The following is a 72089-nucleotide window of genomic DNA, read 5'->3' on the forward strand; positions in this document are numbered from 1 at the left end:
ATGTGTGTGTGCACGCGCCTGTGTGTGTGTATGTGTGTGTGTGTGTTAATGTGTGCATGCATGCTCACGCATGTGGTTGCATGCACTGTTAACTTGAATAACCCTGCACACTGTTCCCTGTATACCTACATGAGAGCCTGTGGTTATTGCCCCATCTCCCTCTCTGTCATTTGCTCTCCAGTCAGTACTTTCTCCGTCTCCCCAGTAACTGTGTAAGGTTAGTGAACGCTCTGCCTGTCTCAGTAGCAGAGGCATCTGTCTTTACGAGTATCATCCAGCCCTGGCCTTACTACACCCTGCCAGCATCATCCGGCCTGCCTATGTGTGGCTGGAGCACCCTGTCCTTTCTCCTCTAATAAATTTCTTTGCCTCCCGGGCCGTTTGTAGCACTTTAGCTCCATTTGAGTTCTGATCTGCGCTTATTTGCTGAATAAGCTCAGAGCAAAACCCGCCTGTGAGTGTGTCAATGTGTGTGTGCATTCATGCGTTTCTGTGTGTGTGCAAGTGTGCATGTGCGTAAGCATGGCAGATACGGCGCTGGTAGCAGCAGTGGTGCCACGAGACAGTGGATGTGCGTTTGGCTGCGTTTGGCAGGAGTCGATGGGTGTGTGTTTGGTAACAGTAGTGGCAGGAGTCGATGGGTGTGTGTTTGGCAGGAGTAGTGGCAGGAGACGGTGGGTGTGTGTTTGGCTGCAGTAGTGGCAGGAGTCGATGGGTGTGTGTTTGGCAGGAGTAGTGGCAGGAGACGACAGGTGTGTGTTTGGCAGCAGTAGTGGCAGGAGACGGTGGGTGTGTGTTTGGCTGCAGTAGTGGCAGGAGTTGATGGGTGTGTGTTTGGCAGCAGTAGTGGCAGGAGACGACAGGTGTGTGTTTGGCTGCAGTAGTGGCAGGAGTCGATGGGTGTGTGTTTGGCAGGAGTAGTGGCAGGACATGGCAGGTGTGTGTTTGGCTGCAGTAGTGGCAGGAGATGGCAGGTGTGTGTTTGGCTGCAGTAGTGGCAGGAGTTGATGGGTGTGTGTTTGGCAGCAGTAGTGGCAGGAGACGACAGGTGTGTGTTTGGCAGCAGTAGTGGCAGGAGACGACAGGTGTGTGTTTGGCAGCAGTAGTGGCAGGAGACGGCAGGTGAGTGTTTGGCTGCAGTGGTGGGAGCAGTGAAAGTGGAGCATGTGATTTCAGGAACACGAGCATGAAAAATCAATCCATCAGAGTCTCTGCCTGTACTCAGCACCCAAAAATAGCCTCGTTCCAACGTCAGCGCATGCCTCCCTCCTCACACACACTCTCTCACACATACACACACTGAGCAGCTACCAGAACTGAATTATTCACAACCTGCTAAAATGCAAGACAGGGAGGAGGAGCTAGGGAGAGAGAGAGAGAGAGAGAGAGAGAGAGAGAGAGCGAGCAACAAACAAAGAGACCATAATGCCTGTTATAACAGAGCCGTCACACAGGACTTCAGCATTTAATGCAGTCTTTGAGGTCATTTCCCACTCTATAACAGATTTCGGCATTTAAACAGTCTACAAGGTCACGTCCCACTATATAACAGACTACAACATTTAGAACAGTCTACAGGCTATTTCTCATTCTATAAACATACGTAAACAGTCCTGAAGAATTTTTAATTGTGTCATAAATGTGTTTATGTGCACTTTCAGCTTACGTTAGGTTGAATTTTGATGAATGAGTGAATGTTAAATCTCAAAGTGAATATGTAACATTACATCAATCTCCATCAAGTTATGAGCTCACTATCTAACATCTCTGCCAAAACTGCTACCAATATGTTATGCATGAATTTCAGTCCTTCAACCTACATTAGACTGAATATTATCTATGTAATGGAATGCTTCCCTGAAATAGGAGGCCAGGTGAACATGTGCTGTGTTGGTTTCCATTCAATCTGCTCACACTGTAGCAGCAGAAATTCAGCAGGACACCAACACTACAATGACTACTCTCATATAGAATCAGACATTAGTATGTGTGTAACCAGCAAATACCTGACACAAACAGGTAGACTGACACAAACACATACACACACACACATGCACAAATGCACGCACACACATACATGGATGTTCACACATGCACATAACACAGAGACTGACACAGGCACACACATACACTCAGTGTTTTTGTATGTTGCAATGTGTGAAGCACTAGTTATCTCTTTTTCACCACCCAGAATTCTTGGGTCTAAAAAGCCTAAAGCCTTTCTTGGCCTAAACGGTGTTCATTATGGTCTAAAAAGTAAGACTAATACAGCTTCATGAATTTGAACTGAACCGAAAGGCTGATAGAGCCAATCACACTTTAGCAGCCCGACCCAGACCCTCCAGCCACTGTTTTTTTATGCCTGCATAACAGAAAGTTAGTGACAGAGAGGGAGAAAGAGAGAGAGAGAAAGAGAGAGAGAGAGTGAGGGAGAGAGAGCTCAGAGGAAGGTTCTGTGAATGGATCCTGGTTGAATGTGGTCTCAGCTCAGTGCTCTGTCAGCGACAGGGAAGGGAGGAGCTGAGGTGAACCGACAGCCCTTCACTTCTCATCACTTTTCCAGGAAAAGCACAGAGAAGAAGGAATGGAGTTTTGGAGGGCAAGAAGGAAAGACACTTACTGAGAGAGAGAGAGAGAGAGAGAGAGAGAGAGAGAGAGAGAGAGAGAGAGAGAGAGAAAGAGATATACTAAGCTGGGTGAGGTCTCTCAAGGTTTTTTGACTGAGATGTCATAGGGTTGCCATAGAAACTTGGGCATTTGGTACTATGTGTATCACAGTGCTGCTGCTGCTTTGTGCTGTGTATGTGTGTGTATATGTGTGCGTGTGTGTGTGTGTGTGTGTGTGTGTGTGTTTGCTCTGACATCCTAGTTCTTTGCTCAGAATCACACCACGGTGCATCTTTAATGATTTATGGAGTGACAGGCTCTCTCTCTCTCTGTCTCTCTCTCCCTCTGTCTTCTCTGTCTCTATCCTTCTCTCTCTCCCTCCCTCTCTCTCTCTCTCTCTCGCTCTCTCTCTCTCTCTCTCTCTTTCACTCCTCTAGCAGTATTGGGGTGAGAGAAACCACACCTTCCATATTTATTGTATTTTTCCTCTTTTTGCTTTTTCTTGTGGTTTACTCATTCTTTCTCCTCTCCTCTTCCCCAAACTGTGTAACCTATTCAGCTGGAATGGATATGAAAATAAAGTGTATGTGATAGTGTGTGAAGTAAAGATAACAAAAAAAGAAAGGACTGGAAAAAGGAAAGGACTAGAAAAAGACTGGGGGGATTGCAAGCCCCGCCCTTCCTGACCTAGACACGGTTTTCCCACTTCATGCCCAAAACCATACACATATATAAAATATCTATATATACGTGTAATATACTACACACACACATGCACACTCACACACACACACATATGTATGTATGTGTGTGTGCGTATATATATATATATATATATATATATATATATGTGTGTGTGTGTGTGTGTGTGTGTATGTGTGTGTGTGTGTGTGTGTGTATAGACACACACACACACACACACACACACACACACACACACATATATATAAATATATAAATACATACATACATATATATATATGTGTGTGTGTGTGTGTGTGTATATATATATATATATATATATGTATATGTATATATGTATGTATTTATAAAAAATGGCTGTTGATCGATTAAAAAAATAACTAATTAATTGCACAGTTTGCTGTAATTGAGGTGCAGTTAATCGCTTTATTTTTTCTTAAGACTGAAGCTTGTAATAAAGGATATTTAAATGTAAAATCACAGAATTAATGCAGAATCAACACAAAGGAAGTATCTTTAAATTCAGATACTATTGATTAATAGCATCTTTTTAACTTTGAACACAGATTCTCTCCTGTGAACTACAGATTTCCCACAAACGATCAAGGCCATCAAAATTGACTATCAGCTTGAAAGTCATATTTCTTATATTCACTAACAGAAATAACACTAAAACCCAGGCCAATATGCTAAAGCACCAGTTGAATTTCAAAATGATTAAGGCCATTAAAATTAGATACCAGCTTAGGAGATGTAGAACCCAATAATGTAATAATTTCCCAATAATGGAACAACTCCCAATAATGAAATAAGAATCTCCACTTAACTCCATCAAAAATGTAATAAAACCTGATAACGTAATAACTTCCCAGTAATGTAATAAAACATCTTAACCAATAATGTAATAACCTCTGTACCAATAATGTAATAAATTATTACATTAATGAGAGGTTATTACATTATTGGGTTAACCTTATTTTTGCAGAACCCAATAATGTAATAATTTCCCAATATTGTAATAACATGGCTAATGTTGTAGTAACATGCCACCAATAATGTGTTAATGTTTTGGGAATGCATTGTTCTTGTAAGTTAGTCATTATTTTCAAACAGACAATGCCATAATCATGTGTAATAATATAATGGTACCAGTCCTGTGCAACAATATAACGGTTTTTCATTTCTTATTTGTGAATATTACACAGTGCTGCACTGCCACTGGTCTATGGTAGATGAAAATAGAGCTGAAGCGCCAAATAAATCAGTCTTTTTCATCTACTCCTGTATCTCTGTATGATAGCACATGTCTTACTTTGCTTCCTTATTCCGTGTAGAGTATTGTGTATATAGTATTATGGTGGAAAACCTCAGAAATCAAGTGGACATAACAGTGTATAGATGTGTATAGGACATAACAGTGTCTAGATATGTATAGGACATAACAGTGTATAGATGTGTATAGGACATAACAGTGTATAGATGTGGGATAGTGTATAGATCTATCCAAGCCCTCTGATAAGCCCTAAGTTAAGTATACTTTGTCTGATACAGACCTACCCACTCCATACTGCAAAATCACTAAAGAACCCATTCTACATATTACATTTCTCCCAGACAGACTCTCTCTTGTTCTTTTTAGAGATAAAGTCCAAGTATTGTGTACCACATGGTAAAAGTCTAAGTTCATCCCTCCTGAATGAGGCATACTAGTTGTCTTCAACTAGAAATGCCTCTGACATTTCAAACCTTACCCCCACCCCCCTTCCAATAAGATGAAACGAGACACTGGCAAATACCTCAAATACCTGAGTAATCTGAGTATTCAGCAAAAGATTAATATTTATTTCTTTACACATTTCTTCATTTCTTAGTAAATTTCAAACCATGACATCTAAATCAAACATTCCTTTGGAAATTCAATGTTGGGCTTCTAATTGGAATGGTATAAACTTTAATTCTGTGTAGGTAGATTGTGGATCTGTACTCTGACATATATTGAACATTTACTGTTTAGTCAGACAAGAACAGATTTTATTCAACGAATACGCTGCATTGAGAGAAAAGATGATGCACTCTTTGCATTTAAACATTTATACAAGTGAATTTTCTTAAATGACCAACAGAACAATAGGTTGAAACGTCTAGATTACAGTAAATTTTTACATAAACAGCCTTTAATTCAACAAAATGTACCTCAGCACTTCAGAATATTCATTGAATAATATCTGTTCTCATCTGACTAAACAGTATATGTTCACGATATGTCAGAGTACAGTTCCACCATCCACCTACACAGAATTAAAATATATACCATTCCAGTTAGAATTAAGTAAGTTCAGGGGATACCTAAGTACTATGTAATATTACACTCCTTGCTATCTTGGATGTGAAAACATTTCTTAAAAGTCACCCTCATCTTTCTCTTTTTTCCCTGGCTTCCTGGCTTCCCAAAACAATTTAAAAACACAGGACTGTACTCTGATGATACAGAGCTTACTGCGCTCCACTGGCTTCCGGTAGCAGCCTGCATCCAGTTCAAGACACTGGTGCTGGCCTACCTGGCCACAAGAGGCTCTGCCCCATCATACCTTCAGTCTCTTATAACGCCATACACCCCAACTAGGACCCTCCGCTCCACGTCCTCCGGACAACTGACGGTCCCCTCACTCCGGGAACCCGGCAGCCGCTCCTCCCGACCACGCCTCTTCTCCGCCATTGCCCCGAGGTGGTGGAACGACCTCCCCCATGCAGTCAAGACTGCGGAATCTCTTACCATCTTCCGCAGGAAACTGAAAACCCACCTCTTTAGAACACACCTGTCCCCCAATGCCTAACCTCCCTTCCCTAGAGGAAGAAAAAAAAAAAAAAAACCTTTGTCTTGTATTTCTGTTTGTAAAAGTATTCCAGGGGCGCAATGCGAAGGGGCAATTCGACGCTCAGTCTTATTATGATCTCTGTTGAAGGTATTAGAAATCCGACTGATGCACCAATTGTAAGTCACTTTGGTAAAAAGCGTCTGCCAAATAACTAAATTGTAAATTGTAATTGATGATTTTAGGCTTACCTTAGCTATGTCTCCTATTTGTAGACAGATCACTGAAATCCTTACAACAAATGCAAGATCAATACAAAACACCATACTCAGATTTCTAGAGGTATTTGCAAGTGTATCGTGTCATCTTATTGGAAGGGGGGCGGGGTAAGGTTTGAAATGTCAGAGGCATTTCTAGTTGAAGACAACTAGTATGCCTCATTCAGGAGGGATGAGCTTAGACTTTTACCATGTGGTATACGATACTTGGACTTTATCTCTAAAAAGAACAAGAGAGAGTCTGTCTGGGAGAAATGTAGTATGTAGTAGCAGTGCAGCACTGTGTAATATTCACAAATAAGAAATGAAAAACCGTTATATTGTTGCACAGGACTGGTACCATTATATTATTACACATGATTATGGCATTGTCTGTTTGAAAATAATGACTAACTTACAAGAACAATGCATTCCCAAAACATTAACACATTATTGGTGGCATGTTACTACAACATTAGCCATGTTATTACAATATTGGGAAATTATTACATTATTGGGTTCTGCAAAAATAAGGTTAACCCAATAATGTAATAACCTCTCATTAATGTAATAATTTATTACATTATTGGTACAGATGTTATTACATTATTGGTTAAGATGTTTTATTACATTACTGGGAAGTTATTACGTTATCAGGTTTTATTACATTTTTGATGGAGTTAAGTGGAGATTCTTATTTCATTATTGGGAGTTGTTCCATTATTGGGAAATTATTACATTATTGGGTTCTACAGAAGGTAATAATCTCTTATATTCACTAATATAAATGATATGAACAACAAAAAATGTGTTCCATGTTCAAGTGCCAGCTGATTGGTTCCTCTAGAGGATGGATTATAATGTTGTGTGTTAACCGAATGCAAAGTAAGATTTTGCTTTGCTTTCCTTGTGTGGGTTTGATCGCTTGCCTGAAAAATGAACAACTGAATTTCGAGCTACATCACAGCGAGCATTTTTGATTACAGCAATCAGATTACACAGGACTGAAGAGGTTTCCGAGAAGGGGGCGTGACTTCTAGCCCTACTTGAAGGTGATTGGCTTTGGCAAGGTGAAATTTTCGCTCGAGTTGAACATTTTTTAATTCTAACAAATGCTCACTTCGCCTGTTTTGCGTCGCTCGCAGTTTCTGCCCATTCGCCTCCTGCCACTGACTTTTCATGCATTCGTGTCACCCTCGGTTAAAACATGGCTTTAGAGGTGTCTCCCCATGCAATTTAAATCATTTCTCTCAGTCCATCATCTTCTACTATATTAAATAGGTGGCAGTTTTAAGCTATCCAATTAACCAAAGTATTAGTCACCTTCTCACTTACAAGTTTCGTTATTCGCCCATGAGTACCACACTCCTGTAGTGCAGACTGGCGAAGCCCTGTAGAGATGGTTTCAATAGGGTATTTTGCTTTGAGGTGATATGTCAAAGATGAATTACTACTGGGGTAATTTAATTTGGCTTTGCAAACTGTACAGATTACTTTTGTTTTCTCCAAAGATCTGTTGGGCAACTTTTTAAAGTGAAATTTTCCGCCTAAAACTCCATACTTGTCCTTATCCATTTCTAGCCAGGATGGTTCATTTGGCAGTAAACAAAGCGCAGCTGCGTTAGTTGTGTTAATATATATATACATACATATATATATGCACACACATACACATAAAAGCACCCTGGACAGATCACCAGTCCATCGCAGTGCAGACACACAGACTCGCACACACATTCATACCTAGGGGCAATTTAGTGTTTCCAATTTGCTTAACCTGCATGTCTTTGGACTGTGGGAGCAAACCGGAGCTCCCAGAGGAAACCCACGCAGACACGGGGAGAACGTGCAAACTCCACACAGAAAGGACCCTGGCCGCCTGGCCAGGAATTGAACCCGAGAATCAAACCTTCTTGCTGTGAGGCGACAGCGCTATCCACTGCGCCACCATGCTGCCCCTTGAGATAACCATCTAAAACTAAATTAGATTATCTTAATGACAACATTGGTTCATATCTTTGCAAGATATATATGTAATGTAAGATGTATATGTGTCATTTTATTGATTCAGTCCATAAGTCTCACCCTGAGGTCTGTAACATAAGTAACGTGAGTACCCACCCTGTAAATGAACGCTCCCTTTTTCAGTTCCTAACAAAGAACACACGTGAGAGCTTATTTGGTCATGTTCTTCTCATTCTATGCTCTGTAGTCACTAATAACAACCCCAGAGCCACACACACACAGAAATTTGCAAGCTCACTTCACTGTGAAACCCTAATGTAGACACACATTCTTACATACTATGGCCTGTCTCCAGCTGCTCTCTCCCAGCATCCACACACACTGAAATATGCTTTCATGCAGCAGAAGAGTTTGGCTGTATGCCGCTCACACTGCAGTAGCACCAGAGACAGCAGCGTCAATGAGGCAGGGAGGGGAGGGCGCACCATTGAAAAGTGCTCTTTCAAGCAGCCGTTGTTATTTTTAGTCTGACTGAATAGAGGGAAAGATGCAGGGAGTGTAGCAGCACCGTGTGTGCGACAGGGAGGAGGGAGGAAGCGAGCGAGGGGTGGGGAATTGGGAGGTGGGGAAGGTGAAGATGAGAGCGGACAGGAGGGAGCACTAGCTTTCCCAAAAAAAGACACTTTAAAGCTGATGAGAATCTGTGTCGTGTCATTACATTAATTAAGCTTTTTTTTGTTTGTTTTACACATGAACACTGACACAGAGGTACAGACACTGTTCAGAAAAATCAACTATGAACATTATAAGCCATTCATCTTTGTAAAACTTTAAACTTTCAGGTAATGATAAAGAAGAACCACAGCAACAAAAAACAACTGCCAATATTTAACAGCCCATCAAACAATCAGACCTACTAACATGTCTGAGGATCATATCAGCATCATTAGTAATGTACATCTGAAACATACATGGCTGATACCTAGGAGTCACACATGACAGAGGAAACCAGAACGAGGCAAACGTCTACACCTATCAATAGACATGTACACACACGTGTACACACGAGTCATCTTCAGACAGTCTCTGACTGAGGCTGAACTATAGAAGAAAATGGGGGAAGGATAAATATTTCAGAGTCTCCTCAGCACAGTCTTCCCCTAACAGAGATCTATAAATCCAGAGAATTCTTCCTCCTATACATCTATCTGTCTCCCTCTGGTGTCCATTCTCTCTCTCTCCCTCTCTCTCTCTCACTCTCTCTCTCTCTCTCTCTGTGTGTGTGTGTGTGTGTGTGTGTGTGTGTGTCTGCATGTGTGAGTGTGAGTGTGTGTGTGTGAGTGAGTGAGTGAGTGAGTGAGTGAGTGTGCTTTTAATCTTGTTAATATCAAAACCCTCACACATAAACACGTGTTAAAAAACGATTACATATATCACCTCTGCTTGTACAACGGATTTGAAATCTGTTCAGTCCATAGACATAGTCAGGGCTTGGTTCATGGTGAAAGTACAGGCTAAGCAAAAAACAGATGCATGTCTCTCATCGTTTCAGTGTCATTCACCGCAGTGTCATTTTATCCGTGTCATTGTCATAACGCACTGAATGAACCCTGTACTGTTATAGAAGCACACCACTGAGGACACTGGGACAGTTCCATCATCAATATGCTGTTACAGATAAAAAACACAGTGTAAAAATCACACTTTACTGTCACTTACTTAATTTATTGACTTCAGTAGACAGAAGCATATTCACTAGGCAATCAAGCACCCCACAATAACGAATAAACCTCCATCTCCCTGATTACCCATGACTCCTCTGAATTCTGTTCCTGAGTTAGAGTGAGAAGCTTACACACACACACACACACACACAGTTCTTCTGATTCATGTGAAACCTGCCAGTCCCCTTTAATGTGGCGAAACATCGTCACGTGGCGTAACAACTTTGGAAGAGATCCCCTGACCATCAGTGATCACCCGGCGGTGGGACGGAGGCTGTCCCTGACTGACATGTCTGCCTGAGGGAAAAGGGCTAACTGCGCTCCCTTGGACCCCTGCCCACAGTCGGTGCGTGTGTCACAGCTGGGATGTGAGTCGTGGGATGTCCCTCAGCGTTGAGTGACAATGCCTTAACACAGTGTGCTACTACTGTGTTTACACCTCATGCCCCGTCTGACCTATTATCATTGAGATTATGTCATCTAACTCTGCTCACACATCTAACATGCCTAATGCAGCTAATGCAGCTAACGCAATCCTGGACTTTGGACCCATAGGGTGATTTCAGTCTGCCTTTCGGATTTCCAGAACACAGAAAACTTTCAATACCTGCCCAAAGCAAAGTCCTTGGAGGTTGCATGGATTCCACAAAAGAATTGTAAGGCAAAAGGTAAATCTAAAGCTAAAACCTCTCCTGCATTCTGCTCTAATCTCCACTTTGTGTTGGGCCTGTGATCACAGCTCAGTAACAGATAAAGAGACGTGACTAAACAGCCGAAGTCAGACTGACACACAACTTGAACAACATGTTTGGCAATGACATTGAATTACAGTGCAGCTAGGTCATTATTGTGTTGCCCCACTAGTGACACCTCCAGGTTACATTTCATACTTCATCTTCTCCTTTGAAATCTCATGTAAAAATCATATAGCTTTAAACGTACAGTTTAGACAGCTGGTACCACTCGTGCTCTCACAGTGAATCTGCACAGGAGGTAAATTATATCTACTAAACATGGAGTTCAGTTTTGATAAAACTACGTGAACTCGTTTATCGGTGAATTTTACAATTTTAGGTTGGCTATTGCTACATCATTAGCATGACCAACCACTAGCATTTTAAAAGAGCCTATTTGCTTTATGTTTGTTCTTTTCCTGCAGTATGACATTTAACATATGATTGAATCTCTGGCTGATCTCATTTCTCCTGTCTTCTGTGCAGTGTAGGTGTAAAAACAGAAAGTGTTGCTTTCCCCACTCACTGTCCATGCACACTGAGTTTTGTTACATGCTACAGTTCATACATGTGAATCTAAAATATATCATACACCACAAAAACACATATTCAATGAGTATTTGCCTTTAGTTATTCCATTCACTATTATTACTTCATTGCTCTTTTGAGGTATGTCGTTTTAAACATCTGTAGGCCAGTCTTGCACTAGCTAAGTTCTCTTTCAGAACAAAGGAGCTCCAATTAATCAACAGAGGTATGCATCAATGTGAACACAGAAAAACACACTCACAATCATTCTTGCATTGTGTTTCATAAAGGGGTCAATGGAGCTATTGATAGTGAACACACGTATAGAGCTACGCTCCATTTACAGTGCAGAAAAGACAGGCTATAAACAGCAGCGACACCAAACATGGCCAGTGTGTATCTAAGTACAATCAATGCCAAGAGGGTAAAGCAGGACACATGGTCTTCCAGCGATACATTTCTCCACGTCTCCGTATCTAAATGCATTGCTGTGCTTGGGGTGCTTACCCAAACATGCTCTAAGTGCAGATGCTCTGATTTGGCCTAATGCTTCAAGGTTTTTTACTTCTCAGACAGACTAGGCCTATATGGGTATTTGAACCTGAGTGGTTCAATCCTTAGTGCACTCACAAGAGAGGGATGAGTCTCTGCAATACACCTTTTTGTCAAGCACAACTATTAATGCCTGGCTTCCCATTCTGGGAGGATGGAATGGGCCCCCTAGTGGTCTTCAGTCAAGCTCCCATTACATTGCCTGAAAGTAGCATTATCAAGAGATCACATGGATTTTTTAAGATTTACTCCTATGTCAGTTAAACCCAGAGGGGGAGAAGCGCCACACCTGACTCCTACCCTTTTTTCTCTCATGAATGGTCTCTTTTGCTGAATCCTACGTAAAGTACGCCGCAGACACACTCAATAATAAATCAAATTTTGTTTTGTCTTTTAAATCAAAGAATGATTAAATTAGCAACTTACAGTCTGTCTGCTGACACTATTTTGAATGGGAAAAAACCTTTACATATCAAGTATTCATAATAAAATCTTTTAATACTAATGTAATATCCCATACAAATTAAACAGTTATTATGTGTATTAGAGGCTCTCTTCAAGCATCACATAAAAGCTTATTTCCTCTCCTCATTCTATGATGAAGTACTAATCTTCTGATGGGAAAGGCTGATAAAACAGGTGAAGAAAGGGTAACACCATCTGTTACTGTTGTCTTTGGCTAATTTACAGCCATTGGGTCTATTGTAAGTGCCTAACCGAGCACATCCAAAGCAAAGCCTTCCCTTGCCCAATCCACTGTACATCCCAGCCAAGCTTCCTGTTCTGATTGGTTGACTTAGAGATTTGGAGATCCTACTGTGATCCATTTGGTAGTGATCTGAGGGGAAGCTCACGTGGTATTGACTATGGCTTTGAGGACACTCATTCTGTCATTTTTTTAAATGGCTATGTCTCAACCCCTAGAAACACACTCCAGAGGTAAGTAGAGAATATAGCCTGTCTCATATGCACCCAGAGTGTGTAGTCTGCAGTGGAAGACAGAGGAAACTTCTTACGTTGTTTAATTCATTGAGACAGAGCTAATGTATAAAGATTCCTAAATTGTCAGCTATGTTTTACACACACACACACACACACACACACACACACACATACACGCACACACACATACACACATGTTATGTCTCTCATTTAGACAAAACCGAGTAAAGTGAAAATTGTCTATGTTGGGCTTTGGTTGCTCTTTGTTACGCCCTATCTAGCTGTAGGGATCACTGTAGAATCACTGTAAGATCATTATAAGATCACTGAAAGGACCACTGCAGAATAATGTATCTGATGCTCCAAACTCATGGCAAGTCACCAGGAAACACTGTAAGATTGTACACTGTAATATTACTGTAAGATTACTTAAGGATCACTATAAGATTATTGCAGCATAGAGTATCTAAGTTTCCAATCACATGGCTAATCACCTGCTTGATGAAATCTTCATGGTTAGTGGGACAGCACATCTCTCAGACCATTTCACTTTATGCTGTACAAGAGATCTCTGGTGTTACCGTCATGCAACGACAAAATAAACTGTCTGATTTACTGTAGATTCATGAATTGTTTTTGTTGTTAGCATGACAATAATGTTAAGTCAAGATCAGACAGTTGTATGACATTACTTGGGTCTGGATTTTGTTTGTGGTTCAGTCTTTGGTTGTGACTGTGAGGAAAAAAAAATGAAAAATAACGCATAACACGTAACAAGAACTTATTAATGTTCCAACTGAACAACAAACATCTATTCAAATTCTAGACCATTCTTCTCCTTGAATTTGTGGACTTGTCATCATTATTATCTGGCCAATGGAGAAGCTACAGTTACTATCTGTTATGGCTTTCAGCTTCAAGACATCTGTTTAGTCCAAGCATTCAAACAATATTTGCTCTCTCTCTCGCTCTCTCTCGCTCTCTCTCTCTCTCTCTCTCTCTCTCTCTCTGTATTTCACTCTGTCTTTCTGTCTGCATCTCTCTCACTCTCTCTCTCTTTCTCTCTTTTTTTTCAGGCCAAGTTAGAGTCATCCTCAAACTGCATAGATCTTGACTTGAAGGACATGGCATTAGTGTTGTATGTCTGTTTAAGTCTCTTGTCTTGGATCACTGTTGAGTGTGCCTTTGATACTGACTGAGCCTGTTCTGCCCTGAGAACACAGTGAGCCAGAGGATTCGGGATGGTGAGAAAAGATGGCTCCTGTGACTCCTCACTTAGTCATGGAGTAAAATGTTAACACTGATTTCCAGAAAATTTAAACTCAATTTCTGTTGGCCTAACACTATCACATAATGGTTGAAATGAAAGGCTTTTAAAAGTCAAGTGAGTCTCTCTCTCTCTCTCTCACACACACACACAAACGCACACACACATAAGCGCACACACATACAAACCCACTCGCAAAGCCATGGGAAATTTGTGTGGATGTCAGCAAAATCTTATATATACATGACCTATGAATTACACTTTTATCAGGCCAGACTGTGTGCCTCATTAGCACAATAGCAGCTATAATTTTACTGCTCTCTACTCTGTCACAAACACGCACAATATTCACCCATGGACACAATAAATTTACCCATGTCATAGGTGTCTACCCATGTCTCTGAGTGTTTTCACAAGAGCAGTCTCTAAGCGCATGTAATAAATGCAGTCTTGTAATTAACTGGCACATAAATAAATATGAAGAAATGATTCACCTGTGTTCCAACTGCAGTTAAAATGAACCAAATCTAAATTTAAACTTCACGAGACTGTAGATATCCTGTACTTTCACAAAATGTCTACTAGCTATGTAGTCAATTTAACATGAAAGGAGACACACACACACACATACACACACACACACACACTAAGCTCATTGCTTTTCAGGGTGTAACAATCTTTGGTAATACAGAAGGCCAAAAAAAAATACAATGTCATTTCATAAATAATCATTCAAACGTCAGTGAACAACCACAGATAGAGAATATGACGTTAAAACCACTATGGTACTAAATAATGTCTATATCATGTCTGAGAGATGAAGTGCCATAGGAGAAGCAGGGACAATGGGACAATGCATGCACAAGCGTACACGCACACACACACACACACACACACACACACACGCATATAGCCGCCCGTGTTTTATACAGCACTTGGAGGGAAATGGAGGCTATATCTCCCCCCCCTCCCGCTTCCCCCCTTTCCGTTTTGTGCGAGGTTGGGCTAAAACTGCTCTTGCTGACATCAGCAACCAACCTCACAGCGCCAACCACGACAGCTCAGCGCGTTCTGCTCGTGTGCGTAACATGTAACATGCACGCCACACAAACACTAAACATCATGAGTGACACCATTTCTTCGGGCGTCAAAACATAGAATGCCAGAATAATTACTATATTAACGTTAGACCGATTCAGAAAAATGGTGCTACTAGTGACACCAACATAAAACTGTCAGGAATACCGCTACAAAAAAATCATTCCATATTAAAGGCCTATTTAAATTCACTAATTTCCTGGCAACGTTTAACCTATAATAACTGTTGTATGCTTTGAATGCCTCAAAAAATGATGGCTACTTTATAGTTGTCTCGCACAGTAGCCTATAGCAATCATCCCATTCTTGTACATCAGGAGCTAAGGTAATTTCCTCTTAAAATGACATCATTTTATTAATGACGAAAATTTGAAGAATATAGTCTCTGACTAATAGGCGTATGTTCATTGGCTAAAAAAAATAAATTGGCTGGTGGCAGAACACACTGTTGTCACACATAACCATTAGTTTAAATTGCATGTTGCCAGTCCAATTGCATTCATGGTCAAACTGACTGTACCTTCATTTGATGGACCAGGATTGTACAGAGGGGCTTAAAGGATATGGCCATTCGGTGATCTTTTTGGCGTATTTTCTCACAAAGTTGTCCTCACTAAAAATGAATAAAGAGCGGTTGACCGTGAAGCAGTTTTGCCGCACCGGTATAGGATTGTACATGGCCATAGTGCGGGCTCGCTGAGCCATTGACTGCTTGTACATCCTCTGGGCTCCTGGCGGACCGCCTTGCCTGCTGCCACCACGGCCAGGTCCCCCTTGACCGGGTCCTCCACCATACCTGGCCGGTACTTCGTCTCCGAACCGCGCCATTCTATTAAACGCCAGTCTTTACGAAGCAGAAGTGAGGGAGGTGAGTATTCAGCGCAGCCACACCACATTACATCCCATCTGCTTCAGGACTTCATACATGTGTAACTGTTGGACTCCTTGACGTTTGGATAACCCACACCGTTCACACAAAAAAGAAAAAGAAGAAAAAGAAAAAAGGATCCCCAAGCGGAACGAAGCGTCGTGCTTATTACGAATAGCCGATGTGCATTTGAGATTAAGAAGGGGGAAATTTGCCGTGGAAAATGAACACCTGACGGGCTTGTTCCTCACATATAATTATGAAGCACAGTCCTTCCTCTTCTGTAAATAACCAAGCACAAAATCTTTACATGATATGTTCCATTTTGAAATTCGGACAACTGTTTCTTGTGTTCCGCAGCTCCATATTCTGTCAGACACCTTTCTCTCCTACCACTCCGCTTAGTCTTGATTTTGGCAGTTCAGTTTGGAATTATCATGACTACAGTTATCTTCGAACAATGCTTGGGTGATGCTCAGATTATTTAAAACAAAAGAATTACACAGGTCCACCTCGTATTTTTTTAACTGGCCATTTTGGAATGGACTGATGAGATCCGTCCTGAAAATCTTTAGATTAAAAAATGAATAAATGAAATTATTTATTTATTTTGTAACATCCGCAATATTTGGTACAGTGATATTCTACCTCCTGCCACCTCCCGTTCACTTTACCTTCACGCGCAGAAAACCAGTCTTCCAGACCGACAGATGTATGCGACATTTGTCGATTATTTCGCGTAATTTCTTCTCTTATATTGAACTGTCACTCTCAAAATCCGACGTAAGACTGTTACAATAATCGACTTTCTTTTTTCTCACACATTAGATGCCATCCTTCTCGCCATAGACACCATCCGCACTTCACTGTTAGTACAGCAATCCAAGCGTGGTAAAAACCGATGGAGAGCCCTTTGGGTAGGAAACATAGCATTATCAATCGTGAGAGGACGACGGTGACTGATCCAGCCTCTTATGGGCTCTCTCGGAGCCCGCCACTGGGCTTTGGGACACGCAGTAACCACACATCATCCCCGCCCGTGGACTCTTTCCATGCACAAGAAAACCAGCGTCCTTCGTGTCGTCCGCGGCTCCGATTCCCTGCTCTCCTTGGCCTCGTTATTCCCCGTCCAGCGCCACCGGGAGAGGGGAGAAGGTCGTAGAGGAGGAAGGAGGGTCGCGGGGAGCTTCTGTTGTGAATAACAGCCCTGTTACAAAGGGGGGAAGTGGTGTGAGGGAGGCCGATAAGGTCCGATCGTCTTGCAGCTTTGGCTATAATGAGCAACTGATCAATTTAATGCTGCTCGAGCGCCGTCCCCAAAATCTCTGACCAACCCTTGCAGCACATGACGTACACGGCCTCAAATGATTTGCTTATCCTCTTTCCCCTTCTAACTTCAAGGTGTACGTTCCTCTGAATTCTCTTGCCAACACGACCAACCTTGGAGCGAGGATGATCCCATGTTTCCAAAACATTATTCAGAATGTGTGTGCGTGTTTTTTTAATTCGTTTGTTTTCTAAATTAGGAATTCACGTCCCTACATTACAGGGGAAGTATGTACACTATTTATTCTTCTGGGTAACTGATAGGTGTCCTGGAATTTTTTTTCAAACAGTGAAAAGAGTAAATATTGACAAAGTTAATGCAAGTTTATGATTGTATTTCGCCGAACAATCATTCCTGACAACCAGGAGACAGCTGTGTACACTGGCTTGAGAAGCAGAAGTGAGTCTCCGGGGAATTCGCCACACGAGAGCATGCATGGCGTGGAGCGACAAGTTATATTTAGCTACAGGCATTTCGGAATTAATTGACAGAGTCCAATTATAACTATTGGTGCTAGGTCCCCCACCCCACCCCTCTCTTATGCAGTCCACCACGAAGCCAGAGCATGTGTGATTATCTGTCGCAGCGTCGTCGCTGTCAGTCTCATAATTTTTAAGCGGCAGCTTTGTCCGGTACACTAATCGAGTGCTGCGTTGATTGCTCTCAGAAACACAACTGTAGTTTTCACTGGAGACAGATCTAGCTGTCCAAAGATGACTCGGTGATAATCTTAACATTAGTAGAGCGTGCTTCTCGACTTTCGTGTTTTGCAAGTGGCAAAAAAATCAATAAACTCCAGCGACCTTAACAGTGCTCGCCTATCCAGTGTCACAGGAAGCGGTGATCGGTTTATATATCGACGGTCTTCCTCAGACAGAGTTCCGCCTGTGTGGCTCTACTTGACTTTGCTGCAGTTATGGTCAAATCTCATGTGTCGTACACTAGTGTATTATAAGTTGAAAATTCCGACACCTAGTCATTATCTACCCCTAATTCCTCTCTAACTTTGACCTTCGCCCAAAGCCGAGACCATATGCCATAACAACTCTGTCTATATAAACCAATAATATGTCTCCGAAAACGTTTTTGCTTTCCCGTCACTAAACCTTTAATGACTTACATTCTCATGGACCCACGCCTCAATTAATTGTACCGATCACCAACAGCGCAGTGAGCACCATGCGCAACTAAGTTTTATGCTACAGAGCAAGCCTTTGACTATCCAGCCAGAGTCTGGTAGCCAGTATCCGCTGCATTTAGCGTTTGGTGACGCTGACCGAAGGACACGTGTTTGCACATCAGCAGGGCTTGCGCAAAGTAAATTGCGTAGAGGCTTTGTTCGATGGATCTGAGAAGGCTGTGCAACCCAATTGACAACATGCGTTTCTTAAGCAACGTCAAAATGAATGAAACTGACCTTGAATTTATGCGCAGGCTCAGCCGCACAGCAATAGCATGTTGCTCAACTGACTTATTGCCCCTAAAAATGGTCGTGAACAAGTGAAACAGAGAGTACTTTGTCATATACTGTAGTATAATGTGTTTGAACATATACTGTGGGGTGTATGTGACCTGGGGGGAGTTAAAAAAGAAGGTGTTGATATATGTTGGTGTGCTGCCTTAGAGTTATTAATTAGAACAAACAAAACGCTAAGTAAAGCCTCCATAATAATTCTTTACATATTTCACAGATACTGTATCGATGACATGTAGGTTGTTACGGAGATAGACGTCCTTCAATGGACGTCTGTCCGTGTAAGTATAGAGCTTGGGTGGAGTTGGTTATAGAGCAACCGGCCTCACCATAATCCCTGAGGCTTCACACCAGTTCTGACGGTAACTTTTGTGTATTGTTTCATTCAGAGTTTAACAATGGTGAATAAAGTACACTATCTCTTACTGCGCGCTTGCAACGAAACGGCAGTCAAAGGAGCTGTCTATGGTGCTGAATGGTAAACTTAAACGCTAAACGTCAATTCGTTGTAGACCTCAAGGAATGAAGTGTTTCTTTCCCCTATGTTTTTGATTCCTTTTTGTCAGACCTTAACTGTATTGCCGAGAACGTTGCGATAGACAGAACACGTAAAACAATGGAGGTAAGGTTTGTCCTGCGAGCCGCAGTGTATGGAGATTCTCTCTCCGATTCTTTTCTCAGTCTCACAAAACTGCGCAACAAGGAATAATGAAGGGCACACGTCAGAGTTTCAGTGACACTGAACTACGAAAGGTTGGAGAGGTGAGAGTGGACCATGAACTTTAATAGGCCCTTTAAAAGAATATATATATATATATATATATATATATACATCTAAAGTAATAAAGATAGGTACACCGGTTTTGATTATGTGAAATCAGTTAACTTAAGCGTGTGTATGTGTGGTTGTGTGTGTGTGTGGTTGAGTGTGTGTGTGTGTGTGTGTGTGTGTGTGTGTGTGTGTGTACATCTGTGTGCGCATCTGTGTGCAAGATAGAAAGAGGGACAATTGTTTTTATGTTAAGAATTTCACTGGCTGCTAATCTGCTGATTGTTGTAGTTTTTGCTTTAGATTCAGGCTTGATCAGCTTGTATAATCACAGATGGACACAAGCAAGCACCATGTATCAACAGACACAGTGCAGTATATTTTAACAAATGAAGTATTTTAACTGTCAGGTACAATACTTTCATTTTGGTTTCACTAAGAATCACACAAAAGTAATACAATGGGTCAGGAAAGTGGACGTAGATGCTGATTGATTTTATGGCTCTTCCCTGGATGGGAGCTGATCTGACTGTAGACTGTCACCCTGGCATGCAAGCCTTGTCACTCAGCTGGAGTGTACAAGTCAGCTGCTCTTGGCAGCCTGATCCCCTCCCTCACAGTTACAGAGAGAACCCCTCCACCCCCACCCCCCGCTGCCCCACTGGGTCCCCACTAAAGCATGCCACAGTGATCTACCACAGGAGCACACAGCAAGCAGCAAGGAGGTGGGGAGGTGGGGGGGGGGGGGGGGGGGGGGGAGAAGCTTAATCAGCAGGGCTTACAAAATAATGTCGTCAGTTTGACTTTTAACATTGTCACAGAAGGAGAGAGCAGCAGCAGTTTTGCTGTCCATATATCCCACAGTGCAATAACTATTTTAGACTCAACCTCACAAAACCTCACAGATGAAAAAAAAAAAGCTTTTAGACTCAGCTTCTCAAAACTCACATATGAGCAATGGCACAAGTACAAATCCAAAGCATTTATGTGCCTGATTTTGTGTCGCAGTGTAACATACTGTAAGTGTGCAGTGGAGTAACAGCAATGTTCATTAAGCATGGCAACAAAACATACTCACTCAAGAATTAAAAAAAAAAAAAAAATCCTGCCGTACGGCGACACCCTAGCTGAATGATTTATAAGGCTGAATAATACATTGGAAGCATGTTCTCTGTTCTTTACTGAGTCTTCGTTTGTCATGGCTAAACCTCAATGTTCTGTGCGCAGACCCTGAAACTGTGACATGTTCAAACTGTGAGAGTTTTTCCTTGGTGAGATATACGAGATACAGACTGCGTTTATGTTTGTTAAGTTTCCATTTGTGAAAAAGAATGACCTCCTATTTAAGCTCTTAAACCGACATCCTTGGAAACCAAGAGAGATTCCAAACTGTCCAAAACTCAGAAAAAGTGTCACTAAGAAAGTGTCTTAAAAATGTCTTGAAAATGCTACTGTGGTCCTAAAAATGATCTGATTTAATCTACTGCATTGGAGGTATGTGAAAAAATGCTGTCAGTCTGAAAATCTGGAGGAGTATCTCTTTACCGGTGGTACTGGGTTAGGCAGTTCTCCAGTCAGGGCTGTGTTTAACCTACACCTTCTGATCCTCCACTGTTCCTCTGCAGGGAACAAAGAGGTTGGGCTGATGTAAACACAACCAATTTTTTTTTAAAAGCTAGAATAATTAACCACTGGAAACTAGGGTAGTTTTGTAATCCAGTCGTTCTGTTTATTACCCTCTCTAACTTCTCTTTACCTTCACCTGCCCACACACAGCCTGTCTTTCTTTCCTTCCTCATTGCCATGGGATACAAAATAGTCGTACACTCATTTCAAGGCAGACTGTAAGGCCAACTGTGATGGTCCTGATCATATTCCTGTAAATTTGCAGTTTCAGACAAATGTCCTGACATTTTTATAAAAACAGAAAAATAAAATCCTCGTGCTTCATCTCCATATTCTTTGGCAGTAAGAATGGACATGAAAAAGTCTTAAATCGCAGAAGCAGCCCCTGAGAGGAGAGGCAGACTTCTCGAACCACCCCAGGGTGTAACAAGGGCAACCACATCACAATGATGAAGTCATGCAGGCATACTTTCTCCCTGAATACTTACCCCCTCATGTCATACCTTTTAAGTTTATTTCCACCTTCCAGCTCTTACACTCTAACATTACTCCAACAAACAACCCCCCTCATTTCTCCAACAGGCCCTTTTCTTCCAACCTCACTGGGAATGGTCTATATGAATGGTAAGGTTCCCAGGTTCTGAGGCTCCAGTGGTTTCCTGTATTCCTATGATCAGCTGCTATCTGTCATGCAGCCCACTGAGAAAGAGTCCTGTACCAGATTGGCAAGCAGCCAAACAAGGCCTTTTAAGATTGAGAAGAAAGGAGCTTTTATTTTTTCTTACCACTGTCACATACAGACTGCTCATTGGAGGGCTCAGGCCTGCTAACCTGTGTGAGTGTGTGTGTGTGTGTGTGTGTGTGTGTGTTTTCCGTCTGACAGTTAGTCCCATCACCTCACATGGCAATCGGCCTGAATATTTTTTGACACTGATCATAATCCTGATGCAGCATTACAATATCCAAATGAGATAAAAGAAAATATGAAAAAATGGAATGTAAATTGAAGACTTATGCATATTGGATTTATTTACCATAATGTGAGTGATTTGAGTACATAAGTGTGTTTGGCCGCCTCTGTCCATTCTGTCAGCTGATCTATACTGTGGTGTTGCAGATATACAGCTGTTGTCCAAGTGCCAAGACTCAGCATTGAGCCACTGCCTTTAAATTTCAGAGACTTAGCGATTGCTTAATTCCCACTTTCTGCTACAAACAGCTCTTGTCTGACCAGTGCAATTACGGCTGATTATGATCATTAAAGCCAGTTAGGCTAATTGATGGGGAAAGCCAGTCAATGAAGCAGTTTGCTGCTTTGCATTTGTGTGCGTGTGCATGTGTAGGTGCATACGTGCGTGTATGTGTGTGTGTGGGTGTGACTGTGAGTGCGCGTATATGTGTGCGTGTGTGTGTACATTGCTAAAGGTTCAAGCAGAGAGAACTTACATATGAAGCTAAGCAAGGGTAATAATTACATTTGTTAAGAACAAATTTAACTGTGCTGGGCAGATTCAAAGAAAGAGACGCAGTATCCACTACTATAGCAAAACTCTGGTTCTGTCCATTTTGTCTTAATTAAAAAAATGATTAAGATTATCCTTGGTATTTTTGATATCATCTCTATTATTACAATTCCTAAACAAAGCAAAGCAAAGCAAAGCAAAACAAAACAAAATAAATGTTTCCATCTTTTCTGCCATTTTGTCAAATCCAGTAACTTCTTCTGTTGGTTTCGCTCTCCCAAAGTGACCATCTGAGTTGAGCTGTGTAAGTCTAACACAAGCATCCTTCGACACAGGTGAAAGCAGCCCCTCTGTGTTTCACAGTACGAGTCAGAACTGTGTCGCCAGCCAATGTGATGTACTCAGAGAAGAATGTTGCTCTGCTCATTGCTACATAACCATCTCTGACCCCCGTCAAGCAGCATGGTCTTGACCCTATTGGAACCCCCCCCCCCCAGGGGAGCATGACCAATCGCATCTCCTGGGCATCTGGTCACAGCTGGCAACTGCGGCACTGCAGAGGTACGATGCACCTATGGGTCTTGTTATGTCACACAGAGTGGACAGGGTTTCAGACAATGAAAGAGCTTAATCTAAAAAAAGAGGTAAGAAAAGCCAAAAGCCAAAAAGGTCAGGAAATTAAAATTAGCACAGCTCCTAACCTGACCCTGAGTGTTGTCATAAACTGTTAAGAAAATGTTAAAATGCTCAAAATGTAAAACTTCAACTTTCCATCTTCTGTTCTACATATATTTGATATTTAGAGCTGAGATAATCTGTACTGAAGCTGGTGGATAATGATGGCACAGTTTATAGTAAAATTGTTTATGTTCCGTTTTGCCTAAAATTATATATATATATATATATATATGTGTGTGTGTGTGTGTGTGTGTGTGTGTATATATATATAAGAAAAGGTAATTGTATTCATTCTTTGGACTAAAACAACTATTAACATTTTCCCTCAGAGAACAAATGTCTCCTTCCCTAAAATTTTTAAAAGAAAATTTCCATAAAAATAAATGTGCGGTGTTTGGTGTTGGGAGAAGGGCGTTCTCCTTAAAAAGCGAGGTTTTAAAGGATCGGATGCCATAAGATATCTGCAGGGAGGAGCTATTAACACTGCTGAGAACCAAGTTTAAAGCTGTATAAAATCTCACTGGAACTTACCAGCTTATTGGGTCTTTGCCTACACACTCTCATTTAGGGAAATGAGTGTTCACATTTTTAATATGGAAGGCACACAAAGTGCAGTGCATAAGAAAGCAGCAAAGATGTTTAATTATGAAACAGACAAGTGCACAGTGCGAACAGTAATTTTCATTTTAATTTTGACTTTTTTTTTTACTTTTTTTTTTTTTTGGTTTTTATGTTGTGACATTAGCATCCCTGATTATATAACTGACTTTTCTGAATTTTGTGAACACACCTGTACTGAATCTCTCAGTGTACTGTGGATCTCAACATTTGAACGGTGGAACAGTCTTGCTCAGCTCTTATTTGAAACATCGTTCATATCTGACTTGGACACTGTCATCTGACACTTGTATTGACAATTTGCTGCCTTTTCTCCACTGAACACTTTATTTCCTCAGTACAAGTCATTTTTATGTAAGACCATACTGAAGACCAGTAAAATAAGTTCTGGTTTATGGCTGTTAATTCTATGTCTTACTTTGTATTTTTGTCGGACATGATTGTGTTTTAACTCATCATTGTATTAACGATCCTGAAATCATTTTACCTCCTTTTTCTAATGTGCTTTGCACAGATTCTCCTATCATACTTGCTTTGACCTGAAAACTAGGACAATACAGGAAATGTTATTCACGATGCATGAAAGCAGTGGTCCTACACTGACACCTAGTGTACTGAGATATTACTACATTCACTTTTTTTGCGGACAAAAAAAAAAACCGGATTGAAACTACAACTCCCACAATACTTGACTGTTGAAAAGATGGCGTCGCCCACGTAAAGACATTCTACCACACCGAAATAATCAGTGTATAATACACGTTGGATATTAAGCTTTACAAACTTTCTCATGAAAATATGAGCCTGCTACTTAGAGCTTTAAATCAAGCACATAAGATACCACAAATTCACGTTTGTTGTTCCAGTTCTGCATCAGTCAGGTCACCTTTGAGAACTAGTCAAGAGAGAACAGGGCACTTAAAGTGGCTGTGTGCTTCATCACCCGACGTGTTGGAGAGTGTGAGGGGACAGGTGGAGGTATGGGAGAACTTCATCACCGAAGAAGAGGAGCAGGCGTTCCTCAAAGAATTAGAACCGGGACTTAAGAAAAAACGCTACGAATTCGACCACTGGGATAATGTAAGTAGCTTGTGTATACGTGAGAAATGTCTCACCAGCCATGTTTACCAGCGCACAAACAAACAGATAGACGTCATTGTCGCGTAAGAGATTCAAACACTACATTTACACATTCAAACACAAGACATAATGTTTCACGATGTCCTGCAAGACCAAATGCTACATCCAGTAGAACAGTACAGTCTGAATTCAACACGAAGTCTTGTTAGAATTTAGCTCGGTGAAGCAACCAATCAGAAACGAGATGACTACGTCTGAAGATTAGGCTAAGTCATTGTTGAGAGTGTAAGTATGATTTACTATAAGCCTCAATCTCTTTCTCGTAATCACTTTTGCATGTATACTCAGGCCATCCACGGTTTCAGAGAGACAGAGCGTATTCAGTGGGGAGCTGTTTGTCAGGGGGCACTGAACAGGCTGCGTGCCGTCGCGTTCCCTGAGGGTAGTCAGTTACTTGGACCCGTTCACGTCCTGGACCTGGACAAGACGGGCTACATCAAACCTCACATCGACAGCGTAAAGGTCTGTCTTGATTGGTCAGCTGTTGTCACAGATCATATCCCAATTTTAATGATTTAAGTGTGTATTTCGAAACAGTAGATCAAAAAGAATGTAATGGTTTTAAGTCGTCCTGTTATTTCTTTCACATGCTTCACCAGTTCTGCGGTAGCACAATATCCGGGCTCAGTTTGTTGTCTGACAGCGTAATGCGACTAGTCCGAGAAGATAATGTTGCTGATTGGGTGAATTTGCTTCTGACGCGCCGTTCTCTCTACATTCTCAGGTATGTTATGGAGATTTTTTTTTAATTTAGATCTTTCATTAAGTATCCACACCTCAGACGAAAAGAAAATAAAAACATATAAAAATGGTTTGTATCATTCAGCATTGCTTTCAGATTTCCTTCAAAATCTGGAACTTGAAGATCCAGGGGTATTTAAGGACACTTTTCACCAAATTTAAACACATACACACACACACACACAATAACACATACACGCAGACTGTGTTAGCCATTCCTCAATTTCTGCTTCTTAAGTCAGAACTGTACACGGGTGACACAGACCCAGTTTTGTTGAGTTTGAGTTTGACGTTGTGAGACATTTCATGTCTTTTCCCATCTCTTACAGGAATGAGGCCAGGTTTAAATATACACACGAGATTTTGAAAGATGGCGAGTCGTACTTCTCAGGGCAAAGAGTTCCTCGCCAACGTCGCATCTCCGTCATCTGCCGGAATCTTCCGGCCTGAGTCCGCAGTTTAAAATACTGAGACTGCGCCTCTTCGGCGGGGGGGGGGGGGCATTCTCAGTGATAGATGCCAACAGAAATAAGCCGTGGTATGTTATGCGTGCAGAATATAGCCTTTCATTATCTCTGTAAAACTAGTTCTGAATGGCAAATTTGTATTTTGAAGCCACGTCAAAAATACAGTGTACATTTTTCATGCTCTGTCTAAACATGGAAAACAGCACTTTACAAATGCTCCTCTGCAAAGTGGACACTTTTATTTTGAAGTTTGAGTATGAAGGTTTGAAGATGAGCTGAAAGACTCGACCCACACAATTAAATTTGACTGTGAACCAACATGACTGCTTGACTGTCATGTTAAGTTGAAGGAATGTGTTTTTTAAATGTATTTATTTAAATTTACATGCTCACAAAAGGCTCTAATGTTAGATCAGGTGTATATTATGTAGAAAGGTTATCAAGCATAGAAAAAATACACCCTAAAATGTAAAACCTGAGCTCAGGAACTGCTTCTGAAAATCTAAAAATCTCTGGTTGCTCATAACAGACATGTTGACTTGAAAAAGATAAGGGTAAACACCATTCTGAGTTTTTTTACTTAGTCCCCACTCAATCACCTGCACGATGCTGGAACAAGCATCTTGTAAAGAAGAGAAGGAAACCAGCTCTAATGGGCCTGTGCAGAGCATAAAAACCCTTGCAGGCAGAGGGCCAGGTCTCTAAACTTTGCTCTGTCTGTGGATAAAAAACCTCTCCACAGAACAGTTCAGTGTTTATATATACGGGGGGTGTTCCAGAAAGCGGGTTTAGTGAAAACTCAGGAACTTTACTACTTACTCTAACTCTAAGAGAAGAGACCTATGGCTTCACTCTCCTAGCAAAACAAAGCCATTGGGCTCTCCTATTAGGAGGTCTACTACTTGCTCTGAGTTAACTGAGTTTTCACCAAACCCACTTTCCAGAATACCACCCTGCTTTCTTTGGCTCAGGGTTGTAAATAAGACAAACCTGTTTAGAAACAAAATCTCACACACACGCAAACAAATGAGCAAGTTCCAACCAACAGATCACATAGCTGAGTGAGTGAACAATTTATTCAAAATCAAAAGCAACACAAACACAATAAAAACACAAGAAGTTTTATCAAATGTTCCCCTGGACCAATAAAACTGGTACTTTCATTATTTGTTAAAACTCTGAGTTCAGGGCTTGTGTGAGCCTTTCCTCACTCAGTGTTTATGCTCTCAATACTGAACACAGGCAATGGGAACCCAACATTAGTCTCTAACATGGCAAACGACATCAAAACATCTTATTCTTCCTTTCCACTTTTCACACACTACATTTCTTCTCTTTTCCTCTGCACCGCCTTTCTCTTCCTCCCTGGTTCTCACTCTTTCTGGCTTGGTTCACTCAGTGAGATAAAAGTGCATCTTGTCATTTATGTTCTTCCTCTCCGGGTTGAGTCGTTTGAGGATCTGGGCGAGGACATTGACCGTCTGCTCGCTGCTCAGACCCGTACGTTTGGTCTGGAACTTCTTCAGCAGGTCTTTTGTGGTCATGGGCTTTCGGATCAGATATCTGCGCACTGCTTCTTCAGTCAGCTGCACATCACTAAGGAGACATCGAGATTAACAAAGTTAGAGGAAAAACAGGAGGAACACAACAGGCTGGGGAGTACGGAAAGAACTTACATAAGCAAGAAGGGAAAACGAGCTAAACAAGAGACCAGCTGTTTCCATTAATTTGAAAAGGGTTATGAGTGGACACTATGGGTTATGAGTGGACACTCATTATAGGAGAACATTTTTTTGTTTTATTTTAACTCAATTTTTTTTTTAACCTATTCAACCTGTTTACTCTTACAGTGTGATCCACACAGCAGTTGTGGTCCAGTCCCTCAAGCAGAGCACAAGCTATGTCTATATCCCAGTTTACACATAATACATTAATGCAGGACTCACTGCGGCTCCTCCGAGTCTCAGATACACACTTGAATTCTTCCGCCTTTTATTGATTTATTATATACTCTTCTAAATGGCTGTCTGATACTGACTCAGATGAGTGGCCAATTCATTTAGTCTCGCTTGACCAGGGCTTTTTTTTTTTTTTTAATAAAGTCAGAGTTGGCTGTCAAACGATCTGTTGCTTTTGCGAAATGCCAGTTTTAGTATTGACTGAGTCGCCAAGAATCAGATCTAATAGATCAAATACTTAGAGAAGAGTGTGGGAGAGAGCTGAAAAGGGGAGAGAGAGACAGAGGGAGAGAAGGGTGGTACCTGGAGCTGGGGGTGGATTTGCCTGATGAAGGCTGGGGTGTACTCTTTCCGGATGAGTTCTGAGTGCTGGGGTCCATCTTCAGCCTCTTTGGCGCTGGGGTGTCTGAGCTGGACACCGGTGTCTGACGTTTGCCTGGGAGAAAGAGAGAAAGAGTGGTTAATGTTGTAAAAGCAATCTGGCATAATCCAGAGATTTCTGCTACCATAGCAACTCAAACGGCACAAGAGTGAAGCCCGTGTCAATGTGCACATGTGTGTACCTTGTTCGAGTTTGTTAGCAGCGGCGCGGAGCGTGTTGGACGTGCTGGCGTTGTCGATGGATGGCGTCCCAGGTCGGCTGCCTGCTCTTGAACTGTTCCCGGATCCTCGACCCCCTGCCCGTTTGGGCGGAGTGCGTTTCTTCTGAACAACGGCAAGTTGTGGTGGAAAAAAATGAGTTATGCACATACACACATGCACAAACAAATTTACATGACCGCCATAGAGCATTACCATCATGAAAAGGGGTGAAGCTGCTTCTCCCTCTATGTCGCTGTCCTCTGAGCTGTCAGACTCTCCACTGCTGTCTGAAAAGTCAAGGAAACAGTCAACCAAGATTTCACTCAGCTCTGCTCTACATCTAAAACTGTCACAGTCTGGCACAGGTTACACACACACTGACAGGGTTTGACCCAGGTTACACACGCACTGACAGGGTTTGGTCCAGATTACACGGACCCTGCCACAATTCGATCCAGGTCACACACACTCAGGCACAGTTTGACCCGGGTTACACAGACACTGGCACAGTTTGGCCTAGGTTCCACACACACTGACACAGTTTGATCCAGGTCACACACACATACACACAGGCACAGTTTGACCCAGGTTACACAGACACTGGCACAGCTTGACGCGGGTTATACAGACACTGGCACAGTTTGACCCAGGTTATACAGACACTGGCACAGCTTGACGCGGTTTATACAGACACTGACACATTTTGACGCGGGTTATACAGACACTGACACATTTTGACGCGGGTTATACAGACACTGACACATTTTGACGCGGGTTATACAGACACTGGCACAGCTTGACGCGGGTTATACAGACACTGACACATTTTGACGCGGGTTATACAGACACTGACACAGCTTGACGCGGGTTATACAGACACTGACACATTTTGACGCGGGTTATACAGACACTGACACATTTTGACGCGGGTTATACAGACACTGACACATTTTGACGCGGGTTACACAGACACTGGCACAGCTTGACGCGGGTTACACAGACACTGGCACAGCTTGACGCGGGTTACACAGACACTGACACATTTTGACGCGGGTTACACAGACACTGGCACAGCTTGACGCGGGTTACACAGACACTGACACATTTTGACGCGGGTTACACAGACACTGACACATTTTGACGCGGGTTATACGGACACTGACACATTTTGACGCGGGTTATACAGACACTGGCACATTTTGACGCGGGTTATACAGACACTGACACATTTTGACGCAGGTTATACAGACACTGGCACATTTTGACGCGGGTTATACAGACACTGACACATTTTGACGCGGGTTATACAGACACTGACACATTTTGACGCGGGTTATACAGACACTGACACATTTTGACGCGGGTTATACAGACACTGACACATTTTGACGCGGGTTATACGGACACTGACACATTTTGACGCGGGTTATACGGACACTGACACATTTTGACGCGGGTTATACAGACACTGACACATTTTGACGCGGGTTATACAGACACTGACACATTTTGACGCGGGTTATACAGACACTGGCACATTTTGACGCGGGTTATACAGACACTGACACATTTTGACGCAGGTTATACAGACACTGACACATTTTGACGCGGGTTATACAGACACTGACACATTTTGACGCGGGTTATACGGACACTGACACATTTTGACGCGGGTTATACAGACACTGACACATTTTGACGCGGGTTATACAGACACTGACACAGCTTGACGCGGGTTATACAGACACTGACACATTTTGACGCGGGTTATACGGACACTGACACATTTTGACGCGGGTTATACAGACACTGACACATTTTGACGCGGGTTATACAGACACTGACACATTTTGACGCGGGTTATACGGACACTGACACATTTTGACGCGGGTTATACAGACACTGGCACATTTTGACGCGGGTTATACAGACACTGGCACATTTTGACGCGGGTTATACAGACACTGGCACATTTTGACGCGGGTTATACAGACACTGACACATTTTGACGCGGGTTATACGGACACTGACACATTTTGACGCGGGTTATACAGACACTGACACATTTTGACGCGGGTTATACAGACACTGACACATTTTGACGCGGGTTATACAGACACTGGCACATTTTGACGCGGGTTATACAGACACTGACACATTTTGACGCGGGTTATACAGACACTGACACATTTTGACGCGGGTTATACAGACACTGACACATTTTGACGCGGGTTATACGGACACTGACACATTTTGACGCGGGTTATACGGACACTGACACATTTTGACGCGGGTTATACGGACACACACTGGCCCTGTTTGGCCCAGGTTACACACACTCAACTTCATTTTATGCCTCAGAGTGATTCTAACTCACATAACACACTTTTATCCTATCTACTCGACAGTTCCTCGGTTGGATGGTCAAAGATATTTTATCATACCCTTCTTTTTCTTCTTGTCCATTTGCACAGGAGTCTTCTTTCCATCCTCTTCCTCCTCATCCTCTTTCCCTTCTTCCTCATTCTTTATCTCCTCCTCACTCTCCTCCTCACTCTCCGATTCTTCATCGATTCCTGTGTGGAAGACAGCAAACAAAATGCCCTCTGAATGAAAGCATGATGTTAACCTGGCCGACCAACACAGCTCTACAGGTTCCGACTCTGCTGTTAGGTGATTTTATCTGAACCCTGACCTTTTGGAAGCTCCTCTTCTTTCGCAGGTTTGGCCTTCTCAGGCTCCTCCTCCTCTGAGCTGCAGTAAAGATGTGAAAGAAAAAGATGAGACCATGTTTCAATCTTTTCTTTTTTGCCATTTGTATGAAACCTTGGGAAGACTCATGACATTAACTTTTTTTTGCTGAAATAAAATAGGAATTTCAAATGTTTAGCAAAGATGAATAGCATTAACAAAAAAGGTTTTACAAAGATACCAAAACAATGAAATTGTGTAATCTATAGTGTACAGTTCACCATATTATTCAAACCTAGACCTCAGGCTAAGGTTTCCTAGGAAACATGTAGGCTTTGCAACACTTCAGTTAAAAGCCTGTCATTCTCTTAATACTCTCTTAGTAATTATTATTATTATTATTATTATTAGTGGTCACTGCTAAGGTATGTTAAATGCTTAAAGTTACTCTCCTAAATCAGTGCTCTTGTCTCACCTGCTCTCATCTGACATGTAATCCACCTCCAGTCCCTCAAAGTCTCCGTCATCACTGTCCTCTCGACCTTCTGCATCACTCGACTTTTTCCTCTTCTTCTTTTTGCCCTTACCTTTGGCACTGCTGTCTTTCTTTGCTTTTGACTTTCTCTCTCCATCTACCCATTGTGAGAGTGGAAAAGAAAAAAAGAAAAAGGCTGAAAAATGGGTTACCCTGTGTTGTCTTCTTGGTAGCTTCATGTGTATTCCTGTCATTTTAAACAAAAATGTGCATTTTCTTTCACATATTTATCAAAGATACCCTCCTTTCTGTCTGTTCAACCTAAACGTAGATTTTCTTCTCCCATCTTTTTGTCTGGACCTGACTTTGCTCTCTGCCAGTCCTGTCACTCTCCCTACACTGCTCTTTTCCCTCTGTACTCCGTCCATCTCGTACTCACCCTCTCCTACGCTGCTGTCACTGTCCTCACTGCTCATCTCCTCTTCATCCTCAAGGTCGTGAATGCGTAAGTCTCCGCCACGGCCTCCTTTCTTCTTTTTCTTCCCTCCTTTCTCGCCCTCCTCCTCATCTTCCTCTCCACGCTCCTGGTCCCGCAGTCGTCTCTGGAGCATAATGCTGAAGTGGTTCACCACTTTGTTCCTCCTGAGTGAACATGTGATAGAACCAATGTCTTCAAAGCTCTGTGTGTGCACACGCTTCAATATAATACAACATTTCAACACCACATCTTTCATTTGGTGTTTACCCTATACTCGAAGAGTGGAACTTAGAGCAAAAATGCTTTATTCTTTTTGTGAGTTACCATCTCCTACGCTCCTATGTCTCCAGCTCATCAGAGCCTCCTGATTAACCTCCTGTTACTCCCACTACTCCCACCACCTCAGTCACACTCAACACCATCTCCCCCTCACCTGCCCCACTCCTCCTCCGCTTCCTCTGCTGTGAGAGTGCGGTGTTTGGCCTGTGGTGTGAAGTTGTACCAGCCGTGCACTGGGAAGGCCTCGAAGGCTCCGTCGGGACACTGGGTGAAAATGTAGTACGAGGCGTTTTCTGTCACTCCTCCTTTCTTCTGGCCTTTAAACCTAGGCAACCGGAACCAAGAGAAAGTGATTAGCTGGGTATGCCCCTTAGAATCTAATGATATATTAAAATATAGCGACTGAAGATGAGAGACAGGTTTTCTGACTGAGGGCCACTTTAAAAGAGCAGACGAAGACTGTGACAGAGGATAGAGACACACCTCCGTCCAGCTTTGCCGTTGACTTTGAGGATCCAGGGCTGGTCCTCCAGCTTGAACTCCCTTGTGACGATGCCAAATTTCTTCTTGCGGGCCTCCTCCCTTTGTTTCTTCCCAAATTCACTACCTGCTGCCCCCTCTGCCGTCTCCTCCTCCCCGTACATCCGTCGGTTACTCATGTCCCGCTCCATGCGTGCCTAACCGTCACATAGAATGAGTGAAGTGTTAGCAAGCCCATCCCCCTGGGCGCCACCAACATACACACAAAAACACACCCTTTACATCGATGTTTTTTTTCCCAGAAAACATCGATGGTTTGCTGTAGGGTGTTCTCAGCAGCTACTGTCTGAATGCAATTTCCCTGAATTTCAAACAAATAACATAACATTTTAACATCATCACTAAAACACCTTCTGCATTGTTTTGCACAGGTGCTTTATTCTTATACTTGCTGGAGGACCAGCCTTACAACCAAACTCTCATACCCAGCCAAAGGCAGATGGGTCTCCCCCTCTTAAGTCATGATTCCTATCTCAAGTTTTTCCTTGACACTGCTGCCTAAAGGAGGTTACATGGACCGCCCTAAAATTTTAACTTAGTATGTGGATCACACAGTGTTCTGCAATGACTGGTTAAATGTGGAACAGCCAGCAAAGTTTGTCTTGGTCATTTTTAAGCATTGTGTGTATGTGTATTCACTCACATGTGACCAAAAAAGGATCAGAGGTTTTGATGACGTGACCACTAACTGGCTTTAGGAGACTAAAAGAACTGCAAATGCCGAGGTCTGAGGTTGTGTACATAAACAAGCAATGGCAAAACCAAACCATAATAAACAGGATCCATTCGCAGGAAAACTTAACCACATGAAGTATGGAGACTAACCTGGGTCCAGGTGGAGCAGTTCACCTTGTCACCAGCATTGAAAGCCATGATGTTATACTTTTTACTGGTGTTTCTGCAACAGAAGGATGCAACACATCACCTCACAATAATAAACAAGGGAATTACACCTCTAGAGCATGTGAACAGAACTTAGCAAACATGTAGATGGCTCTCTCATGCAGTCCAAAAAGAAGCAAACTGTGAAGATTAAAAGTGGACACTCACTTAGGAACTCGGACAATATATTCTGTTGATGAGGAGCTGCTGCTACCCTGTGAAATGAAAGCACCCATGCATGTAAAAAAACAGGACTCAGCAAAGGACGCTTGTGACCAAATAACAAAATGATCCATTTTCAAACTGTAAAGTGGCAAAGTACGTTAACAAAAGTGTGGCTTCTCGTCAACTTCATTCCCTAATGGTAGGAAGGATAATGGTACAAAAAGCTGATATTCTTGGTGCATTAAGCTACACACTGATGACCAGAGAGACAGAGCCGACAAGCCTCTTACCAGTGATGCCATGGCTGGAGAAACCCTGCTGCCTCCCCTCTGAGATCATGTAAGTTGATACACTGCGAATGACAGACCAGAAGGTTAAGTCTGGCCAGATCAAGGCCTGTTGCTGCGTGTACAAGCAGTTATGTTGACAAATGACAGGGTAGCTGGCGCATCGAATACATAAACAAAGCTTAGTGAAAAACAGAAGACTTCCCGTAGTTAAGAATTGCCGCTCGATTGTTTAAAATAATCTAGATGGATCCGCACTGCAATTATTCGACTGTTCGGATATAACGTACAGTTAAAGAAGTGGGTCAGCTACTCTAATACCATTCTGTGTGACTGGACCTGGCACGCTACCTAAACTCGCGTATCTACAATGAATGCCAAACTAGTATTACCAGCTTGCGAAAAAAGAAAAGGAAATAACATGGCACTAGGGAGCGAAAAAACTCATTTAACAAGGACAACTAGTTAAAACAATAACGTTGTCCTACCGACGAGACACACTGAGCCGCGCAATCACAAAAGAACACGCGTTGTTTAGTAAACTGCATTCGTCTTGAATGTTTATATTCATTACATCATCAAACACCGGTTAAAAGAAACGAATCCAAGTTGTCCTTATAATACTACGTGGGTATTATATAGAATAAGATATACCTCTCGTCTTTCACTGTTCGTAAGGTCTAATTACATCAGTGTTCCGACTGAGGAAATTAAAACACCACTTTTTTATTCCACCGGTGCTTCCCGGATTCAAAGCTAGGGCGTGCGTTATCGTAAGTGCATTACTGCCACCTATTGGCCTGGAGGATGATAGAAGGAACTGTAATCTGTAAAACGCAGACGTATTTTCTATATTCATCTTTCTAATAAATGCTTCACTGGGTAAGCCCAGTGTAATGTCTTGAAGGACACTTCCTTGATTTTTTATTATCAATGCAACATTTATTAGTAATTGTCCAAGCTCTCCTCCACCCGGTACCCTCAAGAAAAGATGAACACTGTTGACAGTGGAACATAATTAGACTTCTTGCCACACTCCAGGCGAGTGTTCCAGAAAGCAGGTTTAGTGAAAACTCAGAGTTAGTTAACTAAGAGCAAGTAGTAAACCTCCTAATAGAAGAGCCCTATGGCTCTGTTTTGCTAGGAGAACGAAGACATAGGGCTCTTCTATTAGAAGGTTTATTATTTACTCTGAGTCAACTAAGTCTGAGTTTTCACTAAACCCACCTTCTGGAATACCCCCCAGCTTCTCACCTGCCTTCCACCTCCAGTGGCTGTTTTGAGTTAGGTTGTTATTGTTTAGTCCCTGCCTTGTTTCATGTGCTTCATTTAGATAATTATTCATTTATCCTGTGCACCTGTTTTTGTTAATGAAGCCTGGCTACTGTTAATAGAAATATCACCAGTTTTCCTTTGTGAAGTCTTGTCTTTAGCTGGTGTAGGTTGTATTGCTAGGTTCCTGGGCGCTGTAAGTTTGGAATGCCATTGTGAACTTTGTTAGAAGTCCTGATTTGTCTGCTGCCTGTACTGTTCTCTCTCCTGTGAATGTCCTGCTGTGTATCTTGCCCTGTTCTTGGTTTTGCCCTGAACTCTGATCTCCTTGTGTAAATCCTGTGGAGCTCCCCCTTCACTCATAGCTCCCACGTAAGGCATGGCATCTTTTCAAAGTACTGGCCCAAAAATTAACTTTACTGTGCACAAAATTTCACGTTGATTTAAACTTTCAGTTCTTTGCCATCTGTAAATGACTTGATTCTAGCAAAAGAAAGCAGCCTTAACATCTGCATTTTCAAGCGCTGGCCAGAGATGATTCAATGTAGCTTTATTGATCCCTGACTGGCTCTTTTAAATGTTTTTTTTCTTCTTCTTCTTTTTTTGGGAACTCACTCTGTCCTTTCTCCTGTACTGTTCTAAAGCTAAATATCAGTTTCATGGGCTAAGTTTCCGTATCCTTCTCTTCTGCTTCACAGTCATCTCAATCATCTGAGACAATTGGTCAGCCAAAACCTTGGCGTGACCCTGGACAACCAGCTAAACTTCTCAAGCCACATCACGGCGGTCACCTGGTCCTGCAGATTCTCCCACTACAACATCAGGAGGCTCCACCCTTTCCTTACCCAACACGTAACCCAGCTCCAAGTTCAAGCATTTGTTATCTCCTGCCTTGACTACTGCAACGCCTTACTGGCCTGCACTATCAGATCACTTCAACTGGTTCAGAATGCTGCTGCACATCTGGTATTCAACCTCCCAAAACATTCTCATGCCACTCTGCTACTCACTGCACTTCACTGGCTTCCAGTAGCAGCCTGCATCCAGTTTAAGACATTGGTGCTGGCCGACCATGTGACAAGAGGCTCCACCCTGTCCTGCATTCAGTCTCTGATCACTCCATACTCTGTGTGGCATTGCCACATAAATGGAAATTCACTTTACAGGCCAGGTTAACAATACAATAGTTAACCACTGTTAAAGGTAATCCCCATCCAGCATGTGTATAGCTTATATTTATATGTATGTTTTCCTGTTATTTTGTTTATGTTTTGGATCTGCTGTAGGCCTATGTCAAAGCTGTCAGCTGTGTGGGGCCTAGCTGAATACTTTGCCCGTCACCAGACCTCTTTGGTCTCTTAGTGAGGTGTAGTGGTAAAATACGGTCACAGGTATATATTTTGTTAAGTGAATGGAATGTGTGGACATACTTTTCATCTTGTGTTACGCTTCTCTCACTCATACACTGGTTTATCAACCAAGCTCTCACACACCTGCCCCACAGTTTTAGAGAGCTCTCATTATCTATGGGCTTCAAGGCCGAAGGCCCTTGGCTGCACGGGTATATCTGTGTGTGTGTGTGAGACCTTGTTGTCAGTGTCTTCCACCACCAAGACTCTGCCTGGGTGTCTCTGATGACCTCCTCTCTGCTTTTGCTGTATACTCTACCTTTTGTTCAATAAAGACAAAAGAGCTACCTTAAGTCATCGTCGTGCCTGTTTATTATTTTCAACACTTTTAAAAACATTGATGCCCAACAGCTGACATGCGAACTTTTGAAAAGGAAGTGTTTGGAGGGAGACTGGCACGAAAAAACTCTTGGAGTCTGCAGGAGACCTGGGCTAAATCATGAATTAAAGAGCGCAAAAAACAGCTATTTGTGGAAATAGCTGAAAAGCCACACTCACCAAGGATACGGGACTAAGCACAGGGGAACATTTGATGGCGAGTCTGCCCAACCGGTGAGATTGTTCCTTGCTTTTCCTTTCTTGGCTGCTTAAGTTGTGGATTGTATTTTTTTTTTTTTTTTTTTGTGGATACCTGCAACTCTTTCCCGTGGATTTTGTTTTCCTTTTTTTTGGATTACCTTCTTCATTCCTAGTAACTTTCCTTTGGAGTGTGATAGTGTGTGTGGCCGGCTGGAGAGGAGAAAATGGCATGTAATGAAGTGCAGCTGGTGTTTTATTGCTGGGACATTAAGAACTGTGATTGGTGCCAGTGTGTGAATGCTTGTGTTCGATTATTCAGTATATTTAAAATAGACTTTGAAAGCGTTACCTCAGTGTTTTATCTCTGTCCTTTCCTGTTGACCAGTCTGAATTAGACCATGTTAAAAAAGAAACACATCTTAAAGGAGAATCAAACATGACCCCTGCATTTTTGTAATAATCAGTATTTAGCTGATTGTTACATATGGTGGCTCATACGAGGGATGATTTACATTGCTTTTGTTTTGAAAATTTGTCTTGGATTGTGTAAGGTGGCCACAGGTTTTAGAGATTCAGTATCCAGTTCTCTGAATAGAGAGACAAACTTCAGGGACTATTTCAATTCTAGCTTAGCCAGACTGGAAGATTTGCTTGTCAATGTTTCGTTAACTGGTTTACGTTTAGTATATCCGGTTGGATATGTGGGTTTAATAGACAATGTTCAAACATCATCACTGGGTAATGTTGCCGTTACTAGCCCCGTAAGAATGTCTTACACCGCTAAAATTGTATTTTATAATCTAGTATATTATAGTTGCATTCCTGTCTGGTAATGTCGGCGAGTGAACATTACTCATGAAAATATGTCCGTGAAGCTTTGTACTTTTGTTCTTATCAAATTTAATGGCAAGTTCTATAGCTAGTCCTAATTGCCCAATATGGCGACTGTACTAGAAATCCTTGTGATGCAGTTCTTGGTTCTTGCTGATTTATCCTGAGGCAGAAACGTTAACTGATTATAGTTTTGACACCATCTAGTGGCCAGTATTAGAATTGTATATTGTGATTGTAATGTCTTTGTTCCTTTGTACAGTAACCACCAGTTCAGATTTCTGTTCACTGAAGATTTAATAAAGGGTGGATTTCAGTAACCTCTCGTCTTTGTCCAATCATCCTTCTGGCTGAGGACTTGAGTGATTTAGGTTGGACTCCAGCACACATACACCTTTATATACTGAACATTAACTTTACAGAGCAGTGTGAAAGCTTCCTCGATCTCAGACCACTTTCTAACTACGAGCTCTTGGGCAAACTGTCCACAGTCTTAAAGGGGCTGGCACTCGGTTGGTATAAGGCCAAAAAAAAAGCCAAGTTCATGATTGGCTCTCATTCAAAAATGCCTTTGTCTGCTTTCCTCCCCACTGACTATATGAGTGAAGTGGAAGAGAAACTGAGAGCCATAATGCAGAAACCTGAACAGAGTCTCAGAGACTTTGCTTATGATTACCGGGCACTATGTCTCAAATGGAAGCGACATGCCAGAGGAAGAGATTTTGAGGTGCATTCTTAATAATATTAACCCAAAGGTAACTGGGTGCCTGTGTGGAATGGTGACAACTGTGACACAGCTCATGAAGGTGGGTTCCATGGCTGAGAGGGATCTACTCTATATCCAAGGAGTACTGGCAGAAGGTACAGGCAAATACAGGTAAACTGGTCAAGCTACCATCTCAAAAGGCAACAGTGGAGGTCACTGTAGTGCAACACCAGAGCTACAAAAATAAAGAACATAATCTCCTGTTAGTTGCAATTACCATCAGAGGAGTTCAAGGAGAAACGGTAGTGCGCACAGGGAGTACGTTCACATTGATGAGGAAAGCTTGTAGATGCAGATGGCGCTTGCAGAAGAAGCCCTCATACCTGCAGAGAGACAGAGATTTGTCATGGCAGATGGTTCAGCAAGCCTTGGGTAAGAAAAGTCACTGTTTTGACTGGCATGGAATGCCAAGGTCTGTTGAAACCTATGTAATGGAGGACCGCCACCTTGCTTTTCCACTGATCCTTGGACTGTACTTCCTCTCCAAGACCAGCGCCATCCTCAATCTGGCCAAAAATAGCTATGGGGTGAAAACCGGTAAAGGATACACTTATTATTCATTCTTGCAGCAAACTGCCAATACCACCTTGTGGAACAAAGCTTCCAACTTCACCTCTCAGCAAGGTGTGTGCCTCTATTATGCCTTGCCTCCAGGAGAACCATCACCTTGCTGGGTTTCCACTACAACCACTGAGGCTTTGACCTCCTATGATATGGACTGTCCTGAGGAGCTCCATCAGCTTATGAGAGATTGGCCCTCCATCACCTCCAATGTACTGGGGAAGACAGCCATGGAGAAGCAGACCATCTTCATGCAGGATGAAGTGCCTGTTAGGTCCAAGGCATTTTGCATGTCTCCTCTGAAGGAGAGAATCACAGAGCATGTGGAGAAAATGCTTGAGATAATATCATTGAACCTTCTCAGTCAGCCTGGTCATTCCCTCTGGTCCTTGTGAACAAACCTAATGGATCCTACAGGTTCTGCATGGACTACAGGTGAGTAAATGTGAAAAACTTACCTGACGCATATCCAATGCCAATCATTCTCGACATCCCAGAATCACTGGAAGGCGCCTCCTGGTTCAGTTCATTGGATTTGCAGTTGGGCTATTGGCAGGTGGCTATGGTAGAGGAGAGCAAGCCGAAGACTGCATTTATAACATCTCTTGGCCTCTTCCAGTTTAAATGCATGCCACTTGGCCTATGGAATGAAGCCGCAACTTTCCAGCATTTAATGGAGAAGGTCTTGGTGGAGTTGAGGGGGAAAAATATGTTTTGTCTGTATAGATATTATTGTGTGCTCTCATGCCCGTGAACAGCATCTTCACAACCTGGCATCTGTCTTTCAGACGTTACAGGCAGCCAACCTAAGCCTCAACATGAAAATGTGCCACTTCTTTAAATGGGAGTTAAAGTGTCTGGGCCACATAGTCTCCAACAGAGGCGTTGAGGTTGATCCATCCAAGACCCAGATTGTGTCGGACTTCCTTGTCCCTCAGGATGTGAAGGTCTTACAGCATTTCCTCGGACTCACAGACTGGTACCAGAAATTCATCCCCCATTTTGCTGATCTTGCTGCCCCTCTAAACCATCTCAAGAGGAAGGGGGTTGAGTGGAACTGGACCAGCGAGTGCCAAGCCAGCATGGATGCCTTGAAGCAGGCTTTGAAGAATCCTCCAGTGCTCGCACAGCCCAATCCATCTCTGCCCTTCCAGGTACTCATTGATGCCAGCGAAGTGGGTCTTGGTGCAATCCTCTCCCAGAACACACCAGAGGGTGAGCGGGTGATGGCTTAAACCTCAAAGGGACTCTGAGGCCCAAAGCGGAATTATTCCACCTCTGAAAACAAGTGCCTGGCAGTGGCCTGGGCTGTGGAGAAGTAGAGACACTTTCTGGAAGGAGTGGAGTTCAGTGTCTTCACTGACCATGCCGCACTCTCATGGGCTTTCAATTGCCCAAAGACCACCTCCCGTCTGACTAGGTAGACACTTCGGCTACAGGAATTCACTTTCAAAGTCCATTATCAGAAAGGATGCCTCAACTCTGCTAACACACTGTCCAGAGCATTTGAACCTCTCTCTATTCATCCATCACCAGCTTTGGTTTAAAAGTATCTGTGAAATAACAAAATGTAAACTGTACAATGTGTTCTATCCACTGCTCCTTCCACAAAGTTGCATTCTTACCAGGTTCCCCATTCACAGGACTGCATTTATTTAGATTTTATACACATGAAATGCAATGCTCTGAACGGGGTAACAGGGAACCTGGCAAAAATGTCTCTCACACACACTCTGTGGTATTATTCTTTACTGCATGGTATTTGGCACATTTAATTCTTAAATATCCTTGTATCTGAAGAAGTTATTAAAGGATTTGTCCATGTCATCCTTGTTATTCTTCAAACATTTGTCCTAACTCTTCCTCTCCCTATTTGAAAGTTGTCACCTTTTCTTAGCTAGGTGAATGAGATGAACCAGTTGAATGGAGAGATCTTAATTTCACTTCATTAATACTGAAAAATATAGAGAACAATCAAGTAATTTTGTTTTGACATGAACAGTGACAGAGGCCTGGCCGGCCCAGAATGTTGGCTGATATTCAAGGTATCTCTAACTTGTTTCTTTGGCAAAAGGTGTCCAAAGGCCAGGATTATGAATATGGGATTTTAATTGGGATGAAAAAACATTATTTTGGCTGCTGGACATTTTACAATGAGGTCAGACCTATATATGGTGACTATGCATACTATAGGTTTGTAAAAGGGTTAGAAATTTGCCAAAATCTCTTCAGTGTTTTCTTGGCAAAATTAGGAAATAGATTAAAAATATTACAGTACCATTCAAAAGTTTGGGGTCACCCAGAAAAATTCACATTTTCCATGAAAACACATGCCGAAATTCATCTGATAGGTTGCAAAATGAATAGGAAATATAGTCAAGACATTGACAAGGTTAGAAATAATGATTTTTACTTATAATAATAATTTTACTTAAAATAATAATTTTGTCCTTCAAACTTTGCTTTTGTCAAAGAATTCTCAATTTGCTTCTATTACATCCTCTCAGATCTTAGCCATTCTAGCTGTCAATTTGTTGAGGTAAGCCGAGGGAATTTCACCCCATGCTTCCTGAAACACCTCCCACAAGTTGGACTGGCTTGATGGGCACTTGTTACGTACCTTACGGTCAAGCTGCTCAGTGGGGTTGAGATCTGGTGACTGCGCTGACATGGGCGGATCCGGGGGCGGGGCCTGAGGGGCACTGGCCCCAGCTAAAATTTGATTGGCCCCTGAAGTGCCCCGGTCCTGTCACAAGTCGCTTGACGTGAACGCAACATGATTATGAGCAGGAAAGTGACCGTTCCGATCCGCTTTGCCGGATGTACTGATTTTGCCCTCGGTATGATGTACGATCAATAATGCCAAAAGTTCCATAATGTACGATAAATCGATCATTTTGTGACACTTAGTATTAGTAGTTGTAATCAGTCTAGGTTCTCATTTTAATATATCTCCGGACACAATCAGGATAGTAAAATCCTATGTCTGTGTTTACGCTTTTCCTCTCACTTGACGTCTTTCCAGCCAGTCATGCTTGGTGTGATGATGAACATGACTCACAAGCGTGACTGTCGTTAACTTTACCATTAATCAAATCCTCTTTACAAATCAGAAGTTTTGGGTGCTTTAAATTGAATGAAGTAACTTAAGGGCTAGTACTGTATGCAATGCAGTTATCGTTATAATATTACATGTTAAATGAGCTCGTCAAATGCGACGAACAGTGGGAGAGCGATATTTAAGAGATTTTATATAAGAGACAGGTTTTGTTCTCTTGGTTATGACTCACATAGGATAATTTCCCTCAAAATGCGATAATTTTAAGCCTCTGATAGAATACCTTAACATTTCCCATCTGGCAACGCTGATTCTGATTATATTTGAATGCGGCGTGAGACTGCATGGAGATCTGAGGAATGGCACTCAGCGTTTCACCCTCCACGGAAGTTTCATGGAAATTCACGAATAGTTACCGTTAACATTTGAAAGAGCGTCTGTCACTCAACTCAGGTTTGTCGAACATCAGGTAGCAGCAAGCTTCTAGTATCGCTAGTTAGTTAACTACTCTATTGTTTTAATACTAGCTGGCTAATGTTAGCCTTTCCCTGCCGCAGGCTAGCCTAATGTTAGGTCTTTTTGTTTAACTTCACTCATGAGCTCACCATCTATGAGATAGTGTTTCAGTCATTCCATAATCAATACTAAGTAATTCAAACTAATACTGCGTGCCAGACGCATATCGGGACTAGGGAAATATCTGATCCCCCACTTGAAAAAGTAATCAAGTCCGGGCTTGAACTCAGCATACCAATAATGTTATGTATTACGTATGTTATGTAATCTATGTATTACTTAGTAATTTGCGTTTTTGTGTTAACTGTAATGTTCGGCAGAGATAACGTATGAAAAGAAAGGGACAGGCAGATATTCAGCGGTTTTTGGCCAAAAGGACGCCCAGCCTGCCAGCCACTGACAATGACTCAGCAGGGTGAGAGCAACAGAGAGCCAAGAAGAAGCCAACCAAGGTCAAGACCAGGGCGACTCCAACCCCTCTTCACCAGGTCAGAAAACATTTAGGCACAGCAGGACAATGACAACAGGCAAACATAACTGCAGTGTATAAAATGACACTGAAGTTCACAAATGGGCATACTGATGAGTGAAAGATTATGTAAGCAAATACCTGAATTGTTTTTCCTTTATGGTGATGAGGTTTAATGGCTTTGTTTTGCTGAGCAGTATATTCCCGTGTCTACCAGAGCTCTCACTTTAATCTTTCAAGCGATGTTTTTTTTTTCTTAATTTTTACGAATAGCTGTGGTTTTATAGTTGTCAGATAACAGATAGCCTAACAGTTGTCAGGTTTGAGCTGAATACAAGCTTGGATTTTGTGATGTGTATTTGTGTTTTAGCTACAAACTGGGATGATGCTCACAGTTGATGCTCACATGCTGCTGTATGTGTGTTTTAAGTGTTTTATGTATTATGTTTTCTATGTACCACAGTTTAAATGAATATGAAAATTGTTAAGAGTTTTTATTTTCTAAGCTTTTTTGAAGTGTTTGAACAAGGAACAGTTTCCAAAAAAGATTCAATGGTGTATTTTTCCTCAAATCTGAAACTGTAGCCAACAGCAAACAAGGAATGACTGGTAAAATGTATACACACTGTACTGAACAGGAAATTTTGTATGGATATTGGACATGTACTTGGCCCCTCTTTGTGAAATGTGGCCCATTTATGGCCCCTGACTTAGAGAAAGCCTAGATCTGCCACTGACTGCACTGGCCACTCCATTATTGACAGTATACCAGCTGACTGCTTCTTCTCTAAATAGTTCTTGCATAGTTTGGAGCTGTGCTTTCGATCATTGTCCTGTTGTAGGAGGAAATTGGCTCCAATCAAGCAGTGTCCCCAGGGTATGGCATGGCATTACAAAATGGAGTGATGGCCTTCCTTGTTCAAGATCCCTTTTACCCTGTACAAATCTCCCGCTTTTCCACCACCAAAGCACCCCAGACCATCACATTTCCTCCACCATGCTTGACAGATGGCGTTAAGCACTCCTCCAGCATCTTTTCATTTGCTCTGCATCTCACAAATTGTGGGGGATTATGGGATGTCAAGTTGCTGGTCGTACACCCGCTGGCCTAATTCTCTGGTTAGAAAGAATGCAGTTCTTCCAAGGAGATTATGTTGACAATTTATTTGTAAGCTTGGAGGAGTGTATGCGTATGTCTGTGGTTTAGTGTCACTAACGCACAACAGAATCGAAATGATGTTTCAGCAAATGCAGAACTATGTAACAGGACCAACAATGTCTCCATACAACTTTGAAGTGCGCACCAAGGAAGAGCAAACTTTGTGCATGTACAAAGTTATCAGGGGATCTTAAAGGGACAATGTCCTTTAACAACAGCAGGGGATTTTGTACACAAATGTTCTTCTTTTTGATCCAAACACCTCAAACTTAGATTCATCTGTCCATAACATTTTTTCCCCAATCTTCTTCTGTCCAATGTCTGTGTTCTTTTGCCCATCTTAATCTTTCCCTTTTATTGGCCAGACTCAGATATGGCTTTTTCTTTGCAACTCTGCCTAGAAGGCCAGCATCCAGGAGTCGCCGCTTTACTGTTGACACTGAGACTGGTGTTTTGCGGGTACCGTTTAATGAAGCTGCCAGTTGAGGACCTGTTAGGCGTCTGTTTCTCAAACTAGAGACTCAGATGTACTTGTCCTCTTGCTCAGTTGTGCACCGGGGCCTGTCACTTCTCTCTCTGTCCAGTTTGCACTGCTCTCTAAAGGGAGTAGTACACACCGTTGTATGAGATCTTCAGTTTCTTGGCAATTTGTTGCGTGCAATAGCCTTCATTTCTGAGTAGACTGACGTGTTTCAGAAGAAAGTTCTTTTTTTTTTTTCTGGCCATTTTGAGTTTTTAATCGAAGCCACAAATGCTCCAGATACTCCACTAGCCCAAAGAAGGACAATTTTATTGCTTCTTTAATCAGCGCAACAGATCAGATGTGCTGACATAATTGCAAAAGGCTTTTCTATTCATCAATCAACCTTTTATCATGACAAACCTAGATTAGCTGACACAATGCACCACTGGAACACAAGTATGATGGTTGCTGAAAATGGGCCTGTGTAGGCCCATGTAGATATCCCATTAAAAATCAGACATTTCCAGCTATAATAGTCATTTACAATATTAACAATGTCTAGGCTGTCTTTCTGATCAGTTTAATTTTTTTTACTGGAAAAAATGTCCTTTTCTTTCAAAAAAGAGGAAATTTCTAAGTGACCCCAAACTTTTGAACGGTAGTGTACATATTTTCAAATTACTGTCACTCAAAACCTCTGCAATGTCTGGTGGTTAAATCTTGTCAAAAAACAAAAAGTACATCAACAAAGAAAATCCCATACCTCTGTGTAGGATGTGTGCAGGGGCATCAGACCCATAGTTTGGAAATATTGGCCGAACTTGTCAGATGCCAACAGCTTTGATCCAGTTGAACTTAAAGTGAGCAGGACACTGGGCTAGGTTTGAGAATAAAGCCCTGGATCAACTATGTTACTGAGGTTAACTTGTGCCAAGCTAAAAGCTCAAACCAAAAGCCCTAATAGCAAGGCATCTTTTTGGGAAGAGGTGTTTCTACATAATTTAACCAGGATGAGGGCATGGGGGCTCTGCCAGACATATTGCACTATTCAAGCAGTACTGTGCATAGAAAAATGCTAGCTGATCATACATTTCGCTTTTGAACTTGAATTTGTGACATGTAAGTTGCAGTACACATACTTCATGTCATTTTTTGTTTGTTTTGTGTTTGTTTTTGAGGATCAAATTTAGGATAGTGAGCCACCCAGCCAATGCAGCGTATAACTAGAGATCTTTTCTTGTTGTCTTTACTTTGGAAGTACAGTGAACCTACAACTCAGTAAAGTCATGCCATAATAGGAAAGAAAAAAAACAGCTTTGCTTCACAGGTCACATAGATCCTTTTGCTGTTTGCCACAGAGGCTAGACTCATACTATATATCTTATTTAAACTGCCTTTTTAAATTGTACTGCAGAAGTGAACCTAGTCTGTTTCAACCTTTCAGCTTTTGAATGTGTCTCATGTGTAGTAGCACTGTACAGTAGTTACATCACCTTTGATACTGAAACTGAAGTTTATTACAAAAAAACAACACATTTTACTTTGAAGCATTGTATCAATGCTTGATTCATTTTGCAACAAAAACGTGATCAATGACATCTGAAGCTTCAGTCGGCACGCAACCCCATTCTTACTGCAATCTCTTGCTTATGATGTAGTTAAACCTGACTGATGCACTAATTGTAAGCCGCTTTGGTTTAAAAGCATCTGCGAAATCCCAAATTGTAAATTGACTGCTCTGGAATCTGTATTAAAAAAAAGCGTAATACCCAGTGCAGGTCTTCCGAAGGAAGTTAAGGGAGCTATGGTGAGCAGTCATTATACTTTGATATTCAGAGATATTTTATAGAGATGGAACCAGCAAGGAAAAGAGTCTGTTCTTAAGTTTGGGAACATACTGATCAATACAGAAGGCTATTTATCCTCACCTATACCTTGCCCTGTAGTTTTTATGCTCTCCAGTATCCTCAGTGCCACGTGAACAGGTCTTCTCAAAGGCAGGAGAAACTGTAAATAAAAAAAAGAAATTGACTTAATAAATTCCATTCTGTAATACAAAACTTTGAACTAATGATCCCTTTTCTGTTCGACAAGCACCTCAACCCTCCATTTAATAAAGAGTTCACTGCCTAGTCTACAAATGTTTTCAGTTCAACAGACAGCACCAAGCACTTAATTTAGAGTTCATATATAAAGCTCACACGAGGTTTGCTAATGCAGTAGTTACTGAAGGACTAGTGGTAGGTGAAATCTGAATAAGGCTATACATGTGTTAATTAGTGAGTTCATTATGAATATAAGATTAGGGCTGCCCCCTGAAAGTCCACGAGTCGAATTATCTGTTGGAGACCTGTCAGTTGACTGAGATTCTTCAAGTTTTTTTTTTTTTTTTTTTTTTGTCAGTGCCATGCTCTGGTCCTTCTGTCCTTCTCTGTCCCTCCATGTCCCTTTCTGGTGCCTCTCTGTCCCTCTCTTTGGTCTTGCTGTCCCTCTCTGTCTCTCTCTGGTCCCTCTGTTTCTCTTTGCCCCTCTGTCTACTTCCTCTCATTTGTCCCCCCTCTAGTGGTCAGTTGTGGTTTATTTTTATGTTTACCTCCTTGCTTCAGTCCTATTTTGAGTTCTGTTGGTTTAGGTCTGTTAAGTTCATTCACTCCACCTGTTTTCACTTAGTTTTACCTCATTTAGCTGTGTATAAATACTCCTTGGTATTCCCTGTTTCTTTGTCTGGCTTTCAGAAAGTGGGTTTAGTTAAAACTCAGAGTTGGTTAACTCAGAGCAAGTAGTGAACCCTCTAATAGAAGAGCCCCATGGCTTTGTTGTGCTAGGAGAATGAAGCCATGGGGCTCTTCTATTACTTACTCTGAGTTAACTAACTCTGAGTTTTCACTAAACCCGTCTTCTGGAATACCCTCCAGAAGTCTGCTCCCTGTAAGTTTTAAAATCCTTTTGTTATGCTTGTTGGAAAGAAGGAGACCATTAACCTGCGTTTGCATCCAGCTTCTTTTACACAGTGTGACAGTCAGTGTGCATTACAATAACACGATAAAACAGAAGCTTAGGAAAAATGCACAGGGGTAACATTTCAACTAGGAATTATAAATAAGGGGAACCATAATACTTTTATATTCTTGCAGGGCTAGCTGGCACGCTTGCTAAAGGAAAAAAATCCACGTGATAACCTGCACTGGTGGTTAACTGATGAGAGAAGCTGAAACCTTTGGTGGAGTGGTTGATAAACTAGGCTGGCAATAACCATGTCTCAGAAAAAGTCTAAAGTATGACGGCATTTCAGATTTTTGAAGGACAGCCCTAAGTTAAATGCAAACTGTTTGCAAGAATTTGCTTATCATTCAACATCATTGAACATGGCAAACCACTTGAAATGGGTAAGTTTCATAGCAGGCAATGCTGTGAATATATCTGAGATCTTGCATCATATGCAACTGTCTTTTATTGTCTTGCCAGGCCCAATTCAACTGACAGAATTCTGAGTCAGGTACAGGCCTATATAAGATGTAACTTGTTCTAGAAGTAGCCTTCAAGGTGATGCTATTCAGTTCTTTTTGAAAATTAAGTAATACACCCAAATGGCATGTTTAGCATCATTAGTGGCCTTTATTGTTTTAATAACAAGTAACATGTTTTCAGAAGGAGGAGAATGATTTATGACACAGTAGACAAACAGCTGCTATCTCCTTTTGGGCACCAGGTGCCGCTTACATGCCGCAGTGGAAATGCTTTGAGTAGTGAACCCGTACTTGATACAGTTGAATGCAAAGCTTGACTTCTTTGGAAAGCCTTGTTTTGCCATCACTACTGCATGGTGCAAGGGTGCCACAATTAATCAAACACAGGATGCTTGTGCAGAGCGTGCTGTAATCCAAAATATAGTCCAAATCCAAATCACAAACAGGCCAAGTTCATTGCAGAGGTATCAGACTACTGAAGTGTGAACAAGGAGTCAGTCAAAACACAGAAACAGGAGCATTATCTAAGAAGAATAAAAAGGCTAAGAAACTTGATGAATGATGCCAGACTGAAGTAGCACAGTTCCGTACACTCAAAGGAACTGAGAGACTTTGCAAGAACTAGAGACAAACAAAGGAGTATAATACACTAGAGTGTAAATGAGAACATGAGCAAAGGAAAGAGGTAAGTGATAATCATTCCACTTGACTTATCTTGTGCCCATGTGACATGAATTTGTGTCTTGTTGGACAGACTTCTTAAGCTGTGACCAAGATTTTAGTAAATTGTGGCCTCAGCACAGATAATGCACCCACATCGCAAATTTATTACGTTTATTTGTGAATATCAGTCAACCGTTAGTCAACCACTAACTCAGTGTTCTCCAAGCTCTAGCAGTCTGGTGCAGGATAAATGGTTCAAAAATGGCCTCTTGGATTGGTGTGGGAAGAATATTGCTTTGCTTTATGTTTAGAACTAAAATGTGAATCATGGCTTTTGTCATGATGAAGTATTAATATTATAGAGACCTGTGCTAGCCTAATTACTGTATACTGCAAAAAATGTATCTCTGCGTTAAAACAATGAACGTTTATTATGTAGAAGCCTAGGCCTCTGTGTGTCCGCAACACCTGAACAGAAACCAGTTATCTGGTGCTCCATGAGAGAAGTTATCTTGTATACCCCCACACGTGTCCTTTGAAGTCTGTCTCACTGTAGGAGAAATTTCTGTATTCCTTAACCTGGGAGAGAACTGTGCTTTGATTCTAAGGTGTACGTCTCCCGTGCTGCACGAAAGATTGGTTCATCATATCTGAAGTCTGTTGTCTCTCAACTTAAACAACTTGTTGTTTACGATCTGAGGAAAAATGTAAAAATATGCCAAAACAACCAATAGGTGTCAGACGTCCCATTTTAGTGCTACTGAGTAGGTTTAAAGTTTACAATGTCTGTTTTATGTTACTGAGGAATGCTCTCAAATTCTGAAAAGCAGCTTTAATGCAGAGTAACTCATTTGTGGATTTTGAGATACGTTGTGTGGGAACAGAGGTGTTTGACCTCACAGGAGATGGGAGTGTGTGCATGCCAAGGTTTTCTGGCACCTTCAAAATGTTTCACACACTTTGATTCCTATTGCTGTGGTGTCTGGGCTGCTGTGTAGGTTCTGTTTACTCTCCATTTGTACAGCTTTTTGGATTCAGGAATGTCTGTGTGCTTGGCCTCAGTGTGATCCTCTATGTCAACCTGGAAGGTGATTGAGATCTCACCAGGGGCAAACTTTCCAACAACGCACTCCAACACAGCACTGTTACCCTTCAGAAACTTTCAGAGAGACCTCCTGATCACTGTGTTCCCTCACTGTTCTTCATATTCCTTCATTAGTTTTTCTTAATGTAAAAACTAGTTTTGGGCATTCCTATTTCAGTGTAGTAAGAGGAAAAATATTTGTTTATCAGTTCAGGAAGGACTAGTGCATTACGACAAAACTGACAAATGCATACCCTTGCCAATGTTTTACCTGTATGCTGTCCAGTTGTGTTCAGTTTCGCTGAATATGTCATAAATGCCATAATTACCTTTTTGATTTCTGTTAAAAAAAAAAGAAAGAAAATCTAGCACTTACCTTTACACAGACTGAGTTGCTAAAATTTTTTGCCTACTTTTGTGAACTGCTTTTGCAGGAGTACTCTGTGTCTTCACTCCATTGCCATGGATTCACCTCTATATCACTGTTTTGGCAGTATTATGTTGTTTAGACACTACTGGAGGAGAGACTTTTTACTTTTAATTTTTACCTTATTCTTGCTTTCCTCTCCTTCCCTTGCTGCTACTAGTTTAAGTAACTCTGCAAGCACATCATTTTGATAGCTTCTTTTGGTTAAGTGTGCCTCTTTGTGAGTAATGATTCACGAACATGTAAAGTTGTTTCATTTAGCTATACTGAAGGTAGCGAGGTTGTTTTCACTGTTTATCACTAGCTTGTTGGTCCTCCTAAAGTCCATTTTATTCAACAACAGATTCATTCTGTTCCATTTTAATTTAACTGTTGTAAATTCACATTTCTATTCTCTGAGTAAATGACAAATCGTTCCCCATTTGCCTGAATGTAGTGATCCAAAACTTGGTTAACTAGGAGAATTGAATAAGATGATTATTATTTTATTGTTTTGGATAATTTCTAGTTTCAGTATTTAGAGTGGTGAGCTATAAGCAGATTTTTTTCTTTTTTTTTTCATTCTCAGATAAATAAAGTCTAAAGTGTAGATGTCAGTCCCTTCACGAGTTTGTAGATTCAGTTCAGTCGCAACTGCTTTGGAAGTTCTTCCATTTTCTTCCCGTTTTATTTAAATTCTTTCAGGGTAAAAACTATTCAGTGGACACATCAGCTGTATCATCAACAAACATTCTCCACAGTGTGATCTTGGGCTGAACTACCTATTGAAGTAAAACTTTACAAAGGGGGTCAAATGAACTTGTATGTATTTTATTTAAAATGTAAATTTGGTCATGGCATACACTGGATATGTGATAGATATGATTTGCATGATAAACATTCAAGCAAAGTGACATTTGATGAGTAACAATACAAAGTCCTGTTATAACGAATAATTTCAGTTATGTTTTTTTTTTCATTGTGGTGCACTTTCAGTTGGGTCTAAAAAGAAAAACAGTAAGTATCAGACTTCCCCAAAGTGGTCTACAAATACTCTCCAAAGCAGAACTGAAACCGCCACACCACACCACATGTGTAACAATCAGAAACTGAGGCCACCTGCACCGGATGATGTTCCTTATTTGCATGGATCATTATATATTTTCTGTTACGTAATTTGTATTTCATATGAATAATTTCTAAGGCTTCAACTGAATTTCACCAGAACAAGGTTAAATTACATAACTGTGAAACCAGTATCATCTCATAAAAACAGACTCAACTGTTGACCTAAAAGACGAAGTGTTTTGTTGCACTTTCTTCATCAGATTTGCTTGATATAGAAAATTCCCCCAGGTATTTTCATTTGAGTATGTACAGAGTAAAAGTACACTCTGTACATGCTGAACAAAACCCAAAACAACAATTTTAAGTATTGCATTTTTAGTTTTATGCTGTGTTGAATCTATTGTTACCAAACACTTTCATAGTGCTTTTTAATGACAGTTTTAGAGGAAATGACAGATGCATATTCTTCCTATGATCATATATATGTCAATATATATGATCATGTGTTGATATTTTCAGGGTAAAAACCATTCAGTAAGCACATCAGCTTTGGAATCATCAACAAACATGCTCCACAGTGTGATCTTGGGCTTAACCACCCAACTAAGAATTTAAAGAGAGAGAGAAACACTTTTTCTTTACGCATTTGGTTTAACTAAAGACATTGGTTATGATGTATGCTGTGGGATATATATATATATATATATATATATATATATATATATATATATGTGTATGTGTGTGTGTGTGTGTGTGTGTGTGAGTACCAACAGCAAACCCTGTAATTAGAATGCATTGTAACACAAACACATACACACACACACACACACACACAATTTTCATATTCATTCATTTGAACATACATTTAAAACATTTCAAATATATACCCGAAAGAGTTAATTTTTTATGCTTTACTAAATTTAATTGAATTAAATCTACAGTTATATTAAAAGTTAGAATTACTGTGAAAGCGGATCTTATTAAATCAAACTCGAATTTATCAATTAAAAACGTATGTGGTTTTATTAGAGTAAATTCCTGTTCCCTCCTGTAGTTTCACTTTTAAATCATGTCGTAACGAGTCCCTGTAACAATATTAAACCTTATGCACTCTTATTGTGCCAAGTAAATGTTATGCATTCAGATAGTTTAAATATAGTTTTAAGAGATATGATTGTTCATGTTAGAGAAGTGCGGAGACTACTGCGTAAAAATGACACAAAATCTGTGAGTGTGAGGCATTTTCTTTTGTATTACGATAGCTGTGACTGTTAATACACGTAATACTTGGAACTGATCAAAGTGATCAAATATTGTTATCTGTGGCTTTTTGTGCTGATAACAATTCTTCATCCGTGTTAAGGCCCCAAAAGCAACAAAATCAATAATTAAAGATATCTCAAAAGTATCAGATAAAGCGTTCCCGGAATCAGCGGTCCACGTAAAGTTGGGAATCGGCAGGAGAAAACCCGGATGTTATGTATCCAGAGTTGTAAAACTCGCCCGAAGATGGGCCATAGTCCAAAGACCGACTTTGGTGGTGACTGACCACCTTGGGAAAAATCAGAAATATCGTCTTTAATGTACACTAAATATACATGGAAGAAGCATATATGTACATGGAAAATCAAAGAACAATTACAATAAATAAATAAACGAAATGAAAGATGCAGATTCATGTAAACGAAAGAAACGAAAAATCTCCAAGTGGTAAAGCATTTACCACTCCTTACCACTTAGCACTGTTATCAGGGTGCCGCCATATCCAATCAACACGTTTTAATCTAATTAAAATGTTGCCATCCTCTTCTAGAGGGTTTATTGTGTATTTATTCGACTAACGTTAACCATAGCAACTAAACTCAAAGTTCTCTAACAAACGCATTAATAACTGAGAGCCAGCAGTGTGAAAACTGATCGCTTCAAACGGCTTTTATGATACCTGAAATGTTGGTCGATCTAATCGGGGAGAAGAGCAAAAAAAAAAAAAAAATGATGTAACGTAATAGGCCTACATTTTATGTGATTTAAATTAACATAAAAAACATATAAATTTGATACCATATTCCTCCAGTCAGTTATTAAATAGCACAGGTTTATAGGTATTTTAGATCAAGATAGTTAATCTGTGAAATATGCCACTTTAACAAGTAAGTTAATAACAGAGGCGTAATACTTATAGTGAAGTGCTTCTGTGTTTGCTAGATTTTTTTTCTGTTTTTTTTTTTTTTTCTTTTTTGGTATAACTGGAAAGTCCATTTCAGCTATTTTTGTCTTATTAATTTAACTAGAAATATAGGCTATTTTAACTTTTTGATATGTTCAAATTGAAACACTGGCAAACTACAGCTAAGGCGAATGCTGTGGTTTTAAAGAAAAATAAATAATAAATAAACAAAAAATAATAAAGAATTAAGGTAATCAATCAATAAATAAAGTCCAACAAGGGGAACTGAGCCTTTCCAGATGTAACGGTGACCGTTAGTTTTCCCAAATAGTCGAAAGCATCGTCAGAGTACAAAGTATCATATCATTCACCGTATAATCGATTATTTCAGCGATAGCACATACGTGATTCTGTGTTAGGATTTAAGTGTTTAATCAACAACGTTCGTTGTATGGCCTGATACGCGACTGTAAGGTCGCTTTTCGAAATTAAAGCTTAGAATAAAAGTTGTTTGCGTGAGAAACCTAAAGCCCTTTATTCGCTTTCACAGCGACACTTTGGCCATCCCGCATTTTCTATAATCGAAACTCTGTTACACTTAAAGATTTCAGCGTCATCTTATAAACACATTGTTTGCCGACCGGTCTACATGCCCCCTCCATATTCATCGTAAACTATTTCATACGGAAGATTCGAGACAATTTAAAATATCATGTCCTGTTGAGGTCCAAATGAAAACTTACTCTGAAAGTTAGACATGCGCAATGGCTACATAAAGTGGTACTGATGAAATAATACATTTTCAAGGTCTGCAGCATGATCTATAAATACATTTCTCTCCTAAAAGGCGCATTACTCAGTTCCAAAATTTGCTCAGTTCCAAAATGAGCAAATTAAAGGTTAAGTAGATTGTGCTAGTAAATTATATATTGATTGCAACAATAAAAGGTAACTAAAGCCTAACATATACTAAATACATTAGATACATTCAGTATATCAAAGCGTATCAGAAAACAATAGAGGTAGGTTAAGTAGACAGATTAAACGATCTGACCAGATGAAACCGCTTCCAAAGTGCCTTTTCCCTACTAGTCGGACGGCCATCACGTTGAAGATAAACTACGTGCTACAAGTACATCTATTCGACGTGACATTAACAACTGGGTCCACTTTGTCTATCAGTTTGATGTAGCCAGTTCTTTTACGCTTTTGATTTTAAAAGGTTGACAACTAGAAATACTACCGAACATTATTTCCCAGTGAACAATTTTTGACATAAATTCCAAAATGATATAAAGAATTGTTTCTATACAAGACTGCTTGACAAATTTGAACAAATACGAATACTGGTGGAATCAGTTTTCAGAGTAGTAAATACACAGTAACACACAGGCCTAGTTGTTCTTACAGACACTAGTGATCGCGTCTTACTGGCTGAAAGAACCGTTCTTTTTCTCCAGTAGTCCAAAGTACCGTCACAGTGAAACGAATAATATCCCTGACCATACACACGGAAAGAGTCAGATATTTGAAAAATAAAGCACAACATGGTAATGTGCCCCATAGCGAAGGTGCCTTTATCGCCCTTAATACTCGTTCAATGTACAGTGCAGATAAAAACAAGTATCTGCTTAGTCAAACACCAGATCTTTTGGTTGGTTCGTTCTTAACACAAAAATGTGATCACATCTCTGTTAGAGTATAGCGATTTTTGGTTACAAATAGGAAGACTGTCAGTCATTGGATACTGGTTTGAACTCCCCCAAGTCAGTAGGGGCCAGCCAAACGTTAGCAGCAGAAGTCAGTCAGAACAATCATTCGTCGTTTTATGTCATTCTGCCGAGAGCGCCTTGTTGAACTGCTGCTTAAGTTTCGGCGTGTCCTTACTTCTCCCGTTATACAGGTCAGTCGTGTACACAAACACAAAAAATGTGATGTATGTGAAATGTAATGATGCAAGCTCAATGTTTTGACAAGAATGTGCAAGTTATAAGCATGTGCTGGTACTGGTCGTGTAGTTAGAAAGACTTTGAGAGGCACTTCTATATTAGTATGCTTCTAGCGGATCAGAAAACAGCGGGAGCGTTGACTCCGCGCACATCTTACATTAAAGACCACTGCTCAGGGATGGAGCAAACGGGGCTCAGGGGCCGCATTATATTAATATCTTGTTATATAATAACATTTTAGTGGCAGTAAATGCAACCTTTAACGTGAATAGTCATGTAGCACCAAATATACATTTAACAGCCATATAATGTCCACATACCAGGCGCAACAAACCAAAAGAATGTCTGTGTCCGAAATGGCATACTACATACTACTCGCATACTGATCTAGACGTAAAAGTAGCATGCAGTATCTGAAAAATAAACATTTTGCAGTACACGACAGTTACCCGGATGATGTACTACTCTGGCGAAAATTTGCAGTATACAGCCGGAGCTCACTTCGTCGGGTACTGCATCCCATGAAGCAACGCGGTGATTTCCAACTGCCAAAAAATAAAAAAAAAACATGGCAAACAGCGACAGAAGCGGCTTCAACCTCAACTCCAGCTGCTGTTCCGAATATAAATGTATCAGCTGCATATTTTGGTGTAATAAGTCTTCATACGCTTTCTTATAGGGCTACTTTTGAAAGATATTTGTTGTAGTCGTGTGTTGTTCGTTTTTAACAGAACAAATAGCCCAACCAATAGCAAACGTATAGTGTCCCCCACAAAAGTTCTCATAATTGCGTACCATAGTGTTTTCAAAGGTGGGGAGTAGTGTGCAGTACACAGTGTATACTGGGCCAGTATGCAGTATCCTACTATGCCATTTCGGACACAGCCAATTTCTACATTTGTGTACAGCAATCTTTCAAATCAGAGACACACATAATAACCCTGTGCAGCCAAAGTTAACATCAGCGTTGGGCTCATTAGCAGAAGGCAAAATTACTAGACTGTTTTCATCTTCTCACTCTCAGAGTGAATAATGATCCATGTCACTTTTTTGTTGTTGCTGAATCTAATTTCCATTGATAATTTCCCAGATCGAGAAGTTTGCTATGGAATCGGAAACCTCTGCATTAGCCACTTGGTTAGCGTCTTCATCATCTGAAGCACTAACATTAACGTCACCATTCGTAGCTCCCTCAGACAACTTGCTGTGGCGACAAAAATAGTTCATCAGAGGGGCAAAACTAGATGTACCGAAGTCTTTCCTCCCTGTTCCCCCAACCTCTCTCTCTGTTTATAGGCACCAGATTTATATTGTCTTTTCATATTTGCTCATTTCCTGCCGGCGAATATATAACTAGCTAATGCCACAACACTTACTGCTCCAACAGGAAATGAAGCAACCATAAACAAATAATGGCGGACAAATTTGATATAACATTTTACCAAATTTGTTATAAAATTTTTTGGAATGAACATTTGATCTATGTGTTTCGTTACTTAAAAAAAAAAAAGGTCGAGATCAGCAGAGGCCCCCCTAGAGTCCGGGCCCAAGGTTGTTGTCTCACCAACAGCTTGATTTAGAAACATTAAAAGCTCCTGTGCACCCTGTTTAGTATTCATTAATTTTTATGTGCATGTTTGGGACAAACAGTGAATTCTATGTTAGGTCTCTGGTATTTACCCTTGTTTATCAGTGTGACAGTCTATTCCTATTCAGAATGCTAACGGGTGGTGAACATGAAATTACCTGTTTAATCATTCAGGATTTTAGCTGTCTGTGTTGATGATATTGTGTCTATTATTACCTATTACCCTAACTAATGGACTTAAATCAAACAAAGTCATATGTGTAAACATGCTGTTCATCACAAATGCAAACATCCCTGGACAAATTAGTCCAAAGTACTGAGTATAAATTTATGTATAAGATTACACTTGTGAATGTATAATTTTATTTTGTCTATGGAAGGGACATGGTTTATTTCTATTTCCTGGAACACCCGTCAGGAAATAGTTGCCAGACATGAGCAAATAATTCAGCAGCTGCTGCAAACTGTGCAGAGTTTAACCCCAGCTCCAACTCCAGTTCCAGCTTCTGCTCCCTCAAAGTTGAGTGCAGAATTATGCCATCTCATTCAGAACCTTGGGTGCTGAGAGCGGATGGATTCAGGAGGCCCTCATCTCTGCCTTCCTCCATGGTTTGTCAGATGCCCTAAAGGACGGTTTGGCCTTTGCAAATTACCCCAATGATTTTGAGTCCCTTGTCTCCCAGGCTACCTAGCTTGGCAATCGTCTCCGTGGACATTGCCGGGACCAAGCTTACTCCAAGTGGTACTTTGAAACTCCGGCCTCATCCTTGAATCCAAACCCCACACCTCTAGATGATCCTGAGGCTATGCAAATTGGAAGAACCCGCTTACCTCAGTCCGAGCGGGATTGTCGCAGAAGGGAAAGATGTTGTCTGTACTGTGTTAAGAGAGATCATTTCCAAGCAGCAGAAGATGTTTTTTGTGGCCAGAGATGGAAGAGGATGTCAGGTCTTACATGGCAGCATATCCTGTATGCATCCAGAGCAAGGACCAATGCCAGCTTCCTTAGAGGTTGTTTCGTATTCCTCTCCCAGTCCCTAGTCGCCCATGGTCTTATCTCTCGATGTACTTCCAGCATCTGAAGGTAACACTGTAATTTTAGTAGCAGTAGACAGGTTTTCCAAGGCTTGTTGCTTTATCCCACTGCCTAAATTACTCTCAGCTCTTGAAACTGCCAAGCTTGTGTTGGACCATGTTTTTCGAGTTTTTGGTCTTCCCTGGGACACTGTTCCCAATAGGGGTCCTCAGTTCTCCTCCCAGGTGTGGAGAGCCTTGTGCAACCTCATTGAAGCTACAGCCAGCCTCTCCTCTCGGTTCCACCCCCAGTCTAATGGCCAGACAAAGAGGGTCAACCAGGAGCTGGAGGCTACCCTGCCCCAGGCACAGTATGCTCACAACACCCTCCTGTCCTCATCTACTGGCATGTCCCCCTTCCAGTGCCAGTTTGGTTTCCAGCCACCATTACTTCTGGAGGAGGAGAGACGTGAGCCCTACGTGAGCCCATCAGTCCTACACTTTGTTAGACGGTGCAGGAGGACCTGGAAACGGGTCTGACAGTCTTTTCTTTGTTCCTCTAAATGGAACCAGCTTCAGGCCAACCACCATTGGAGACCTGCTCCTAGTTTGCAACCTGGATGAGGGTCTGGCTGACCCAACCCCCCCCCCCCCCCATACACATTTCACTGATGGTTGCCCGGCCTTCACTTTCCAAAACTTACTGCATTCCCGCCAGGTTCGTGGTGGTTTCCAATATTTAGTAGACTGGGAGGATTATGGCTCAGAGGAACATTCTTGGATTCTGGTACGGAGCATTCTTGATAAGGACCTCATCAGGGACCTCATCGTGCCCATCCTGACCACCCTAGGAATGTAAGGAGATGTTCTTAGAGGAGGGGATCCTGTCATGGTTGTGGGACTTTGTTGTCCTCTGGTGGTTGTTTTTTGCATTTTTTGTGTTTTGTGATTACCCTGCCATCTTGTTACCTTACCTCACCTGTGTCTCATTTTCTGTGCCATGTGCCCTGATTTGATCATTGTCTGTGTGTATTTGAAACCAGTTTTCTGTCTTATTCTTTGCTTAGTCTTTGATGTTCTCTATGTGTTTATTCTGGCCAAAACCTTAGCTTTGTCCTCAATAGTTTGCATTTTTGGATTCTTCGTTATCTTGTACTCTGCTTTTTTTCCCCTTGGAGCTGAACTGCAAAAGGTATTGTTGCTTGTCTGCTTTTTTATTTTTGGAACCCCCTGCTTTTCTTTTGTCTGGATTTTTGTGACTTTTTGGATTTATGGTCTTCTGAGCTTTTGGATTTTTTTGACTTTTTAATTCTGGAATAAACTACTCGTTAACTGCACTATTGGTAAATCATCAGTTTGTCAATTCTGAGACCTGGGTTTAATTCCCAACCCTGACCTCGATAAGATGTGATATGTATATGTATATATTAATGGTGTAACAGTTCTGAAACTGAAACTGCAATTCAAATATCCATGATCTCATGCTGCAGGTGCAGCCTGTTGAGCTTTCCTTATGATACTAATGTAACAAAAGTCATTTTTCATTTCAGTTATTAACACCGTAACACATGTAAATCATGAAGCTATTATTCTATGTAAAAGTTAGGGCAAGCTGTGTATTTTGTGTTAGGGATGTAACGGTACACGTTTGCAGCATAGCATGTTTGGTTTGGTGTGCATTGTGATCAGAGTGAATATAGTCTAGCTTTCACAATGCACATTATGTGCATAATATTTTTATGCTCTGATGGTCAGCTGACCGAAACGTTAGCGAATAAAGTGATACTTGACAAGATACAGTGTCCTCTCTTCTACATGTGGAACTAAAATTAAAATCTCAATTTCCTCTCCGGTTCCATAATTGAGCCATAACTTAGCAACTTAATTAGCACATGTTCAATGATGCAGCCTTGTAAGTATGGAGACTGCAGAGCCAGAGCTTGAGGACCCTCCCGCATCCTTCGGGTCTCCTGTTTGGGAACATTTCAGTTTTCCAGTGAACTACAGTAGCAATGTGCAAAGACAAATGGATAAGACAATGGCAGCGTGCTGGCACTGTTCAACTGAAATTGGCAGTATGTCGACCATGATTACTTTTTTTGTTTGACCAAAAACTGACGGTGAAAAGTACAGTGCAAAAGAAAGGCACGGACGGATCTGATATGCTGCCGACAAACGATGCCAGCTGGGTCTAACAAAAAGAAAATGGCTGAAAGCAACCAAAAAAACCCAGTCATTCACAATAACTCAAATAAAGTTATATATTAACAAAAGAGACATGGATTTCCCTATAAATCAATACATATTTATATAAATCAAGTTAAATTATGTCCGAGTAAGATGAGCACCAGAGGAAGTAAGGGCCGGGAAGCACTTACTCACAAACAAAATAAGCAATGTACAAAGTTACAAATTACCCCCAGAGCCCAATGTCCATATAGTTCCACATATCATAAAAGATAACAGAATAGTCCATACAAAAATAAAGTCCCCAGTGGAAGCAAGATCCACTAATATTGGGACAGGGCGTGATGAGACGCCGCAGTCTAAAACAAACAAAAAACCCACACAATCTTACCACTTTGTTGCATTAGAAGCAAGGGAATCCTCATTTTGCAGTGATCCAGTAAGGTTCAAGGTATAATCCACAGCAAGGAAGTTAGATCCAGACTTTTTGAAACTCCTGGTAAATCTGCTTTTCAAGGCCTGAAAACGTCGAATTGCTCTCTTGTCCATGTACTCAGTGAACAGGTCCCAACGTCATCTCCATTCCTCCCATTTAGTCCGTCCCCAAAGTCCGTCCCCAAAACCCGTGTTTAAAAACAGGCAACTGATAAACATGTATAGCCTTTAAAATAAGTGATAGAAAATAAACACATACATGTTTCGCTTATCATGACATGCCATACACAAAGGTAGACTTAGGCAATCATTACATTTTGAAATGGCATCATCCAAATGTGAATATCACCGATACAAGGGAAAAACAGTGGAGTTTGAAGTTAAAATATCGCTTTACTTTATGGCAGTAACTTTTAGAAGGAAAAAGTGCCTTATGACTATCGTCATTAATATGATAGGGATCTGTGCTTGCTTATGTACTATATGTTGTAAGAATGTATCTGTATGTTAGAGCAATTACTACATGCTACAGGAATGTTTCTGTGCAGAAGAACAGAGAGCATGTATCATGTAGAAGACAAGGCCTGAATAAAAGTGTTTAGTCTGTACCACTCAGGAAGTGGTGAACCAGGTGTCTGTACCACTCTGGGAGCAAACATCAGTTATCCTGTGCTCTCTGAAAGGTCATCTTGGGGGCCCTACACATGTCCTTAGACCCCTGTCGGACCATTTAAAAAGCTTTGCATTCCTTAGCCTCTGTGAGAACTGTGCTGCATCTCTGAGGTGTGCTTCTCCCGTGCACGTAAAATAAAGAAGAAATGATTCATCACATCTGAAATTTGTAGTCTCTGAGAATTAGCAACTCTCCATACAGGAGACTTCAAATTTCCTTTACAAGTGCAAACTGGAAATTAGCTTATTTGACCCAAGAGAGTGAGAATTTTAAACTGGACCCTGTATGCAACAGGGAGCCAGCAAAGAGATGTGAGTATAGGGGTAATGTGAGACCATCTATTTGGCCTGAGTTGTCTTACAGCAGCATTCTGAATTACCTGCAGATGATCAATGGCGGACATACTGAACAAGGAGAAAAGTGCATTCCAATAGTCAATACGAGATGAAATAAAGGCATGTATAACCATCTCTAATTCTGCATTTGAAACTACAAATCTGTTTACTAATATCTTAAGTGGAAAAAATAAGATCTGGTCAGCTGCCTAACATGGGTGTCAGACAACAAGGACTGATCAAATGTAACCCCTAAATTACACAAGTTGGAGTGGGCAGCAGAGGAAAGAGGCCTGATACTTCGCTTGATCATGGGCACAACTTTCCTGGAGCAACAATTATAACCTCCTTCTCATCAGCACTGAGCTGTCAGAAATATTCCGCTGTCCAGTCCCTAATAGCGTTAAGACAGTCTAGAAGTCTAGATAACCTATAAGCCTCACTAGGTTTGAATTAGAAGTACAGTTGGATATCGTCTGCAAATAACTGATATGCAATATTAAATCTGTTTATAATCTGCCCCGAGGCAAAACCAAGCTCTGCGGGACACCAAAAGAGAGTGGAGAGGAATCAGACACAAAGTCTCCAATAGAGATGTTGAAACTTCTATCAGTGAGATAAGATGTAAACCAGTCTAATGCTAGGCCTGATATACCCACCCAGTCATGTAACCTCTTAATCAGAGGTGCGTTCAAATTTGGCAAACAGTGGCAAACGGTTACAAACAGTTCCGAAAGGTTTTCCGTTTGCTTTGAGTTCACTGTGAATGTTTGTGAAGACACACAAATGGTTTGAAGAGGTAGTTCTCTGCGAACAGACATGGATGCTGGACTAAAGGAGATGTGTGCCCAGATGGGTGTTATCCCAGAAAATATCCATAAGTATTCAATTGTATTTAATCTTCTTACAATAACTCAAATGGTTAACTTGTCTAACTGTCAGTTATGTTGATACTCTTTTCTGAAAGCCTCTTTTTTTGCATGTTATTGTTATCAATCCTCAGCATTAGCTAAGCGATTGCTTTCTCTGTTCGTTAATTTAGAGGAATTCGCCTAGCCAGAGGATGTGGTGGTGGGCAACATAGTTGCTGTGGACGAGTCAAATGCTGTTAGTAAGTAAACATTTGCTAGGTCTTATTAATGTCAGCCTATTCGAGACCATCAGTAAGTTGTAAGTTGTCCATTATGCTGCCTTATCATTTGTTTACTGTGTAATGTAGATAACTGGCCCCATGCTGCAGTGCTACTTTTAACTGAATCTTGGAGATCTCTAAAAGAGAAATTTGAGAGCCCGGTCAGAAAGCGGAAGCAAGTCTGGGAAATCATGGCTGAGATCCCGAGGGGCAAGGGTTACAACGTTACTAGGCAGATGTGTGACAATAAGTGGAGGAATCTCATGCACAGGTAAGCAAATAAATGCAAGCTCCGTACAACACATGGAGCTGTCCAATTTCATAATAGGATGTGTATCATTAAAATTGAGTTGATTTGTCATAAGCTTATTTGAGTCATGCCCTGGCATTGTTTTGTGTGCATTTTTGTTAATGTATAGATATAAAACCATCCTCGATGGTCACCAGAGGACAGGACAGGGTCGGCAAAAGTGGAAATTCCTCCAGCTCCTGGATGAACTTTTTGTAGGAGATCCAGCCGTGACACCTATTGCTCTTGTCACCTCACTGCCACTACTCACAGCCCCCCAAAAAATCAGGCAACTACATCTGGCCACACTTCCCTGGCAACCCCATCCATGACCCCGTCAGCAACACCCCATGGCATTGCCAATCAATCTGGTGTTGTGAATCCCCAGCAACGACCAGTGTCATGCACACCTGTTGTGGTGCAGTCACCCTCTGGCCCAACAAGTCACATAATGGAAGTTGTCAAGGGCAGAGCTCAAAAAAGATGCTGTGAAAAAAAACACTGAAAAATTAGATGAAATTATAAAACTTCAGAAACAAACAATAGAGATTCAAAAAGAAAGAAATGACATTTTACGACAGTTCACTGCTGCACTTGCACGCATGGCTGAAAAGTAAAAGGTTTTATTGCAATCACTTAGTTTAGTTAAATTTAATATCTATCATTGTATTAATAAGGTGAGCTATTTTCATCAATTCATTGTAACTGTTTAGTATAATTATTATATTATTTATTTATAGATGTGTTGTTGTAACTAATGAGTACTCTTGGCATTAAAACTTTTATTTTATACAACTGCAGCAATGTCCTCTCTCTTTTTTCCTCTGCTGCTCTCCTCGGTGCTACCCTTGTGTTATCTTCAGCGGCAGCGGCATAATCTGCAGAGTCAGCGCTCACATAAGCTGTTGGGTCGACATTATCTTCATCTCCCTCATTGATCAGAATAAAATTGTGTAGGACGTGCATACTGGCTATGACTTTTGGAATAGTTTTAGTAGTGCCATATCAAGGAAGTGCAGTTGTCTCCACATGTATTTTAAGAGCTCAAACGCACGCTCAATGTGTACTCTTGTTGAGCTGTGTACATTGTTAAATCTCTTTTGGCGCTCTGTCAGATGACCATTGTCCCTATAAGGGACAAGCAGGTTGGTCTCTACAGGGCAGGCTGAATCACCTAATAGGTACTGGGCAGGGCGAGGGTTGGCATTCAGCATTGCCTATAGGTCACTGTTTCTGTGCACGCGCGAGTCATGCACTGATCCAGCATTGGCAGCATGTGTGTGTGAAACGCAACTGGCTGTCACACACTGCCTGCAGTTGAATACTTGCATGCCCCTTTCTGGTAATAAAAGCATCCCTGTGTACTGATGGACCTTTGATGGGTATATGGGTGTCATTAATACATCCAATGACACCTGGGAAGCCTCCCTTTCTTTCAAACCTCTCTGCAACAAGTGGGTACTGCTCAGGTGATGACCAATAGATGTGTTTTGAGATCAGTGCAGTAAAGCTTTCAACTATCTAAATGAAATAGTGGTGTAGACTGCCTTTGCTGACCCCAAACCGATCAGCCACTCCTTGAAAGGACTCTTGGTTTGCCCGCAACCAGAGTGTTGAAAGTGTTCACACTTCAATGGTGGGTTCAGTGTGCTGGTTGAGATGTGGTCCTATCTCTTGATAAAATTTATGAAATAAACCAAAGGCTGTAGCTAGCATAATGCATTTTAATGCATCCTTGTATTATGTTGCACTGAAGCAAAGTAACTTAAAAAGAGTAACAGTATTTTCATTATCAGTCATCTGTTCTTAACCTCAGTATCTACAATTAGGCTTAAAGATTTTAAACATTTTAATATAGGCATATGTCTAAGTCTTTACTTCAGCTGTAGTCTTATGCATCCGAAAGTGTGACCTGCAAGTAAAATCGCCATAGGTCGGTACGACTTTGGTTATGTAGCCCTCTATTCTCCTTGCATCTATTGGTTTCTGTTTCAGTACGCTCTGTCTCAAATCGACTACATCTAGCATGTTTTCCTCTGTAAAATCATCAGCAATAAGAGAGGCTGCAGCTAATATAATTGCCTTGTTTGTCGCCATCTGTTATGGCTTAAACCTAACAATTTGGAATCACACAAAACCATTTAAATTTAAAAGTTTAAAGAAAACCTGTTCGCCTCGAACGTTCACCTCAGTTTGCTGAATTTGAACGCATCTCAGGATATGATGGTCTACTGTGTCAAATGCAGAACTGAGGTCTAGTAGTACTAACACAAAACAAGCCCCTGCATCAGAGGACATTAAAATATCATTTGAGACCTTCAGAAGAGTGGTTTCAGTAGAGTGCCATTTCTGAAACCCAGACTGAAACTTATCACAAATATTGTTCCTCTCCAATGCAGCAGTGAGTTGTTTGGCCACAACCTTCTCTAAAATTTTTGACAAAAATGGGAGTTTAGATATAGGCTTACAGTTCTTGGGCAGAGCAGGGTCTAAGTTAGGTGTCTTTAATATGGGCTGGATAGTAGCATGCTTAATGTAGGAAGCGACACATCCTGTACACAATGAAGAATAAACAATAGCTGATATGGCGTCGCCAATAATTGGCAAAACTTTTAAGATTAGAGAAGATCGTATTATATCCAGAGGGCTGGAAGATAGCTTCATTTTCCTAATCAAATCCATCAAATCATGTAAGCTGATAGGCTGGAAAGAGTCCAGAACAATAGAGAGGGGCTAGTACTGGGCGAGTAAGTTTCTGGACCTAATAGCCATTATCTTATCAACAAAGAAGGTAAGGAACTTATTACAAACATTAACAGAAAAACATGCTAATGTAGAGAGGGGTGGTGAAACAATGATACTAATAGTGTTAAATAAAATCTTGGGAGTTCTTTAAGAAGAAGAAATTATGTTAGCAAAGTAAGCAGTGCGGGCTTCCTTTACTAATACATTAAAAGAATACCGGAGATTTTAAGGTATAAGCGATGCACTTCTAGCTCAGTGGCTTTCCATAGTCGTTCAGTTCTGCAACACTTCCATCTCAGGTAGCGGACGGCGGCCAAGAAGTGTTACAGATAGCCCTAGTCCTGGCCTTTAAAGGTGCCACGCTGTCTAGCAGTGTGTAGAATGCTCATTAAAAGACTTAAGATACAAATATTAAACGGCTTAAGATTTGCATTAAGATCACAGCAAAAATGTGCCGAGAACCGATCAACTGTACTCTGAGTATTGTTGCAAGAACACATTCTTTTAAGACACAAAGGGTCAGCATTTATGAAGAGAACAAAGAAAATGCATTTATGATCACTGATCAAAAGGTCCTCACAACGGATATGATCAATATCTAGTTCCAGTGAAAAAAGAAGGTCCAAAGTGTGACCACCCATATGAGTGGCACCTGAAACATGAAATGAAAAGATTCAGTAATATTACTGAAATTCAGTGGCTATGCAATTTGTGGCATCATTGATATGCAGGCGAAAATCTCCAACTAATATCACTTTGTCCAGCTTAATAATAGAAGTCAGAAAATCAGTGAACTCAGATAGAAACTGACCTGCTGGACAAGGAGGTCAATACATTAAATCACAGTAATTGGTCACTTCAGCAGAGCAACTTTTGTCAGTTGTAGCTCGAAAGGTTGCTTGCTCACCAGCTGGCAGGAAAACCGATTCTTCCAGACCATGGTGAGACCTCTACTGTGGCCTGACAAGCAGGGACTCCTAATGAATGATGAATCCATAGGGCACAGTTCATTTAAATGGATAAATTCCATATTCCATTGCCAGGTTTCAGTCAGGAACAGAGAAGCCAAATTTTCCCTCGTAAACAAGTCATTTAGTACATGAGCCTTGTTCACCACAGAGCAAGCATTAATCAAGCCCATTTGTAATGAAGAAGCCACCATATCATCATCAGCACTGGAAACTTTAGGGGTGCATGCAATCAGATGGATCACTCGCACACCACCACAATCCCGACCAAAGCAAAGGCGTGGGTGAGGTAGTTGTGGACCCACCAAGCCATGGTGAGTGTCAGGGAACACTACTTGCAGGTAAGATGATCCAGAGCCATGCAGCGACGGACTCTCAACACCAGGGTAGATCAGCAAGGGCCTTATGTTCATGGTAATACAATTCTGGAGGTTGGCAACAAGGGCTTGCTTCCAGAGACGTTGGGATTTAACTTGGGAACCAGCCCTAGTTTCTCGCCTCCTCCTACAGCAGTTCTTAGCCAATGACTTTAGTTTTCCCCTCCAATTGCACAGCAGTGGTAAGCCAAGGGGCAATGCAAAAACAATTGCAAAAAGCTTGATCGGGACATCCCTAGTAATGATAGATATGAATGTACTGCATGTTGGCTTAAGGTTATGCTTTTTACAAACTCCTACATAGACGTTTTTGTACAGAAAAGCTGTTAGTTCATAATACTGTGTGTAATAATGTTTGGCATAGTAATACACAGCTGTGTCTTCAGTCTGTAGATTATTCCCTCGTAAAGTTATTGTGTTACTGCTCGTGTCTCTTGACCAGCATGATGTGTGGTCTAAGGGTGGTCTTCAGGGGAATCTGAGTTCCTTCCCCCGGCCCACCCTCATCTGCCAGTCATGTGCTGTTCCAAGGAGGCTTGCTTGGGCTTTTGGTTGGGGACTTGGGTGTTCTCCTGCTCTCACAAATGCGATTCCACATCTTGCTGGTCTGAGACACTTAATCTGGCTGATGGCACTGCATATGGTGTCAGCGATAGCGACCCTCCCCTAGTGCTTTAGGGCAGCAGCTGAGGATGTTCTCCAGTGCTCCTATTCATTGGCACAAGGGACATGTAGGTGCTTCAACCTCGTCCCAACAAAAGAGGTTAGACGGGCAGGGCAGACCATCATACCACACTGGATGAGAAATTTGATGTGGAAGGGTGCAGTTGTCAACAACTCAGACCATAATGCAGTCCATCGCCTGTTCCCACCTTGTCCACGCAACCTGCTGCCGCATCCCCACCATCTGGCTTGCTCAAAACTCCTCAACCCCGGCTTTCACTTACCTCTGGACCAGATCCCTCCTGTCTTTGTCCTTGGCTTTGTTGTGGTGGGTTGTTGGAATGCTGCCTAAACCTGTTCAGCCAACTGCCACAGATCCCACCAGCACTCTGTGATACAGCCGAGATTCTGCCTGGTCCACTGCCTCCAGTGCCCTCCACTTCTTTTCAGTCCTCACCTCAATGCCAGCCTAGTAGACTTTTGGGTCTCTGGATTTCCTGTATTGCAGCACCTCCCTTTCTCATTTAACCATGAACTCCTCGCTGAGGCTGTTGATGGGGAGTTTTAGCTTGTTTCTGTTGCCTCTTGGCAATACCAGCCACCTAGGGAGGTGACAGTTTATCCTCCCTTCAAACCCCTCAACAGTGCACAGTGGAAATTCATACACCAGCACTGGCCACAAGAACCTGGGTAGGATGCCATGCTGGTATATCCAGGCTTTGAATTTGCCCGGTAGCCCTGATTTGTTGACAGCTGTCAACCATTCCCCCAGGTTTGTCACTCTGGTAGAAGAGGCGTCATTTAAGGCACAGTTGAAGGTTTTTCTGAGAGTCTTTATGGGTTTCTCTGTAATAGATGGGATTCGGGTACAGCCAAGAGAGAAGCGGAACTGGTCAAGGACCTGGTACCAAGGACCTGGATTTTTAAAACACACCCGAGCCCAAGCGATTAGCCTCTCCAAGCCCCGAAGGATCCATCTGCTTCCTGGGACTGACGTTGTTGTTATGGTCAGGTCATCCATGAGGGCTCTGATGGATGGCTGTCCGACTCCAGACTTGGTTATTGGGCCTCTACACTCTACCTCAGGGCAAACAGGGTCTCTGAGATGGTGCATCCACTGATGACTCCTTTCTCCAGTCGCTGCCACTCGGATGTGACTGGCCCAGAAGTGAACCTAAGATTAAAGTTGTTGTAATAATCTGTGATGAGATCTTTGATGTTATTTGGGACATGATGCCGCTTCAATGCTGTCTCAACTAGTTTATGCGGTATGGAGCCATATGCATTGGCGAGGTCCAGCCATAGCACTGGCAGGTCCCCTTTTCCTTCTCGTGCCTCTCTGATCTGCTGCATGACTTCTCCACTGTGTTCTATGCATCCTGGAACCCCTGGAATTCCTCCCTTCTGCACAGAGGAGTCGATGTGCTGGTTCTTCAGGAGGTACTCTACCAATGTCAGCCATTGGTAGAGTTCTCCTCCTTTGGAACCCACACACCCTCTGTAAATCTCCATTGTTGGGATACGTTGCCCCTCCTCCAGATCACTCTCAGGATCTTCCACAGTTGGTGCGTGAGCTTGGGGTACCTCTTGTACACCATGTAAGTCACTCCACTGGGTCCAGGTGGTGAGCTGGGTCATTCTGCCATGACAACAGACTGGATTTCTTTCCAGCTGGGTTCTTTGATGTTAAGTAAGTGGTTGGTCCAGGTGGATTGATCAAGGCTCTGCATTCTCCTCAGTCTGGCCTAGCAGTTGTCTAGTAAACCCAAAGGGATTTACTAGGAAGGCAGTGCGTTTCCCGGTTCTCTCTTTAGTCTACCTCCAGTGCCACTCTGCTCTACAGAGAGCCATAAATTTCTTCCTAAGGATCCCGTGGAATTCTGCCAGCTGTTTTTCTTATCCTCACTTGTCCTTTTGAGCTGCCTCTTCAAAAGTCACAGTTTGTGTCTCAGCTGTGTGATCTTGGATATTTTTGTACTTTGGTGTATAATGAATACACATGCCATCATTGGATATATCATTTTATTTAACTCAAGGCAACTTGAAACTAACATGGTAGTTTATTTCTCTTTGTATCAAAAACCAGAATTATCAAATTGATGCAGCTAGTTTGTTGGGAAAATTAGTTGGTTGATCTAATTTTATTTAGTCCTGCCAATTGAGACAAGCATTGAAACAGCTTTTAAAAATAAAGGCAACATGCTGCATTGATCTTTTTACATTAGTTTAACTTACGTTTTTCAAGTATAATGAGCAATTATTTTAGCATTGCAGAAATCAATTCAATAAATCCAGACAAAAACAAATCAACATATTAGTTTAACCAAATTGACTAGTTTATTAAATAAGCACTGTTAACCAAAACAGAGAATTGCCAACAGCCATACATGAACACACAATGCTCTATAAGCAACATCACTCAAACTTTTGCATTACTCATAAAGTTAAAGGTGACTCTGCAGCTTTGTGAACCGTGAGGGTGTTATTAAACTGCTCACTGACTCCAAGTGAAATAGCAAGGCTTCTCACTCCTACCCACATTCCTTATTTCCTACCACAACTAATTGTCAGTGGCACTAGTGGCCTTCACAAACAATAACAAATCTGTGGTTCATTGGGATATAAAGCCATAATAAAATAAACCAGCTTACACAAGACTGAGGACCTAAAAACAAAATAAGACCATCTTAATGACATCGGCTCCCTCCAAAAAAAAGCCCAAAACATCAACCCCCATCCATTTTTTTTTGCATTCATGAATATGCCATCAGACATATGAACAAAGGCATGTTCTATAGGCAATGCTCTATAAGCAGTGTTACTCACAGATTTACATTATTCATAAAGTTAAATGGTACTCTAGAGCTATGTGAAGAAAGGATTCACCTTCAAATCCTCGCAACTAATTGTCAAGAACCTTTTACAGAGACCTAAGATGTTTAAAACAAACCATTTAGGATAACAATTTGTTTTTCAATGTAAGTACTTTCGGAGCCAGTTTTTGGAAGACCTCAAAAGTGTGCTTTAGTTCCTTGGGGTATTGAATATTCAGAGCACATATGAAGCCAAGACGTGTGAGGCAAGCCTTCGGCACACTTTTGATGTCACACAACACTTCCCCCTCAATGATAATGCCAGTGTCTTCTGGAGGTTTGTCCA

General features: G+C 41.4%; 3 protein-coding genes and 1 pseudogene across 3 annotated transcripts in view; 1 reads left to right on the forward strand and 3 right to left on the reverse strand.

Moving 5' to 3' along the window:
• The window catches only part of cacna1aa (calcium channel, voltage-dependent, P/Q type, alpha 1A subunit, a), a 103879-nt gene extending 87859 nt beyond the window's left edge, over positions 1–16020 (reverse strand). The window contains exon 1 of the mRNA XM_030782603.1: positions 15755–16020. Within this exon, the coding sequence (XP_030638463.1) occupies positions 15755–16017 (263 nt within the window). The 5' untranslated portion in view covers positions 16018–16020. The remainder of the gene's footprint in view (positions 1–15754) is intronic.
• An 8710-nt stretch (positions 16021–24730) lies between these two features.
• Positions 24731–26709, forward strand: alkbh7 (alkB homolog 7). The gene is made up of 4 exons (XM_030782311.1): positions 24731–25092; positions 25441–25614; positions 25752–25876; positions 26223–26709. The coding sequence occupies exons 1-4, from the start codon at positions 24811–24813 to the stop codon at positions 26341–26343; spliced, it is 702 nt and encodes a 233-aa protein (XP_030638171.1). The 5' UTR covers positions 24731–24810; the 3' UTR covers positions 26344–26709.
• Positions 26710–27426: 717 nt separating this feature from the next.
• Positions 27427–35386, reverse strand: gtf2f1 (general transcription factor IIF, polypeptide 1). The gene is made up of 14 exons (XM_030781767.1): positions 35352–35386; positions 34701–34762; positions 34414–34460; positions 34189–34261; positions 33307–33500; positions 32978–33148; positions 32506–32708; positions 32067–32223; positions 31596–31654; positions 31345–31476; positions 29114–29187; positions 28882–29023; positions 28622–28754; positions 27427–27956 (listed from the first exon to the last, which is right to left on the reverse strand). Exons 2-14 carry the CDS (start codon positions 34710–34712, stop codon positions 27752–27754), a joined length of 1602 nt encoding a protein of 533 aa, XP_030637627.1. The 5' UTR covers positions 34713–34762; positions 35352–35386; the 3' UTR covers positions 27427–27751.
• Positions 35387–68685: 33299 nt separating this feature from the next.
• Positions 68686–70936, reverse strand: LOC115819404 (uncharacterized; annotated as a pseudogene).
• Between the last annotated feature and the right edge of the window lie 1153 nt (positions 70937–72089).

Source organism: Chanos chanos, chromosome 8 (assembly GCF_902362185.1).
Source record: "Chanos chanos chromosome 8, fChaCha1.1, whole genome shotgun sequence".
Lineage (NCBI taxonomy): Eukaryota > Metazoa > Chordata > Actinopteri > Gonorynchiformes > Chanidae > Chanos > Chanos chanos.

What these genes read in the sequence shown, in the direction of transcription:
- alkbh7 (XM_030782311.1), top strand. Translation starts at nt 24,811, where the DNA reads ATGAGCCTGCTACTTAGAGCTTTAAATCAAGCACATAAGATACCACAA. An exon ending in AATTCGACCACTGGGATAAT is followed by an intron (nt 25,093 to 25,440) that starts GTAAGTAGCTTG and finishes ATGTATACTCAG; the next exon opens with GCCATCCACGGTTTCAGAGA. An exon ending in CGTTCTCTCTACATTCTCAG is followed by an intron (nt 25,877 to 26,222) that starts GTATGTTATGGA and finishes CATCTCTTACAG; the next exon opens with GAATGAGGCCAGGTTTAAAT.
- gtf2f1 (XM_030781767.1), bottom strand. An exon ending in ACTGCTCCACCTGGACCCAG is followed by an intron (nt 33,501 to 34,188) that starts GTTAGTCTCCAT and finishes TGTGACGGTTAG; the next exon opens with GCACGCATGGAGCGGGACAT. An exon ending in AACGGCAAAGCTGGACGGAG is followed by an intron (nt 33,149 to 33,306) that starts GTGTGTCTCTAT and finishes CCGGTTGCCTAG; the next exon opens with GTTTAAAGGCCAGAAGAAAG.